The sequence below is a fragment of the Sabethes cyaneus genome, chromosome 2 (genome assembly GCF_943734655.1).
Source record: "Sabethes cyaneus chromosome 2, idSabCyanKW18_F2, whole genome shotgun sequence".
NCBI lineage: Eukaryota > Metazoa > Arthropoda > Insecta > Diptera > Culicidae > Sabethes > Sabethes cyaneus.
This window is the reverse complement of record NC_071354.1, coordinates 89,902,271-89,960,138: the sequence shown is the minus strand read 5'-3', so window position 1 is coordinate 89,960,138 and position 57,868 is coordinate 89,902,271. Positions and strand designations below refer to the sequence as shown.

General features: G+C 39.3%; 3 protein-coding genes across 4 annotated transcripts; 2 read left to right on the top strand and 1 right to left on the bottom strand.

The window, feature by feature from the left end:
* Positions 1-25,041: 25,041 nt before the first annotated feature.
* Positions 25,042-26,705, bottom strand: LOC128737768 (borealin-like). Of its 2 annotated transcripts, none has more exons than XM_053832474.1 (6): positions 26,492-26,705; positions 26,298-26,431; positions 26,126-26,237; positions 25,630-25,855; positions 25,399-25,569; positions 25,042-25,343 (listed from the first exon to the last, which is right to left on the bottom strand). In XM_053832474.1, the coding sequence occupies exons 1-6, from the start codon at positions 26,589-26,591 to the stop codon at positions 25,163-25,165; spliced, it is 924 nt and encodes a 307-aa protein (XP_053688449.1). In that variant the 5' UTR covers positions 26,592-26,705; the 3' UTR covers positions 25,042-25,162. The 2 variants fall into 2 exon arrangements, with proteins under 2 accessions (XP_053688449.1, XP_053688450.1); XM_053832475.1 differs by having other exon boundaries at positions 25,630-25,843.
* A 5,482-nt stretch (positions 26,706-32,187) lies between these two features.
* On the top strand, positions 32,188-41,941 carry LOC128734000 (zinc finger protein 271-like). The gene is made up of 4 exons (XM_053827950.1): positions 32,188-33,755; positions 39,121-40,511; positions 40,657-40,745; positions 40,802-41,941. Exons 1-4 carry the CDS (start codon positions 32,636-32,638, stop codon positions 41,211-41,213), a joined length of 3,012 nt encoding a protein of 1,003 aa, XP_053683925.1. The 5' UTR covers positions 32,188-32,635; the 3' UTR covers positions 41,214-41,941.
* Positions 41,942-54,622: 12,681 nt separating this feature from the next.
* LOC128737506 (borealin-like) lies at positions 54,623-56,016 on the top strand. Its single transcript, XM_053832159.1, has 4 exons — positions 54,623-54,766; positions 54,825-54,977; positions 55,040-55,315; positions 55,381-56,016. The coding sequence occupies exons 2-4, from the start codon at positions 54,875-54,877 to the stop codon at positions 55,980-55,982; spliced, it is 981 nt and encodes a 326-aa protein (XP_053688134.1). The 5' UTR covers positions 54,623-54,766; positions 54,825-54,874; the 3' UTR covers positions 55,983-56,016.
* The last annotated feature ends 1,852 nt before the right edge of the window (positions 56,017-57,868 follow it).

The window sequence follows — 57,868 nt, the reverse complement described above, 5'->3', positions numbered from 1 at the left end:
ACATTTGTGACAGCGGGGTGGGCAAATAATGTCGATTTCGTGCCGAAAGATTATAACCTCTCAAATACACCGGTGCTGCGGCCAATCGAGAAATACTAGGCTATTATGAAGCAGAATCTTCTAAAATATCCTAAAGTAGTCAAAACAGTAGAAAAAAAGAAGAAAATGTGGGTAAAAATGCAAACCATGTCGGTTTTGAGGTTGTCCAAGATTTCATGGATGGGGTTAAAGGCCAAAGTACGGGCATTCGGAAACGGAGGCGAAATTTGTAGAAAAAATATAGACGAGCTAACGGTGAGAAAAGGGCCCCGGATCTAGGATCTAGCAAGCGATTAGCCATGTTTAAAACCGGGTTAATCCGTGTCAGACCTTGTAAACAGTAACAGTTCGGGTTAAAAGCGCGGTACAAGCCGCGGAAGCATGAGAGCATTAATATTCAATGCTAGGGTAACCGTTTACAGGAACATTCCAAATTAAACCAGAGCAGCGCTAAGTCGTTCGACGCTTGATGAGAATACACGCGGAACGACAGTTCTCAGCACTTTAGGGGAGTTAGACTAATGCGAAGATGCCGCTGAAGGACAGAGCTGGTCAGTTACTGACCGATCGCACGGACAAGCTTAACCGTTGGACTGAACACTTTGAAGAACTCGTTCGAGTCTCGAAAAACTCCAGTATCTATTAGAGTGCCTGAAATAGACTGCAGTTCAGTCGAGTTGTCGAAAGCTGTCACCGACCGCGTTAATATACAAATTTTTTCTGTATAGATTGCGCACATATAGTTCCAGCTCTTCTGGAATATCCGGAAAACCGCAACATTTACGAAGGATTAAATGCGGGGCATCTGGGTAAAAATCCCCATGCTTCCCATACACTTCCCTTCTACAAATGTTTGAGCAGCATAGATTAGTTCATTGAAGCCCAGTATTGCACGACTTCGTCTTGTCGAACCCAAAAAGTTCCTGTCTCTCGTCGTTGGGAACGAATTGCAGTCATTGAAAATAAGCCGGAGGATTGCACCGGAATACATTGGCAATGGATTAACTAAATGAGCACGACCTAGTTGACGACTGTCTGCTAATAGCAGCGATCTGATATTCAAAGCAAGCTTGGTGACTTCTCCATAGCTTCAAGGCTGCAGATCTCATAGTAAACCAAGTCGATGGGAGTGAACACTGACAATCCGTTCTGTTTCACCGAAGTTGGACAAGAGCTGAGGAAGGGGAAGCTATCCAATATCGTGGCAGCTGGACAACGCCTGACCATAGTGCTAAGAGAAATATGGAGATGATTGATAATGAAATCGTACGTCTAGAAAATAAGCTGTGTATTGGCGGGGACAACGCGAAACCTGGATACGCGAAAACTGCGTCACCCGGAACACACTATAGTTGGATCTCCAAGATAAAACGAGAATCGGGATCGTAGGTGAAAGCGGTTTGGCCATGTCATGAGAAGAGGAGCAAACGAGGTACTGGAGGTTGATTAGTATCAGAAGAGACAGTGGAGAAAAGGCCGACCATGAGGCTTATGGCGGCGTTGTAAGGTTAGTTTTTGGACAGCTTTTCAGAATGCTTCGCCTTTCTCATTAGAAAAAAGAAATGAAGATCTAGGTTAAAGTATGCGAAATAGTAATCACTGATAAAATGTTGTTTCCAAATCTTGTTTTTGATGTATTGACATTCCTTATCGTTCCTCTATAAAAGGCAAATTACGTGAAGTGCATAAGCATACTCGATAAATTGTTTTTAAACAATATTTGTGTAAAATGCAAAATATTGTTTGCTTGGTTGCGTGAAATTATGTGACGTCACACAATAAATAATTGCTCCAACAATCTCCTACAAGCAGTAGAATAATTTATTTTTTATGATTTGACGTATATCTTTTGCAATTTATATCGCTTGATACGCTATCAATTTTTGTAGAGCTTTTACATCCTTATCTCTAAAGGTATCGGAAATGTGTTTAAATAGTTACATTTTCGAAATACTTGTTGTTCCACAAACTTTTTAATAAAATGACGATATAAATAATCGTTAGGTTATAAAAGTCAAACTTGCGTAACTCATTTACTTCAATTGCATATAATTTGTGGTCTCCAATAGACCATATCATGAATTATTTTGTCATCTTTTTGATCGCAACATTAATCATATCATCAAGGTTGCGAACATATAAATCAATAAAGGAACCTTTTTAGCACAATGCTGAGATGCGTAGGCGAACGAAGGCAAACATTAGACGCGGTCTGCATAGCATAACTTTATCTCACACCGCTCCTGAACTTGGTGCCCTTTCATAATCGGTATGATAACTGTGTGACGTCTTTTTTCTTCTTTTCATGTACTATATTGATGTTGGGCGATGCAATTCAATTGCTGCTCCAATCGATTTGATAGGAAGGCTTTTTTTCTTTCAACAATTTAGTCGCATATTCGTGTTATGAAAGTTTGTATAAACCCAATAAATCTATTTTAATACTGATAACTGATTATTAAAATTATAAACATTTTCCAACTTACCTTATGGTATCCTTGCGTTCGGTAAAATCCAATAGTATCCAAAAGCTATTGAAATAATGTTTACAATTGTTATTGGAATAAGTTTTTCATTAAAATACACGTTTCACAAAGATAAAAAGTTACAGAAAAATTATAGATAGTCTGAATTCTATCCTTTTGGCAGGTAATCCCGCTGGGAATATTTTATCATCCGCCCAAGTAATCCACTTTTTCACACTTTTCACATCACGTTTAGTATTCAGATTTTCACCAACTTTTCTGGCAGTCGATACGAGCTTTCAATCGATGTATTTTGGAGTTTTTCGTTCGTTTTCATACACGCGAGTATTGATTAATTTTTGCCTTCACCTTCTTCACTTTCGCATTCTTTCTTCGTAGTCACGTCACGACGAACCCGCAGCGATTGTAACAGCCTACATTAGTGCTGATATCAGTGTAATGATTCTATCGTCAGATTAGTATAGCACAACATATCGCAGCCCAGCTTTGACATTTGCGATAGAACATAAAATGCGCATGCTTCCTGGCTGTAGGTGCGGCGGGATGTTCAGAATATCCTCGGCTATCGAGCTATCGGATGGTGGTTAACAATTTACGTACTATATCCTCCTGGTTGACATCAGTCGATCCATTCAACCACGATGGAATTTAGCGAATTTATGAGCTTCGTGAGTGTGTAAAGCTAGAATTTAATCTACAATTACAATTACAATTATTACATCAGCACAGATTTTTCCACGACAAATAAACAGCTCCGAAGATATAGGGTATCGTATATGTTTTGGCCAGCGCGTTACCGATATATGTTATTGGCCACTTACGGCAAAATCATATTGAAGTGGCCAATAACATATACCGTAATGCTCTGGCCAAAACATATACGATACCCTGCAAACGCTTTTAGTATAAAGATTAAATTTCTAGAGCTCCAAGTTGTTAACCAGTTGCAGTTTTTTTTTTAAATTATGTGGCAAACAAAATATATATATAGGATGTACAAGCATAGAATTTTAGACATTTGGGTTGCAGATTTTCAGAATTTGAAGAGCTTTTTGTGTACAAGCATAGTTTATAGGCTTATGAATGAATACGATATTTAAAAAAGGCGAGGTGACCTATTTTCCCAGAATGCTCTAAACAAAATTTTTCGATTTTTTCAGGCAACGCTTGTTTTAAAAATTCATAGCTCTTTCACCGAAAGTCCTGACATCTATATGGACTTAAAACAATTACATTACTTTGGTCTTCCTGCTAGACATTGTAGTTGGTCACACCACGTATCAAGGTAACGAAACGAAGTAACGAACGACATAAGAAGTAATTCGGATCGGAACAATCAGCAAGATCTCAGATTTGGAGAGATTTCATTGTACACCCTGTGATAGGATGTCCGATGACTGTGATATTCAAGAACTCCACCGGCATCAGAAATAGAAGGATTCAGTGCTAGATAGCTCGAACTCGAAGCTCACTTGCGAGCATCAAGACCCTAAAGGAATTGGCGACGAGTAGCATATGACCAAGTATAATGGAGACAAACTCTTGAAACAGTACGAGCTACCTCGGTTTCAAACTGCTAGAGGAGAAGGGATTCGCAACGGTTTTGTGTCACGAGTCGTACTTTACAGAGATGAGCATGATAGTATTTTGGTAGACGACCCTGTGGTAATCGAAAGATGGAAGTAGTAGTAGTAGCTTGAATGGGGTGCAGGTTGGCAGCGCTGTAGCGTGCGGTTGGCTAGACTGGCCCCCGCCAGGGGCACTAGCACTTGAGGGCGTCGAAAAGGCCCTGAACTTCAGTAACGTATGCATTAAAAATGGATTAATTTCGGACGGTGATGAAAAAAAATTAAGAAAGATAATGCAATGGATCCATTTGTCTCCAAATCCTACGTTCATTAAGTCTTCTGCAATAATACTTTGCTGTTGGGCGGACTCTTAACGGCAACTTCTGGCAGGTTCAGCTGCCCGTTCACCACAAGCCCCGAAGGATAGAACAGCGGCTTGCGCATTTCATTCTTGCTGATCGTCAGCTACAGAAGGAAATTTGGTGTGCGAGATTTATTTGACGTCATTGTCTACATCGCCTCATCGTCGGAGATGTTTGACGCTTACACCGCTCCAACTGGGTGATTGCTTGCTGCTCAGAAACGTAAGACCTCGACTGACGCTTCACATAAGCATGCCCATTTTCGTCAGGCACTTCTTCATCATTTGGCGGGTTGCTCAGACTTCCCGGCCCAAAACGCGGAAAGATAAGGCCACTTTGCTCTCGATCTTTTTTTAGCATCGGCTGCACTTTACAATCGAACTTCGCTGTTGACCGACCGAAACCAGACTTCCGGTGAACGCTCTCGCCTTTCTCTAGAAAGGAGGAGATGTTGTAAATGACGGATTCGGCGGACACGAAGTGTCACACGATATCAAACTTCTTCGCTCCGGAGTAGAGCTGGCAGTACGAAGAAAGCATCGAGCGTAGCTGCTTGAAAATTTTTGCCATACCAGTTGCAAATCATCTGATAACGCTGTTTTTTCTGTACACAACAGGGTTGCTACGGTGGCAGAGTAACCACATGAAAAATTGCTAAAATCAGCTCATTTTTTAATACATACGTTAAGTATAGCGAAGTATACTGTATAACCCAGGTAACCAACAAGCATTAACATAAGCAGCAAATCAGCCGCTTATTGGCATACTTGGCCTTTTATACTGCACCTTGTTGTATATTAGCTTTTTGACTGCATAGATGTTGTAAATTGGCAAAATTCTATTCAAATTCTTCGTGTCAGTAATCAGCTGGAAATGACCATTGTCAGCACTATAAGAAGGTTAGCAGTAAAGTAGCCGTATATTTTGCCAAAATAGCATTTAAATAGCGTTTAAGGTGACTTAAATGCTTATTGGATTGCATTTGAATAGCATTGGAAATGCTTATTGGTTACCTAGGAAGCGTACACTCTACGAATTGTGCACGATTGTAACTCGAAAAACGATAAATTTGGAAGGAACACTTTTATCAAAATTGGCCCAGACAAGTTGGTCAGCTATTTGTATCATTTGATTGTCAATATTTGTGTTAGGAAAAGACAGAAGCAGTGAAAGAATGGAGTTTTCGGAGCATCCAAGCAAGGCAACAAATACCTACCAACCTTATGGAAGATCCTCCAGAAGTGCCGCGACTTCCCAGCCCCACGCATCATCTATTCAACGACTGCAAAGCAGGGCATGATAATGTAAGCCGGCATCGGGTGAACTTTAGAATCCATTCGAGTCTCGTAGGGGACTTTGACATGCCGATGGTCTTTCCTACCTGCTCTTCAACATTGCGCGAGTGTGTTAAATAGCGAGCGGTAATCGACATGCGGGGCAAAATTTTCTACAATTCCGGCCGATTCGTCAGCTTTGCCGATGATGATGTCTCCACTAAAGGAACCGCTTTTTCAAGCAATTGCTTGCTACGAGGCTACAATATTGGAACCATTTTCAACAAATGGGAAAATGTACATTGAATTGAATTGCTCCAATACATAAAACCCCTGAAACTTTTCCTAAAACAATTACCGAAAGATATTGCTCGGAAGTTTGAGATATATTCAAATAGCAATTAGTTATTTCGTTCGTAAACAAACTCAAAATAACGCATCCAAATTTGGCAGATATAATTTCAAACACAAAATAAAAATCTAGCATATATGTATTTGCAGAAGACCCAAAAATACCCTTTAAGCCCGGAAGAAAAACGACCTAACTTATCGATAAGAATAATCACGCGATAAGTGATCCGCCCAAATTTAGCGAATATGTGTGAATATGTGTTCGCCTGCGACAGAATTCCGACAGGGCAGCACACGAAAGTCGCAAATCTATAAAATCTGTTCAGTCGTGTGGTTACCACCAACCAGAGCTCTCCATCAATATTTCCTTACTCGGTAAACATTCCAAAAGTATGTGCATTTGTTAGTTGTTAGTTGTCACGCATTGCCTTGATACAGTGTACATTTTAGTCGCGTTTACAATCAATCGTCGATTAATAGAAAGAGACAGAGCCAAACATAATCAAGAAAATGCTTTCCGAAGTTGTGACCCGTCCGGCCAAGTCGCTGTTTGATCAATTGGCCATTCTTGTAAAACTACCGGCAGCGACGGTATATATTATTACCAAGGGCGTTTTTCTGATTGTAAATACCCTGACAAGTGAGAAGAAAGCCGATTCAATCGTGCGATGTGAAAGTCAAATCAATTGTACTTCTACCTTTTCAGAGTTCGGCCGAATGATGAATCAGTGATGTATAGAGTGGCATATTGCAGCATACAGCATAACGTTGTAATGATGCCAGTGGTGAAACATCATTCCATTGGATGAGTTCGAAATCAACTGGTGCACAAAAATCGTGCTGTTGTAGGATAGACCTGCATTTTTTGCCAGATCGTTGATTGTGATATGTGCTTACATGATGTAAAAAAACGCTTATCAGTGACAGCATTTGCAATGATTTATAGATATATAACAGTGCTTTTAATAATGTAAATACAGAATAATGTTATCGGTATAAAACTGCATGATAAAGTCTATTTATTCTGTAGGGTAAGTGGCCTTTTTAAGGTTCGCTCTAAAATAATCTCGAAAAGTGCATAACAGAAATATAACAATATAACATGGTACCTACACGCCGTACAAACCTGCAAACCAAACATATAGATATGGCTACAATCTATATCCATATCTGTGTCCATATGGTACCAGTGAATTGAGATGCTACAAAAATAATGTGCTGTTTCGATACTAATCTAGGACAATCGAAATTATATTTTGCCAAGCTCAATATTTTAGTCAGACTTAATTCACAGTTTACAAACTCCACATGTTTGCATCTATACTATACTATACTATACTATATCTATACTGAATAAATTATTCACTATTCAGAGTACAATTCCGTTGATCTACGAAGTATCTATTATGAAATACTATCAACAAAGAAATGTTGAAGTGATAGTTGAGGTAAAAATTTCAAACACTGATAATCACAGTTAGACTGGTCATATTCGGTCATATTTGGTCATTGTCGAAAAAACCTCAGCATTTTTTATATGTATTGATTCTAAAATAACTATCTTCAAAACTACAAACTAACAGGTGACAACTAAAATTTTGGTATTTTTTCGAGGCCCCTATACTTAACAACAAACGAGCTCAGGGAGAAATGAGAGTGTGCTGCTCTTTCTCTCCTCTTTCTGTCAGTATTTTTTGTTTTGTTTATGCTGGCCAAGTCTTGCTTAAAATGGAGTCAAAACAAGAAGCATTCCGCGAGCGCATTGTACACTTCTACGAACTTCCACCGAAATCTCGGGAAAAAGTTTACGGTACAACGTTTAAAAAGCGAATATGTTCCGGCTTCGACTGTTTATCATATCCTAAGATGCCCAACAACTATTCGCAAGCAAGGTAGTGGAAGACCGGCCAAAATTATAGACGCACAAGGACATCGTTCTCTTTCTCGTTTCTTTAACAACAAGCCCTCTGGTTTGGCTATCAATTAAGATGCACCAGACGAATGTTTGAAGAAAATTTATACAAAAGTATCATACAGATGAACAATACGTGTTTTGGCCGGATAGAGCATCATCGCATTACGCCAAAAAAACTCAATCGTTCATGAATACCCATTCAATCTCATTTTTACCAAAAACCACGACCCGAAAAATCTGTCTGAATAAAAATAACTGGAGAGCCACGAATTGCAAACAGTTGATTGGTAGAATCAAGAGATGCATTCGCAAAGTTGACATGACGGCCGTACAACGTTCTTGTTTCGACGTCAAACGAAAGTTTGCCGTACAGCCGATTACGGACCGTTTTCAAATGTACACTAATTTTTTTTCAATAATGGTTAATGTATCTTTAATTTCGGTAAATCAGATCTTCTTCATCTTTGTCTTTTTTTGACAGCTTGAGAAAAAAAAATCCAAAATTTTAGTTGTCACCCGTTACAAAGTAAAAAACCACAAATCAATTATGGTTTATAATGGATCTTAAGTTCAAAGGGTCGAGTCCAGCCTCAACAACTTTCTACATACTGGGTTCGCCGTAGAGCTACGCGAATTCATGGTTCAATCTTCGCCTCTGTACTCCGTTCTTCTATACGGCACCAGAGATAGTTCTTAGCAACCGGTCTAAAGAGCGTCTCGTACAGGGTAGACTTTGTACGGAGGGTTTAGGTTGCTCGACTGGTGCTGTTTGTGAAGCCCTTCAAATCTCACGGCCACTAGTCGACTGGTGTCATAGTTCGCTGTTACCGGTAAGCCAAGTTAGACAATTTCGTCAACTACTTCAAATTTATCGCCGTCGATCAGTACACTACTGACCAAGCGGCGTCGGTCGGCCTCGGTTGTGCTGGCAAGCATGTAGTTTGGTTTAGACTTATTTATTTATTTATTTATTTTTATGTATTTAATGTATTTTTTACCAGTTGGCCATTTACTTTATATTTACTGTTTACTTTATATGTACTTTAACCCAATTTGCTCTGTTTCTCTAGTTTACGTCTTCTTCTTCTAACAACATAGAGCACTAGTGCCTCTTGCCGTATCAAGAATTCTTCTCCGCTGTATTCGGTCCTGGGCTACTCGTCGCTAATTCGTTGAGTGGATCGATACACGCAAGTGTGCGACTTCAGCCTAGTACGTTAGGCCCCTCTATTCCTGGTGCAGGTGGGGTTCTTTAAGAGTACGGATATCACTGCACAGTCGCCGGCATCCCGGCGACATGACCGGTCCACCGTAGTCTCCCAACTGACGCCAGGTGTATAATAGGATTCTTTCTAAATAATGCCTACAGTTTGTGATTCATACGCGTGCGCCACTCTTTGCTTTCCATCTTTTTTACTCCGTCAAAAATAGTCCGCAACACCTTTCGTTCAAATATGGCAAGTGCACGTATGTCTTCCGTAAGCAAAGTACAGGTTCAAATCCATAGAGGACTCTCGGACTGATTTACATTGTGTACACCATCAGCTTTGTGTGGCGGCGTATGCTCCTTGGTCGAAGCATTTAGCAGAGGGAAAAGTAGGCTCTACTTCCAGCTTGAATGTGTCGTTGAATATCTTGATTCGTATTATTGTCGGTGGTGACCATTGATCCCAAATGTATGAACTTATCAGCCACATCCAGTTCATCGTTATCACAAGCCGCTGTCCGTAGGAGGCGGACATTATTTTCTTTGAAGCCTCTTCCTACCATATATTTGGTTTTCGACGCATTGATTCGTGACCTAAATCCTCGTACCCTCCGTTTTTTCTGACACAGATAGCTTCCCCCTTCCCAATGCTTTTAGTAATGAGGTCGTATGCATAATTTTCGAGATCGGTTCACCTTCTCTTAGAATTTGCGCCTCTCATTAGCCCGGAATAGTTGTTCACGATCTCTAACCTCCTTCTGGCATTTTTTCCTCCTCAGGATCGTGATCAACTCATTCCGCGCTTGGCGATACTTGACCAAATTCTCCCTCGTGGGAATGTCCTTTCTATCGCATGTTGGCATTCCCATTCGGCATTCGTTACATCAATCATTTCGTGCAATCGAGGCTTTTTAGTTAGCACCGTGCGGGTGCGGCCGCATTAATAGCCGAGCGTATCCTGCTGCATGCGTTTTCGAGGGAACCCAGGCACCTAGCTCCACAGAGGAAAGTAGAGCTTCATCTAGTAAATAATTTCCTTCGAAGCTCTCGACAATAATTACCGAATGTTTATCCGAGGAGGTCGACTCTATCGCGAGGAATATACCGTCGATAGTTTTGAGCGCTCATTTATTGCTACTAGGTCAGTGGTTCCTAATCTTTTTTGGTTTGCGATCCCCCTGACGGAACAGCAAAGCAAAGCAAAGCCTAGGTGCTACATTACGTTATCGAAGCTTGACTTTCTGTTTGCATACGTCAGACTTCGCAGCCAGCCGCTAGAGTGAAGGCAATTGCGGTACCTGTGCTATGATCCTATTCACTAGAACACTAACAGCCTCTCCCAGTCGAGATTCGAACATACGACGACTGGCTTATTAGGCCAGCATCGCACCTCGAAGTCAACTGGGCGGCGGAATACTGTTATACTATTTTGCTGCGAGCTAAATTTTCGGCGAATCCCCATTTGGGAAACGTTGTACTAGCTGTCGTATGTCCAGAAGCGCATAGAACGTTTCACGCTAAGTTCGAAGATACTTATTATTTAACTTTCATGTATCCCAGATTTCTCTTCACAGGATGTTAGTATTGAGCAAAACGATTAATTTAAAAAAGGTCTTAAAATATTCTATCTTGGGTTTTTTGAAAAATTCAATCTTCAAATTTACATAGGGGTTATTTCTTCACAAGTCATCTTACCCGTTGTAATCGACCACCTCTGATTTCAACTAAATTTGGTATAATTGCTCATTCCGACCCCACATTCAATTTCTTAAAGTTTTGTACGGATTGATCAATCCCCCTTGCAGTACCGTTTCTAAATTTTTCTCAGATTTTCGAAAAGTCACTGCAAGGGGGATTGATCAATCCTTACAAACTTCTGGGAAATTGAATGTGGAGTTAGTACCTTGAAGTGTTTCTTGACAGTAAACTTAATTGGAACACACATTTAGAGCAAGTAGTAAACAACGCTACAAATACCCTATGGATACATAAGTAAAAGAACTTTTGGTAAGCAATGGGGACTGAAACCGAAAATGATCTATAGGATCTACTCAGCTATTGTAAGACCCAGGATTACTTATGCTTCGTTTATCTGGTGGCCAAAAACGAAAGAGAAGACTTCCCAAAAAAGCTGAAAAGACTTCAAAGGCTAGCCGCTCTCTCAATAGCAGGTGCAATGAGAAGTACACCATCGAAGGCATTGGATGCTTTACTTTATATGCTTCCATTGCATCAGTTAGAAGCTGAAAAAAGTGCTTTGAGGATCAAGAGGTCTGTGGACCTCTTTGAAGGTGATCTAACAGGTATTCTGAAAACAATTAGTATTAATGCTCTGGTTATCAATAATGAGGACTGGATGGCAAAAAATACAATTTCTTGTAAAATTGTCTTGTCGTAACTAAGTCAACTTGTACTGGGTCCCATGTCACTGTAGAATCGATGGAAATGAAAGAGCAGATGCGCTCGCAAAACTCGGATCATCTCATCAATTCGTAGGACCTGAGCCCTTCTGTGGCTTATCTGGCTCTGCTTTAAAATTAGAGCTAATAAAGCATGAAAATGTATGAAAGTGGAATTAAATTGGAATAACACTTTCAATGCTAGGCAGTCAAAAAGATTTATCTCTCCAAACATTTCTATGGCTCGCAAAATCTTGGAGCTTTCGAAGAAAGATCTAAGAATTTATACTGATCTTATAACAGGACATTGTCCGAGCTGCTATCATCTGAAGCTTCAAGATGATATATGTCGCTTCTGTGGCATATAAAAAGAAGACTCGGAACACTTGTTATGCCAATGTCCGGCAATTCTTAATAAAAGATCAATGTTCTTCGACAAAGAACTGTTAGAACCCTCTGATATTTGGAGAACAACTCCCAGCGCAGTAGTGCACTTTATCCGAAGTGCATCACCGGCCTGGACAAATGCTATTAGTCAAACTATGATGATCGCTTCTGATAGTGGTGCGTCATCTTCACAATATAGCTACAATAATAAAACAGGGAGAGGGTACGGGAGGGTATTCCCAGCACGCTACTAAATTCGGCATACATTACCTTTTTTTGCTGCGCTTTCCCAAGCGCAAAAAAAAAAACTTTGCTGCTATATAACAATACTAAAACGAATGTAGCACTTATAAGCTTTAATGTGTTATAACTATTTTCATAAAAATGTAATTAATTTGCTAAATTTTGTTCAATAAACATCAAAACCACTGTTTTTCCACTGGCACGTAATTAGGCTGAGAAAACCAGCAGCAATCGCTTACGCGTATCTGCTCTTGATGATGGTTTGGGAAACACACAATTATGATCACGTTTACTTATTCTAGAAACTAAACAGCTGTGAATATGGTATCCGTATCACAGAACAATGTTACTTCTTTTTATCACGGAAGAACACAAAAATTCCCTTCTGATATGAAAATATAAATCAATTTTCATTCACTAGCACTTGCAGCATTTTGTTTTTAATTTCAGCATATGGTGCTCTATTTACACTACTACCAATGTGTGAGGCAGTTACTCCTGAAATTCTTCTATCGTGTTGACATAACTAGTATTTGAGTGACAACCTTTTGCTTCTGGTGCTAATGTATATATGCACGATTCAATGATACACTAGCGCCAGCAGCAAGTTGTTGTCACTGCAAAACTAGTTATCTTAAAAGAGCCTGCCTATAGGCTATACCGATACGTTATCCATCTGTCTCTCTTTTGATCTGTTTTTGAAAAGCATTTAATCCCTGTGCTGGCTATTTCGGCCGGTCGGATTTAAAAAACACAGACACCGCTATAGAAAATGGGCTCAATTTAGCCGCAGTGACTTCATCATTTCTCGCGACTATAATTCAAATTCTATAGCGTTTTATTAAGACCAAAATACACGCCGATATTCAGTAAATATTATTCTATCAACTGGTATAAAAATCTTGTCTCGAATAAATATAATTTCAACGTAATTCCTGAATATTGTTCAGTCTACCGCTTAATGTGCTGGAAATACCCTCCCGTACCCTATATCACAATAGATCAAACAAATGGTCGCAGTGATAAAAATACCTGTAGAGAATATGCCAGATGCCTAGAATAAAAATCAAAGTGATTTACTTCAGTGTAACTGTAAAGTATAAGGTAACGGCACTTCTGCTTTGAGCAGTATATACAGAGATGCCAGAAGTGAAGACATGTCTTCATTTTGAAGACATTTTTGTTACAAAAAAGTGAAATGTCTTCACTTGAAGACATGTGAAGACATGTCTTCACCATGCAGTTTAAATGGGCTGAAAGCCGAAGGAAGACAAATGAAGACATTTTTCCTTGATTCGTGAAGACTTTTCAAAAAATCACCTGGCATCCCTGAGTATATAACATGAGCAAGAGCCGCTTCGTGTTAGATCTGCAAGCATTATGCTCAATATGTATGCGTGTGTCTGCATTCATTCGGGATTTGTTGAATATCTGAGAACTAGCGAGAAAAAGAAAAAGTTGGATTGCGTTTGCGTTGCTTCGGAATCGGAACTGTTCGATAAGACGAAGTTGTACTGAATATGTGAGTGTGTGTGTGGGTTGTATTCTCGGTGCGAAGAGGAGCCACAAAACAAAGAAAGCTGAGTGAACTGAATTGCTCTGAAGGGTTAGAGATCAGTTTTTGAACGGATGTACAGACGATCGGTTGAGTTTTGGTCTTCAGCGCACGGCGTACGGAAGACGGTCACGACATGGCGCAAAACGCTCCCAGGAAAAGTGAGTATTCCTAACGAAAAAAAAGAAAAGCACCTGTTTTTTCTGTTTCATGCAGTATACGCGCTAAATAAAGCATGGATTGCTTGGATTGGACGAGTCGGTTCGAGAAGTGGTCGATCAGTGTTTCCGCCCGTACTACACCCGCAAACAGGTCAATAATTAGCTTTGCAAACATGGCGGCTTGAATAAAGGCTGGTGGCATAAGAACAGTTGAGAGTGTGCTGGCGGAATGTCCGAAAAAATTTGTTTTGCTCCTCTGCGAAGGACATTGGTAGAACGCCTGTGAGCGTCTTGTAATTGAGCCGCTTGTGTGCGTGCTTGTTCCTCTGGGAAGGACGCTAAAAGAACGCCTGTGAGCGTCACATAATTGAGCCGCTTGTGTGCGTACTTGTTCCTCTGGGAAGGATGCTAAAAGAACGCCTGTGAGCGTCACATAATTGAGCCGCTTGTGTGCGTGCTTGTTCCTCTAGGAAGGACACTGAAAGAACGCCTGTGAGCGTCAAAAGGATTGATTCGCTTGTATACGTGGCGTTTGACAACAGCCAAAAATGTGTTTTGTTTTGCCTCTCTGAGAAGGGCACCGAAAAACCGATTGTAAGCGTCAAATAACTTGATTCGCCTGTGTGCTTTGGTTCTCCTGAGAATTTCGAAAGAACGCTTGGGAGTGTCCAAATTGTCAATCCATTTGTATGCGGATTTGCGGGACGTTCGGAAACGAGAGAAAATGTATTTTTGTTATGTTCCTTTGGGAAGAACCCCGAAAGAACGCTTGTGAGCGTCAGAATAGTTTGTGTCCATGTTAGTCAAAACAGTTTGTATGCTTGTGCCTGTCTCTGGGGCTGTGGCAATGAGGTTTAAAAAGGTGTGGCAGACGAAGACATTTGATGGTATTAGTAGCGAAAAATCAGAAAACGACGTCAAACTACAAAAACAAACCGTGTCGGACATTGGGGTTTGTTTTTGGAGTTTGACGTCACGCTTCATCGTGATTGGTCGATTTACGGTTTCACCCACACCATGATGAAAATTCTTCATTGCACTAACACCACTTAACCAACTTTGCCACACCTGTATATATCACATTGGGGCTGTGGCACTTTGTTCCTTTTGGAAGGACACTGAAAGAAAGTGCAAATAGTTGGTCTGTGCTTGTCTGCGGATTTGTGATGAGAGATTTTGTTCATTTGTCATGGTGGTAATGATCATGATGAAGATAGCAATGAACGTGGTGAATTCGGTGATGATTATAATGATGGTTATGATCATGATAACGAAAATATTGATCGTGTTAATGACGGAAACGATCGTATTGTTGATGGCAATAATTACGATGATTGTAATGATGATCATGATGGTATTGATGATGATGTAAGCAATGATCATGTGGTGATGATCATGATGATAATGATAGTAATGATCATCATGTTAGTAATGATTATCATGTTAGTAATGATCATCATGATAGTAAGGATCATGAAAATTATGGTAACGTTCATGGTGACGATGAAAATAGTGATAGTAATGATCATGATAAAAATGGTAATGATCGTGATGACAATGATCATGCTGCTGATGGTAATGATTATGAATATCATGAACCATTATGATGCTGATGGTAAAGGTCATGGTGATTGTAATTGATAGTGGTAATAATCGTGATGATAATGATCATGATATAGATGGCAATGATCATGATGAAGTTGGTAAGGATTAAAATGATATTTATTTAGTTAAAATGAAGAGAACGGACGACTATGTTGTTGGTGATGATCACGATATTTGTAACAATGATCATCACGATGGTACTGATCATAGTGTTGGTAATGGTAGTAACGAACATGATGTGGGTGGTAATGACCATGATGATGGTAATGATCACGATGAAAATGGGAATGATCATGATAACGATAGTATTGATGGCAATGATCATGGTAATGACCATGATGGCAATAACGGTCATGATGTTGATGGTAGTGTTCATGATGATTGTAATTGATAGTGGTAATAACCGTGATGATGGTTTGTTTGTTCGATTATAGTCACTTTAACTACTTGGGTCATTTGTGACTTCTGCGGGGTGGGGATTTGAACCCAGGTCTTCGGCGTGAGAGGCGTGAATGGTAACTACTATAGCGGGATTTACCCCTTGTGATGATGGTAATGATCATGATGATGATGATGATGATGATGATGATGATGATGATGATGATGATGATGATGATGATGATGATGATGATGATGATGATGATGATGATGATGATGATGATGATGATGATGATGATGATGATGATGATGATGATGATGATGATGATGATGATGATGATGATGATGATGATGATGATGATGATGATGATGATGATGATGATGATGATGATGATGATGATGATGATGATGATGATGATGATGATGATGATGATGATGATGATGATGATGATGATGATGATGATGATGATGATGATGATGATGATGATGATGATGATGATGATGATGATGATGATGATGATGATGATGATGATGATGATGATGATGATGATGATGATGATGATGATGATGGTAGTAATAATAATTGGAAATTATGAATTATTGATATGGAGGGGGTTTTCGTGAAGTATTGAAATAAAAGTATGAAACGATTATTTATTTCGTTATAATGAAGTACAGGATTTGACTCTTCTATTTCAACGTGTCATCAAGGGTTAACGTATTGGAATCGGCTGATTTGCGAATTCTGCTATAATGCAATTAAAGTGGTTTATCCTAAAGGTACAAACTTAAAGCGAGATTTGAATTTATAACTTAGTGTTGCATCGTTGTAGGACTCTTCAAACTCCAGAAGGAATAGCAAATCAATAATACTACCAGAGTTTTTTCTTAAGAGAACACGCCAAATTGAGGCAAGACTGAGCAGTTCGTCAATTCTTTTCAATCAAATGAAACCATTCCAACGGGATTTCAGTTATGATTGTTCACGTTACCACATGATATGAATTATATCAATTTTTTTCTGAAAAAAAGGGAATGAAGCAAAGACAGAAGATAACGTTTAATAACATTTGCCAACATGTTTTGTACTACATATACCTATAGAGTAGAGGAGGGGGTGAATGTAGAGAATATGCCAGATGCCTAGAATAAAAATCAAAGTGATTTACTTCAGTGTAACTGTAAAGTATAAGGTAACGGCACTTCTGCTTTGAGCAGTATATAACATGAGCAAGAGCCGCTTCGTGTTAGATCTGCAAGCATTATGCTCAATATGTATGCGTGTGTCTGCATTCATTCGGGATTTGTTGAATATCTGAGAACTAGCGAGAAAAAGAAAAAGTTGGATTGCGTTTGCGTTGCTTCGGAATCGGAACTGTTCGATAAGACGAAGTTGTACTGAATATGTGAGTGTGTGTGTGGGTTGTATTCTCGGTGCGAAGAGGAGCCACAAAACAAAGAAAGCTGAGTGAACTGAATTGCTCTGAAGGGTTAGAGATCAGTTTTTGAACGGATGTACAGACGATCGGTTGAGTTTTGGTCTTCAGCGCACGGCGTACGGAAGACGGTCACGACAATACCCAACATGAAAAAAAAATGCATTCGGTAGTGCTCCGGCAGAAAAAGAAAGATGAAACCAAACTGATGCTCGATCACTTGCCGGCAGAGCATAGCACTTCAAAAAAGAGAAAATCTATTCGTCTTCTGTGCTTTGCCAGTAAAACGCCGAGAATAGAGATATTTTGCACAGCACGACAGAAACCTGCTCTCAGGTTACAAAACTACAGCACACGCTATGTCTGAAGGGTGCGATTATGCAACTTTGATGTACATAAAATTTTCTTTCACAACGTGTTAGTACAGGTCTTCACGATTCAGAATATGCTAATTTAAAAAAAATCCATCGGGAAAAAATTGAAAAAAGTCAATTTGAATGTTTTAGCTGCACCCGGTTGATACAGGTGTACGCACTGATCAACAGTGCTCCGATTTTGTTCAAACTTTGTAGATTTGTTCTTTTTATGAACATTTTAGACACGTATTTTTAATTTGGCGCTTAGAGTGCCCCGCTTGATTCGGGGTGGTCCCAAAAATCAGCATCATAGTCATGACACTTTCTTTTGAGTGGCCAAATAGTATTAAAAACAGTTGATTTTTGGCTAACTTCAACATTTTTATCGTGTGATATTCCCCAAATTTGCTACATAAACAAATAACAAACAACACGGTTTTGTAAAAAGAAAGGACGACGGACGAGGCCTTCAAATTAAGTGAAACATTTTTTGGAGAGACAAATCCAAGTGTCGCCATATTAGATTATACCAAGAAATCGACTTATTGCCACATTAATCGATTTCATCTAAGATCTATGATGGCCGCTAACATTATTTCCATTAAATTTGAAAGCACTATCTTTCTTCTTTACAAAACTATGCTGTTTATTACTTATTTCATAGCAAATTTAGGATATATTACATTACGAAGATATCAGGATTTGCTAAAAATCATCTTTTTTGAAAACTGGTGAGCGAGGGGTTCACTGTTTCAAGTTGTTAAAAGTGTAATTCTTAGTTTTTAGTCATTTTCAGTTAACCAAGCATAACTTCAATATTTAAAGACCCCTTGTCCGTAGTGGTCTCGTTTTAACCCCCAATTGATTCTCATTCTATATTTTATTGTCTGATTTCGGTATGTTTCTATTCGCTATGTGCGCGAAACGGTGCTGCCACCTTTCCAAGTGTGTTTTATTTGTGAAGTCTGTGCATAAGTTTGTTAAAGAGTGAAAAGGATAGACAAAACTTTGCACCAAATCTTCACAAACTTTCCATATGGCAGTTCCATGAGAGTACAAGAGATCGATTTGTGCTTACATAGCGAATTCAATCGTTTGAATAGAAACATAGCAGAAGAAATTTGAGTTTGGGACAGTCAAAGTCTGAAACCCCGATTTAGATCAATCGGGTATAGGCAAACCCACTTACTAAACTGTATCTCCAAAACAAACAAAAAATAAACGATTTTGTAGAAATTTTTTTTTTATATAAAAGCTGGGATCTTATTGTCGTCATTGCATGGAAAACATGTTCAAGGTTTTTGTAATTATGCCATGGTTTGGATGGTTTGGGTTTCAAAGCTAATATAGGTTATAATGCAACGTTTTTATTAGATACTCATTAATGTACCTCTCGATTCCTATCAAAATTGTTGTTTTCGGTTGAGCAATTCAAAAGTTAAGTATTTAAGAGAAAGTGTCATGACACAGATGATGATTTTAGCACCACCCTAAGTGGTCCACACACCGTATCCCAAGAGCATGTACCCTAAGCATCAAACTAAAACTACAAGTCTAAAATTTTCACAAAAAGAACAAATCCTCAAAGTTTGAACAAAATCGGAGCACTTTTGATCATGGAATTACTAAGTGCGTACACCTGTACCTGGTTGGTTATAGCTAAAATATTCAAATTGACTTTTTTAAATTTTTTCCCGATGATTTTATTAAAAATCAATAATACTACCAGAGTTTTTTCTTAAGAGAACACGCCAAATTGAGGCAAGACTGAGCAGTTCGTCAATTCTTTTCAATCAAATGAAACCATTCCAACGGGATTTCAGTTATGATTGTTCACGTTACCACATGATATGAATTATATCAATTTTTACCTTTGTTATACTATAACAAAGGTTTAAAAATTGGTCGAAAAACACGAAATTGATCCGAGGCCCGGAGGGACAAGTCACATATACCAATCGATAGGGTTCGACGATTTGAGCAATGTCTGTGTGTGTGTGTGTGTGTGTGTGTATGTATGTAATGATTTTTTCTATCGCCTGTTTCTCAGAGATGGCTGAACCGAATGGTTCGCTATTACTTTTGTTTGAAAGGTGTTATTGTCTAGTAGATCACTATTGAGTTGTTTCGTGATACGACGTTTCGTTTAAAAGTTATAAGCAAAAATGTGAAAAATACGTGACACGGGTTTCTTCGAAACTACATGACCGATTTTAACGATCTTAGTATCAAATGAAAGCCCTTATTAAAGCTAAATTGTTCAGGAATTTTTAATTGAAAACAAACAAGTAGTTTAAAAGTTATGCTTAAAAAACCTGTTTTGACAAGGTAATAATTATCGCCTGTTTCTTAGAGATGGCCAAACCGATTTATGCCCTATTATTCTCATTTGGAAGATAATATATCCTAATAGATCACTATTGAATGGTTTTTTGATTGGACGTTTAATTTGAAAGTTATGAGCAACCGTATACACCACACCAAAATTAACAATAATTTATAATGATTTTAACCAAGATAATTTACCTAATTTCAATTATTTTAATATCAAACGAGAGGTTTTGACACTAAGAATATATATGCAAAATTGCATAAGAATTGGTTTTACCGGTTAAAAGATATTAACCCTCGAACACTCGCGCCAACTTTTGCAACACAGTTACTCGCGCGCAAAATAGCACCAAACCATAGAGAACGTGTGCACTAGAGTTTTGACTGGGAAAACTTGGTTTTAGGTTTATCGAACCTTTGTAAGAGTTTCTTGAAATTGAAAGCTCTATCGTCTGGTGGAATTTAAATTTTGATTAATCCCCCTAAAAGTGAAATAAAAAAATTGTTTTTCTTCAGTGTCAATATAACACATTGATGTGTTCTACAAAGTTATAGAGCATATTATTACAAGAAATTTTGCTAAAGACAGTAACCTTCTATCTCTGCAGCGAAGATAGAAATATCTTATTTATTGTATATGAATTTGTAAAATCAGTTTTTCTATTTTTGCTCTTTTTGTAATTGTTGTATGACTTTTTCATGTACTACAAAATTGTACAAATATTAAAAATACACAACTTTGCTGGAAATAGTATACCTCTATGTTTGCTTGTTTAGGATCTGTAGAACTTTGATTCTAAAAAATACCCCAATTTTGACTCGACTCGACTACCAGCAGACGGATACATTTTAAACATTTTACATTTGCTGATAGTTTTGCTGCATAAATTTTCCCACCAATTTAAATTATTAATGCATTGAATAATTATGATATTTTGCTCATAATAAGTTTGTTGAAGAATATACATAAGTTAAACAACGGTAACTTTATAACAATATGGCGTTGAAAAACCTACACGTGTTGTATAAAACACTACAGCGTGAGTTAAAAAAATTGATGAAAATTATTCATGAAAACTCTATTGATGTGATTCAAATAGAATGGCATTACAGGAAACTATGCATAGTTCAAAAACCTATAAACTAGACCTTTACTAGACAATGTATATGCTAAAGGATAAGATTTCCACTCACAACTTACTTTTATTTGTACTTACTCAGATTAATAACATCTTACTTATCCTTACTCGGCAATTTCATGAAAAAAGGATCTATCAAAATTAAAAAGTGTTCCTATTTTGTTCAAATTTTGTAAACTTATTCAATTTTCGAAAATTTTATGTAAACCAACGCACTACGCAACGATAACCAATAGATGAATTATGTTTCGAAGACGTATCGATTTCTATCTCAAATAGCAAGTAAGATCGTATAACAAAGGTTCCTTTCACCACTAGGTGGATTAAATCGGGTTTTTTCTGAAAAAAAGGGAATGAAGCAAAGACAGAAGATAACGTTTAATAACATTTGCCAACATGTTTTGTACTACATATACCTATAGAGTAGAGGAGGGGGTGAATGTAGAGAATATGCCAGATGCCTAGAATAAAAATCAAAGTGATTTACTTCAGTGTAACTGTAAAGTATAAGGTAACGGCACTTCTGCTTTGAGCAGTATATAACATGAGCAAGAGCCGCTTCGTGTTAGATCTGCAAGCATTATGCTCAATATGTATGCGTGTGTCTGCATTCATTCGGGATTTGTTGAATATCTGAGAAAAGAACAAATCCTCAAAGTTTGAACAAAATCGGAGCACTTTTGATCATGGAATTACTAAGTGCGTACACCTGTACCTGGTTGGTTATAGCTAAAATATTCAAATTGACTTTTTTAAATTTTTTCCCGATGATTTTATTTAAAATCAGCTTATTATGAATCGTGAAGACCTGTACTAACACGTTGTGAAAGAAAATTTAATGTACATCATAGTTGCATAATCGCTCCCTTCAGACATAGCGTGCAGCATCATATCGTAACACTATTTCTAAACCGTCTGGTATTGTTGACCGGGGATGTATCCCACCATGTGGAGGGAGTATCCAGGTGAATCAGTTGACATCGGTTTTTGTAGCTCGGATGCCAACCAGAACAACTTTGGACGGATTCGATTCAATCAGCGCTGGTAAAGTAGTTCGGACTCCAGATCTTTGAACAGTACTCCAGAGTCGATTGGACCAGAGAGCAGTGTAACGCTTTTAAGCAGAAGACGTCCGTGAAAGTTTCGGCAGTCCTGGAGATGAATTCCAGGGTCCTAGAGTATTTGTCCGCGGTATAAGAGGAATAAGCCATGGCGGGTAACCGTTAGCAGTGGAAATCTCTGATTTCATCCCTTTGTTCTGCTGACCGGCGAACATGGACACATAAGTATAAGAGGAATGGGACATCGGACAAGCTAGTCCCTCATGCCAACAGCATTCGCACGAGTGTCCTGTCAGCACACGATCTTGGTTATCCGATCACCACTAATCTTGCTTATATTCCGATCGGTAAGACAAAGCTCTTGTTCTTGTTCGGCAGACTTTGCAACTAACTGCTCACGTGGACATTTGCGAAGCTAGTGCTACGATTCTATGACCTCTACCGGTCTTTCGCAATCGCGATCCGAATATGCGATGACTGGCTTGATAGCGCAGTGTCGTACCATGAGGCTAACTGGGAGGCGACTAAAACCATAAAGAGATAGAAATAGGAGTATCTTGAGTGGATCGATCATAGATTCAACGGGTTTACTACGGGCTGCACAGTCACAACTTTGCCAACGCTCACAGAGGCCATACGTGCTTTTGTCGTGGTCAAGCGGAAGGTACTGCTATAGAGATCTTGGGTGAAGTAAAAATTGAAAGCAGTGAGTCGCGGAGGTAGATGAATTACGAGCTATAGGTATTGCTTGGGAAGGATTCCATCGTTCATTAGGCGAAAGTCGGGAAGTTATGTTGGGCCATACACGATAATGCATTGATCTTCAACATTCCCACCGGCACCTGGAACAAAAGGGACGAGTGTGCGAGATAGCACAGCCATGTTGAAGACAACTTCTGAGACATCTGGGAAATTGGTGACGAGTAGGATATTGTCGTTATCGTCGGGCCATCACAATTATACAGTTTTAGTAACTCATGATATCTATGATACAACCATTGTAAAACTTCATACTATGATAGCTTACTTTTCACAATATTGTGAGTTTCAATCGTGTATTCAAAACACCCGTACTGAATTCAGTGACCAAATCTTACAAAAAAAGTTTTGCAGGGACAATGAACTTTTCTTCAAGAAATGATTCATGAAATGCAATTATCGAGATAAATTTTGAAAATGTATGAAGTGTGTTGTGCTGCACACGAAGACTATTGAATAATCCCCTCCAGTAAGGTGTTTGGGAAGGCTAAGGTGAAATACTAGAAAAACGCTATTTGTAAGGGTCGGGCCACTTGAGTAGTCATGGTTGGGCCACCATAATTTTAAGCGCAGAAGCGCAGTAATCGCTAGAGAATGTCAGTCACGTAAAATGTGATGAAATAAAGCAAAATTAATACGATAAAAACCTAGATTTTTGTTGTTTTTTTCATTGGAGTTGTACACTTCGAAAAAGGCCATTGTAGCAATATAGATTTTACAAGATCGTCAAAATTTTGCAAAAATGCAATTAAAAACAGCGTATTTTTACCTATATGAGTCGTTGTTTACGGAATTCATTCTTTTCATGTCTCTATTTAGAATTTCAATACGTATGTCTTAGATTTTCTGCGGTGGCCCAACCTGCACAACATGGCCCGACTATGACAACATTTTTTGTCTTCACGTAAATGCCAATAACTTTTTTATTTTTCAAGCAATCAGTTCGATACTTTCCGGAAATATACCTTATTCTTAGACCTTTGCAACGATGTATTTAGATTTCCAAAATTCCTCTTGAAACGAAAGTTATGGGCGAATTCCAAAACGTGGCCCAACCACGACGACACTCCCCTATCGTTAGACCGAGATGAAAGGAACTATAGTTTTAAAACAGCACGAACCATCCTGAACATCGACAACGACAATGACAACGTCCAGCAGAAGCTAGGACAAACAATAGAATTTAAAAGAGATGTTTTTGCATAACATCGTTACTGGGAATGGAAAGTGGACTTATATTGAGAATCATAAGAGCGAAAAACAGAAGCATTTAACTAAGAAGTTTGGTTCTAAGCAGGGATTGTTCGATCACTTTGTCTCAATTTTGATTCATTTGACAGTAGCGTCCTAACCGAGCAAAATTTGACAAATTGATGTACGGGACATTTGTAGATAATAACTAAATCTACAATTTTGTTCAGTAAAGTGTTGCTGTATCTTTTGTAGTAACGGTGCTACAATGCTAGTATCTCATTAGTAACTAAATGAACGTTCATTTAGTTACTAAAGAGGTACTAGCATTGTAGCGCCGTAACTACAAAAGGTACAGCAACACTTTATTCAGCAAAACTGTAAATAATAAGGAATTCTACAAATGTCTCATACATTACTTTGTCAAATTTAGCGCGGCTGAGACGATAGTATGAAATGAATCAAAATTGAGTCAAAGTGAACGAACCATCCCTGGTTCTAAGACATGAAAAAACGGTTTAAAGTAAAAGAGGATTTTGATTTTCATGCTTGTGGTTGGTCTATAATTGTTATCCGACACTAGTTCTTATAGGATCGACTGCTAACAATAGTGAATGTATGTATATTTACGACTAAGATCAAGCTCGCCGAGCATTTTAATTTTCAAGTGTTACGCTACGAATTCGTCTTATATATTCGTTGTATGAATCTTTTATTTGCAGCAGAACTAGCAGCAGAGATTTTTGACTACGTAGTTATTAGTCGTTTTAGCAGAAAGCATTTTTTTATTATTTAAAACGTGAGTGCTTTTATTTACCGGTTCTAAAAGAACATCCATATTTAAAATATACAACTAATACATAGGTTGAAAAAATAAGAAAGGAATACAAGTCAGAAATACGCAATTTTGCATTATAAAATATAACTCGGAATAAACGTAAATCGAAAACCGATTAGAATTACAGTCTGAGCGTGCGCATGATAACGTTTAGATTTTCCTGAAGTTGTTTTAGCTCACTCAATACATTGGGATCTATTCTGCTAACGATTTGTGGATCAACCGAATCCATCTCGGTTGGTCGAATGGCTAGCATTCCGTTTTGAACTGGAATATTCAGGTTTGCTGTTGCTTCAAGCATGCTGAAAGTGAAAATAGTTGAGTTGTTTTGCTATGTTCAAAGCCAATTAGTCTTACTTTGCAGTAATGACTGGACTTCCAGTAATCGAATATACAGGTTCTCCTAACCTAGCGTGACGTATGATGGCCATTGCGCTGTTGGGCTGTACTTTCGGGGTAATAGGCCCGCACACTCGGTCAGCACTTATCGCTTTAGAACGGTAAGGCATTGGTGTCTTTATTTTAGATCTAGGAACAATTTTTTTATGAAATCAGGATCAATACAGATTACCTACGAGACAAATCTACCTGGAGGCACGGTCCTTTGCTGTGGGATTAGCTGTAAGTGTCATTCCCAAAACCGATCTACTCGTGTTGGTGGATTGGAAAAGACTGTGGCTCGCGCTGCTGTTGCCCATAGCGCTTGTCGATTTACTGCGACGGCGATATTTAGCCGACATTAACGGTCCCATACGTTTGGACGTTGACAATGTGGAAAGACGCTCGTGGTTTTCACTCTCCTCTGTAAGGTAACCTTATGTTATGATTCCAGTCAAGTATGGACAGAACCAGTCACCATGATGTATTTTGGGAATATGAAAGAGATGAAAAGAATATGCAATCACCACACAAAAAGCATTCTAATGTACATTCGCATAGAGAAGTGCAAATATGTTAAGCCCCAAATTAGTTTAGTAAACCTTTGGCAGTGCATACAATTTGACACCGTTTAATTTACTCCATAATTTGAAAAATAAATGATGTCGAGGTAACTACGTGCAGCGTTAGTCATACATATACTTACCGTCATCTTTCGATTTTTTTCTAGCTGATTTTTCAAGCATCATGCTCAAATTCGCCAAGTGGGTTGTTTTATCTGCATAAAAGGATGATTCGATTTTTTCCGCTTCTTCATTCTGAAAGTAGTCAAATGATGCTCAATACAAACTACTTTAAAAAAAATGACAAAAAAATACATATTCTCTAATCTGATCAATGGTCATCGTTTGAAATTTCTTCGGAATTCTAGTTTTCAAAGCATCAATAAGACGTTGAATTTTATCCATTTCATCTCGGAAATTGAGCTCCAGATTTGCCATTTCGCTCTCCACTAGAATAAAAAAAAAACAGATTGGCAAACGAAAGAAGAATCGTATAAAATATTAAATACCATGCACTTCAAAGTCTCTCATCTTGTTTTCAATGCGAGTACGTTCATCAGCAGATGCTCGTTTTTTGCTCACCACTCGACGAATCTTATTTCGGGTCATTTTACTTTTAAAAAGTTACAATTGTATCTCACTCCACGATAGTAATCTGTATCAAAATCAGATACCTTGTTTTTACTTAAAAATACACGATTTTTCGCAACTAGATCTCTTCTTGCTGTACAGAAAATAAAAAGTCCGTTGAAAGCTGAAAGCAGAGCATCTACATGTAAACGCGGGGTTTCGTTAAATCTGATTTGACAGATGACACCATATTTGTACGTGTATGCGTGCGGTACTTTATTGTTTACCTTTAACGGTTACCAATTAATTAACATGCTAAATCAAGACTATCCAATTTCGCACCAAAATGGGCGTTTAAAATACTATTGTGCTTTGCAAGAAATCTTTTCATTCTCGGAAAGTTTACAGCAAGCTGTCAAAATAATTCTGTATTGAGCGAAGCTGACGAATTTTCGTTAATTGAATATCGATATTTTTCACATATCGATACGTATACTCAGTTGAAAGCATAATCAGCAAAATTGCTCGCATCACGTGACGATCTGCATTTTACATTTATTTTATAACACTCTGTATAACGTGTTAACATTTACAGAGCTGTTGTATTTATTTATATGCATGCCGAAATTAACTATATTTCGAAAAAATCTCTATCGAGATTTCGTCCACAAATGTCGATACCAGTGATATCGATACATTATCGCCCAATGCTGAGTTCGCCAAATATTGAAGGATGTGCTTTTGTTCAGAGCTGCCATACAAATAGATCAATTTCTATTGTTTAGATATTTGCATCATCATTCCGTACTTCTTAAATTTTTCTACTATTTACGCCAATTTTTATACTTATCATATTCAGTGAATTTATATAAAACAGATTCTTGAATGTAACAGGCTAAAAGAAGCTTTTTATGGTAGTTTTAGTTGCTAAAGCATCAGTAACATTTGCACATATAAACCAAAAAATATTTGGCCACCTTTTCTTGTTCTCGTTGCGGTGATTGACGATGCGGACTACCGCCGCAACAGGATGAAAATTTACGTAAATAACCGCAATACTGATTCTCGCTGATGATTGATGATATTGCGGTTATTTAACGGGAAATTAGCAGTCATCAACTTTTCGTCGGAAAGCCCAATTTTGGAAGCAGTTTTTGAGCCCAAAAGCGGAGTTTTGTTCGTAAAATTGTAAATACTGCATTCTTCTTGCGAATTTGAACACTTCAAATATATTTTCATGAACAGAATTTTTGTTTCAAACAAAAAAACTGCTTTTGAAATTGGCAGAATCGATGACGACTAATTTCACCTTAACGGGAAATTAGCAGTCATCAACTTTTCGTCGGAAAGCCCAATTTTGGAAGCAGTTTTTGAGCCCAAAAGCGGAGTTTTGTTCGTAAAATTGTAAATACTGCATTCTTCTTGCGAATTTGAACACTTCAAATATATTTTCATGAACAGAATTTTTGTTTCAAACAAAAAAACTGCTTTTGAAATTGGCAGAATCGATGACGACTAATTTCACCTTAATACATAAAATTTCATCCTGTTGGGGTGGTAGTCCGCATCGTCAATCACCGCAACGAGAACAAGGAAAGGTGGCCAAATATTTTTTGGTTTATATGTGCAACTGTTACTGATGCTTTAGCAACTAAAACTACCATAAAAAACTTCTTTTAGCCTCTTACATTCAAAAATCTGTTTTATATAAATTCATTGAATATCATAAGTAAAAAAATTGGTGTAAATAGTAACAAAATGTAAGAAGTAGGGTAACCAACCTAATTTGGACCCCATCAGCAGCTGTACATAATTTGGACACTTCCATTTGATTTTGCTGTAAGTGTCCAAATTATGAACAGCTGCTCATGGGGTCCAAAATACGTTGGTTACCCTACGGCATGGTGATTCAAATATCTAAACAATAGAAATTAATCTATTTGTATGGCAGCTCTGGATAAAAGAATATCCTTCAATATTTGGCGAGCTCAGCATTGGGCGATAATGTATCGATATAACTGGTATTGATATTCGTGGACGAAATCTCGATAGAGATTTTTTCGAAATAGTTAACCCTCTCTGTCCCATGGTAGCACAGGTGCTCCATGACTTCCGATACTAAAATCGACCGATAAAATTTTTGAGGCATTCAAATATGGAAATTTTGATTTTGTAACGTAGTAATAACATTGTTTTACAAGGTGTATAGTTGCGTTTGACGAATTGTTAATTAATAGCTTTTTTTACATGATCAAAAACTGTAAACCACCAAAACACCCCTGGGACAGAGAGGATTAATTTCGGCATGCATAAATAATTACAACAGCTCTGTAAATGTTAACACGTTATACGGAGTGTTATAAAATAATTGTAAAATGCAGATCGTCACGTGATGCGAGCAATTTAGCTGATTATGCTTTCAGCTGAGTATACGTATCGTAGAGTGACTATATACAGAGTGGCGACAATGTCAAAATTGGAATAATTATCTGTCAGTGTCATTCCAATCGAGCAGACGACCTATCCAATGCGTATGCAGGAAAGAGAAAGAAAAACCATGGAAAAACCGCATTGCATACATTTGGGATGACTTGTCGCTACTCTGTATATAGTCACTCTAACGTATCGATATGTGAAAAATATCGATATTCAATTAACGATAATTCGTCAGCTTCGCTCAATACAAAATTATTTTGACAGCTTGCTATGAACTTTCCGAGAATGAAAAGATTTCTTGCAAAGCACAATATTTCCTTGTGCACACATTGTCGCGCGATTTGTTGTTGCTCTTGACGGGTTTGCATATTCGTTACTGTTTCTCCACAGAACAGAAGTGGAAGTCCGAATGATTCGGCGATCAAAACTGGTAGCAGAGACTTTTTTGTTTTTCTTTTTCTTTGGGAAGGTTTTCGCATAGGAGCGAATAACAGCAATATAAGCAGAACGCTCGCTGCCAATCGCATAGCAGATTTCACATGCTTTCGTGTGCATTTGTATGCGTTCGTGTGTTTTCGTGGGAAAAAGTGACCCGCTACCGCCAGGTTCGCTAGTATCTGTAGAAAGTAGCATGTACGTGTTTGGATTTCTACTTCCACTTCTGTTCTGTGGTTTTTCGCCAGTTATTATACTCAATTACCAATCTCAATATTTACTGTCCTTAAATTCTTTATCCACTTCTTCCTATTCTTTCGCTGTTTTCCTTCTTGTCAGAATAGCAGAATAGCGATTTGTTAAAGAGTGCAAAAGACAGAATTATGTCGGGAATAATTTTCACGCATTCAGCTACGGGCAGTTCTGTAGGTGGAAAAGAAGTCGTGCGGTGCCGTCATAGCGAATTAAGTTTTTTTTTATTTTTCCCGATTTGCTCGGTCAAGTTAACCGTTAATTGCCGTCAACCGTCAAACGACGCTTGAGCATTTTGTAATGTGAACCATGTGAACGCATTCATCCCAAGGAACATTTTTGTTGTATGGCAGCTTATCAAGTGCTCGTTCCAATGGTTATAGTTATACAATAGTTGAGTAAGCTGCTCTTAAACAAAAATGTTTGTTGGGATGACCATGACAGATTTTGACAGTGTCGTCACTCTATCCAGTTTTTTACGAGCCATAATGGCGAACGTGTTCGTAATATTTGAACAGCATTTTTGACATTTCCCTAATAGAGCTTTCCAGTTACGTGCGTATTGGTGCTTGAAAATGAGGCAAACAACAACAGTACACAAAAGAGATGCATTCCTTTGTCACCAAGGTACAGAATGGATTTCGTCTTCCGCTGGCTTAAATACCAGCAAATTTTCAAAATATGTGCTTGAGTTTGGAACAGGATGGAAAATTTGACTGAAATATGTGCTCTGCAGTGTGGCAAACGGAGAAACACAACTAGTAATCGCTATTTATCGGTTTGTTCCTCCAGCATCAGCTGTTCCCCAAAATGAGGTTAACATCGTGGATGTTACACGCGTATTTCGTCTTCGCTAGTGTGGGTGCTTGAGCAGTAAACCAACAATACGCAATTTTACATAAAAATTTCTTCGCGACTGTTGATATTGGTGTTATTGATTCTATGCAATCAATTTACCGAATAGTGACTTTAACGCTGGTACTCAAAAGTAGGCAATTCGCTTTTACCTAAAATTGACTTCCCGCACGGAAGTCCGTTTTGAATCAAAGTAAGCATATTTGGGTTTAATTATTTTTCTGTGTAGATTCGCCCTAGTTCCAATCGAACGGCTGTCAAAATGTTTGTTTTTTCACTCAGGTTGGAGTTAGTTTCGCTCTAGGTTGAACTTTTTAGACGTCGGGTTCGCCCTGGGTCTTTCTACAGTTTCAACCCCGCTACTAGCAATAAACTGACAACCCGAAAACGTTTGTTTATTCTCCCGTAAATGTTTGTTTATTCAGTGGTCGGATTGGAACCACATCCCTGGCACGAACGTCATTCTCATACATTTTTTTTGAAGCGGTTTGAACCAGGCTTGCTGGCTCGATTTTGACAGCACCTGTAAGAATTACGCAATCATAGGGTTTTATGGTTCAGAAAATATGTTGCATGTAGGATGTAGATAATGAACGATGTTCGTTTTTTTGTGTTATTGGCAACATAAGATAGGAAAAATTCTGACTTTTGATAGTCTTATTTTTTACGATAAACAAAAAAAGGGAAACAACACGCTGCTTTCGTCATACTGCGCAGCATTAAATACATGCGTTGTCTCGTTTAAATTTTGTTTCAAAATTTGTTGTCTACCTCTATTACCACCACTATCGGAGGCGGCTTCAGCTGACAACTGTCGTGACAGGGATCTGATTGGAACTAACCCATCAGGTTAAAAAACAAAACCGATATCAGTCACAGAAAAATGGCGACGTGCCGGGGAGTCGGAGTTGTCGCGTCTTGATAGGTGGCTACCAAGGGGTTTCCAGTAAGGCGTAAAAATGCGTAGTAATCAGAGATTACTTTTGTAACCATTTACGGATAAATTAGGTAATCAATGGTTATCTGTAGAATAATCAATGATAATCTTAAGTCGCCCCATCGACATCTCTAGAACGAGCTGCAGTGAACGTCAGCGACAACATGTCCTGGGCTCAAAATTTGACAGCGGGCCCAAACAGACTGCTGGCAGCTGAGTGAAACGCAGTGCTGACATGCTATCTCATTTTCACACACACGAGATGTTGACAGCGAAAACATGGTTGCCTGCCGATGGAGTGTCTTAAGTAATCATTGGTAATCATTTTAATTTAGACATGAATACCACAACAGTGGTAAAGTTTCTTAAATAAAATATAATAATAATAATAATTGGTAATCATGATTAATTTATAGTAATCACAAGAGATTGATTACTGGTAATCAGAGGTAATCAGTAAAGTATTCAAAAGTAACTTTTTTCGAAGGTGCGTAGTAATCATTGCTGTTGGAAACCCCTTGGTGGCTACCATAATCGTCGTTACCAAATTAAAAATCGATTAACATTCAGCTGTTACGTAGTATTTGATAGCCGTTTTTAAGGTTTTTGATTTCCGTTTGACATTTGTGACGTTTGTTGTAAGAGTGGTCGTGTAATGTTTTCGTCCAAAATATTGCTCGTTTCATATGTATGCGAGAACTGCGTTTGACTGAGATGCTGACGAGATTACCACGACCGACGGGTTGCTGATGCTTACGGATGGACGGAACACACATCTCGGGACGGTAAAGGAGAATCGCAGTAACCTTGGTGTGTAACGGGCGTGCTCTAGATTCAGCATTTTCGGTCAATTTTCCGCGTGCTTCCGCAAACCGGAAGTGGAAGCTTTTGTGTGCAATCGAAGCAGGGAAAAGTGATTTTTTATTCGCAATTGTTGCTGTTTGAGAAGGTGTAATGTTTTGATTCTTCACGGAGTTACGGATTTTTTCTTCGATATCGCTGTCACACACGGTTAGGATACTGCACACCGATTAAGCAATTTTTTCACGGAGGAAATCATTGGAAGGCGATTGACGAAGACAAAGAAAAGTAAGAAGGTAATTTCGCACGGTGACGACGGATCTTTTTGCGTTGAATTTCGGTTCGCTTTGAGCGTAGTGACTACGTAATGAACGAGGTTGAGGTAAAACAGGAAAAAGATGTGGACGTGTACGAGTATAATCAGCAGCAACAAGGCGGAACGATGGCAAATGATGAAAATGGTGGATCTGACCAGGAAATCGTCGTCGGAATCGATGAGGACCACATTAATTTTCTCACAAGTATGGCGTCTGATGATGATTCACTGGATTGTCCACCGGAAATGGGTAACGATGGCAGAATGGGTTTTGCGGATACATGCGAAGACGAAGATGAAGATGTTATAGCTACAGCGGAATCAATTTTATCGAGAACGGCAGAACGGACAAACCAACAAGTGTACAATTGTGAGTACTGCAACAAGACCTTCACCTGGTTGAAATCCCTCACGGTGCATCTTCGCACTCACACCAACGTAAAGCCGTACAAATGCGAAATGTGCGATAGGTCTTTCGTACGATCCGATTATCTCAAATACCATATAATGAAGTCCCATGAAACGAATGAACAGGTTTTTACCTGTGTGGCATGTTCCGGTGTATTCGCTACTAATCGTGGCCTACTGAGGCATATTCGTACTGAACATGGCGGAAATGTCGGCCGTAGAGAAGCCTCCTCGGATAACGATTCTGTCGGGGAGGAGCATGAAAATGGAAAATTTGCCTGTACTTATTGCGATGATTCGTTCAATTCCCGTGATTTGCTAGTTGCTCACATGAAACGCCATTTAGGCGAAAAACCATTCCGATGCGATTTATGCCCAAAGTCTTTTATACGACAGGATTTTCTGCAGTGTCACCGATCCAACCATTTGAAAACTTTGGATTTCAGACAAAACGGCTTTCAATCGGAATCGTCGAAGCGGCCGCGTATCAGTCTAAAAAAACTGGAAGATTTGGTTCCGTCCAATTCGGTTTCTAGGGCAGAATCTAGCGAAGACGAAGAAGCGGATGATGGAGCTGCCAGCTCTTCCGACAGCGATAGCCAGAACAAGAACAGACGAGAGGAAAGCGCAGAGCAGAAAAGTCACTTGGCAGCGGTTATGGCTCAGGTTTCCAAAGCAGATAATGATCAGATGCAGTGTCCGCGGTGCGATAAGACTTTCTCAGAACAAACGACCTTGATGGAGCATTTGCGCACCCATACTGGTGAGTAGAACGTTGCATTATTCGATGCTTTTTATAAAACTACATGAATTTTGTAAAGAATAACGTCAAAAATGGAGTATTTTTTGTAAATATTCTCGCTTTATAAGTAATTTTAATTTCTTAGTTGAATTCAATTCAAACAAACACTGCAATTAGTTTTACAAAGTGGATTTTCAAATGCATTGGGAATGATTGGTACGATCTTCACGTAATAGAATGACGAATGTGTATAATGTTTTGAACTTGTTTCCTAAAAAGCAGCAGATTTTTTTTCAATAAATGTTACTGTACAGTTACAGAACATTGTTATTACAATTTGAACGTAGTACTACGTTTTTGTTTTCTGTACTGGGGTGCACTTTAGATGTACGAGAAATGCACCAGTAAAGAAAAAAGGTTACGTTTTGCACGTTTATAATGCAACCAACTTTAATGGATTTTAGAGGTATTTGCATCTGTCGATCAGAAATCTTTCTATACATTGATTGATGAAGATAATTTAAGAGGAATTTGTCAAATCTCAATAAGCGCACTGTCAATAATTAGCGAATCAACCAATCACATGTAAGCATGCTTTTGCTTTGCTTTTGCTCGTGTTTAGAAAAAAGTGACTAAGTTTCCCCATCCAACACATCAGAAATTATTTGTTTCGATTAAGTCTAGACCAAGTTGATAAAAAAGCAAAGCCTGGGTGCTAATTCCGTTATCGAAATTTGACCTGTTTTTTATACGACAGACTTCGCAACCAGCTGTTAGAATACAGGAGAGTGCGGGGTCAGTGCTACGATCCTATTGACTGTAACAGCCTCTCCCAGCCGAGATTCGAACATACGACGACTGGTTTATTAGACCAGCGTCTTACTTCGAGGCCAACTGGGAGGCTGCCATGACCAAGTTGATATCCTGTGCGTAAATAATTTTGTAAAAGTGTTACAAGTACCCCTCTTCGATTGTTTATATTCGATTGGATCGTTTGCCCATTGAACCAAGACGAACTTGATGTCCTGAACGTAAAATGTGTTCGTAATATAGAACAACCATCCCTTCCTTGTAACCAATCATTTCGATATGTTGAAATAATTAAACTATTATTTATTAATTTATTATTATGTCAATTTTATTCGAAGCTGTTGTATGAAAACAAGGTAGACAGAATCTTTTTGCATATGACATGACACAGCAATTGTCAGAGTGAAGAATCAATCGCACTCAAAGAATAGTGACGGTTTAATCCAAACCGGTTGGGTTGGTAAACGGTCCGAAATTTTCAATAATTATTTGATTTTCGATTAATCGGCGAGCGTTGTCTGTACTAATCGAATACAATTATTCGTGGTAGTAGTATTCGATTAAAAACCATTCGATTATTTTTTGTTATTCGATTAGTTGAATTAATCGAACGCTTAAATTTTCAACTAAACCTGAAGATAGTGATTTTGCGGTGACTTAAAATCAAAGAATTAAGCAGTTGATCAAGTTGAGGGTAAAATGTTAATTACCAAATATTTACAGGCGTCAGACGATAGCTGAAGAGTAGTAAGCTGAAACGTTACGCGATATATTCATCAGTTTCATTATTTCACCGAAAATTTTCAACTAACCCTGAAGATAATGACTTTTGTTTGAGTCTGGGCTTAAGAGAAAATTTGAAATGAGTGTTTTTATGGACGATGAAGTGAGACTTCAGTGTTACGTCTGTTAGTCTGTGATGGAACTGTCGGTCCCCAAATTTCCTCGGAAGTTCCCACGAGCTTTCTAAAAGAAGTGAAGAGCCGCCAGTTCGGCATCGTAGCGCTGCAGGAGATATGTTTGAAAGGAACGATGGTGCGTACGTACAGGGATGGTCATACCATCTGCCAGAGCTGCGGCAATACATACGAGCTGGGCCCAGATGCAGAAGCAGATGATCGGGTGGTGGCCGATTAACTCCAGAGTGTGCCATTTATGAATCAAGGGACGATTCTTTAATATCAGCATAATTACCGTGCACCGCTCTTACGACCGCTACTCAAGACATAATGTCAAAATCATCATCGGGGACTGTAATGTTCAGGTTGGTCAGGAGGAGGAACTTAATCCGGTAATTGGACAGTTCAGCACTTACCCGCAAACGAACGAAAACGTTCTAAGACTTGTTGACTTCACAGCCTCCAAGAACATAACCATACGTAGTATCTTCTTCCAGTATAACCTCTACCATCGGCACATCTGGAGATCCTCCAACCAGACGGAATCACATATCGACCACGTTCTGATAGATGGTCTGCACTTTTCAAACATTATCGACGTCAGAACCTATCCAGGCGCTAACATTGATTTGGATCACTACCTAGTTATAGTAAGGATACATCAAAAATTATCTGTTGTACAACATCGGTGCCCGCCACGTTATAATCTAGCGCGACTGTAACAACTGGATGTAACCGAAAACTACGCGACAAGTTGGCCGGCTGTCTGCATCAACTGATTATCAAGATTTGGGATACGGAACGATCACCGGAGGAGTGAAAAGACGGGGTTATTTGTCCTATCCACAAGAAAGGGGATAAGCTGCATTGAGAGAACTACCGAGCGATCACTATCCTGAATGCCGTCGACAACGTGCTGTGCTGTCCCAAGTCATCTTCCATCGACTATTGCCAATAACCAATAGATTTGTGGGAAGTTATCAGGGGCTGGCTTCATGGAGGGTCGGTCTATAACGGACCAAATATTCACCCTACGGCAGATCCTCCAGAAGTGTCGCGAATCCCGAGTCTCCACGCATCACCTGTTCATCGATTTCAAAGCCGCATATGACAGTACTTATAAACCGACAAGAGCTATGAAAAATTTTGGACTAAAACGGCTTTCCGGGTAAGCTTACTAAACGTATCATGGCTACAATGGATGGGTACCTACCAATGTTGTGTGAGAATCTCGGATGGATGCGACATTCATTCGAATTTTTGGAATTCGGGACTTCGACAAGAAGATGGTCTTTCCTACATGCTATTCAATATTGCACAAGAGGGGCACAGCGAGCGAGGTGGCAAGGTGGTAACAAGGTGAAGTGAGATCTGGCGAGCACTGGGTGCCCACGGAACTGGAGATTAGCTGCCATGCAGAGCCGTAGCGTGACATTGTGGCGCCCTTGGCACAAGTCCAATTTGGCGCCTCTCGTTGCCTAAATCAGTGTTTTCTCATTCTTTTGTATTCGCTTCTCATCCAATACTTAACTGCACTTAACGTAGGTATATATTGGAAAAATGGACTCATTTCGAATGACGAAAAAAAAAAAATACAAAAGTTAATTCAATGAAACAGATTTTCCTGAAATCCTATGGTGCGGAACGATGAGACCATCTTGCTCTAAGATTTTATTTTCAGCTTCTGCTGCACGTTACGGTCGCGCAGTACTGCCGGGCGTCCGGAACCAGGCTTTTGTTCAAGCAAACAGATTCTGTTCAGCGGGTAGGAAGTCAAGTACTTCACCATGTCCAACTTCTTCGTTGCGGGATGGAGCTGGCAGTACGAACAAAGCATCAAGTGCAGTTTTTTTATTGTTTCAGCCATGGCTGTTACATGCAAAACATCTGATAACGTGGCATGAAAAATGGCTAAAATCAGTCCAGTTTTTTATGGCATATGTTATTGCTGATGCATTACTGAATATAAGCCCTTTTTAGCGCCCGCAAGAGCTAGCGCCGTTGGCGGGGGCCAGTCTAGCCAACTATAGGCTACGGCGCTGCCATGCAACGTAAGCCTTGTCACAAGACGTTAGAGCAATTAACCCTCTCTGTCCCATGGTAGCACAGGTGCTCCATGACTTCCGATACTAAAATTGGCCGGGAAAATTTTTGAGGCATTCAAATATGGATATTTTGGTTTTATAACGTAGTAAAAACATTGTTTAACAAGCTGTATAGTTGCGTTTGACCAATTGCTAATTTAAAGCTTTTTTACATGATCAAAAACTGTAATCCAACAAAACACCCCTGGGACAGAGAAGGTTAAATAATAATAATAATAGCCCAAAAAATAGGTTACGGACGTTTGATTTGCTGTTTTATACTAGTTAATGAAAAGCGGAGTGCTATGAAAACTTGCAAGGTACAGAAAACGTTAACTAATTAATGAACTATTACCTGACAGTAATATTTAACTGGATAGTCGGGATAGTCACATGGTATTTAAAAGATGAATATCATTTCAAATCAAACTGTCACAATGAATGGTCTTTTCGACTATTTTCGTGCGTCCAATGACAAATTTTTTTAAGTTTTGATCAAGTCCTTAAGTAAATTAATGTGTGTCGTTTATTAACTGGTCAGCAGTTTTCTGTAAATTATCTAAAGGTGCTACAAATCACGCAAAAATCTTCGAAATGCGATACCACCGAGGATGTGCAACTGTGGTCTGATGATTTAACTCTTAGATGAACTACGAACTCTAAGAAACTGATAAATATGATACGCAAACGCAAATTGATAAAAATGATATTTTAAGGCATTCTTTAGTATTTACGGCGCAGTTACAGTTCACACTGAATGGTGCGTCAAGAGCGCTCTCCCGGTGAGAACTGAGGCTGAGGCTGTTATAGTTAAATAAGCAATATCGGTGCACTGAGTGCAGTAATTAAAGTTTTGAAATTTATTCCCCATAAAAGGCCTTGTAATTTATCCGCAAATTTCGCCCATGTTTTACTAGATGGTAGTAAATGTAAAACGCGCTGGTGGTTACACAACTTCTATGACGGGCTTACGGGGATCGAATAAATGGGGGTATTAAATTTAGCGATAGTTAAGCGTTTCGGAAAAATTTCCATCTCCCGCTAAAGAGGTAAAGAATCACTGGCAAGAGCCCGACTGCAACACTAACATTAGGAATTATTATTATGCAGGGGGCAATGCGTCCAGGTTTCTTGCCTAGTGACGTATATTCTATTCTATTTAATATTCGTATAACACTTCGTAGGATTGAATCGTGAACAACGTCTTTAGTTTCTTGTAAGCAAATAAATTACACTAAAGAGGTGTACTGAATGATCATCCTAAAAGGGCAGGTAGATTGAAGAAAGGCTAAAAGTGTAGGAAAGCGCATCATTCACAGTAAGGATTTTTTCGATGCAAATCCGTTTGTAGCCAAGTGAGGATCATTCTGCAAGTAGAAGGATTTCATAGCCCCGCACATACAGGAGATATAGCAATGTTTGGCTCAGCAATGTTGTAGATAATAACTAGCTCTAGAAGTGCTCCATACATAACATTTTCTAATTTCTCTTGACTGAGACAGGTGCTATTCAGACAGCTTCAATTGGTATTTTTATTCCCATTATAGAAGTTGAGCTACCTTTACTGATATCTTGACTTTTCTTCCGTTTCAGCTATCACCCCGTTCCAATGTCCGTTGTGTAGTTTAGCTTTCATAAGATCAGACTACTTGAAAAATCACCTGAAAAAACACATCGAGGACAACGGTGAAGATCCTGGCGCACCGGGAGCGATCGACACTTCAACGTTAGCCTTTGGTGCGGCCAGCTTTATAAGCACCTCAACTGCCCAAAGTTCATCGTCATCAGTATCGTTACTGAAGCCTATTTGTGCTAGGCCGCAGTCGACCGGAATCTCTCTGCTGAAACCACCGGAGGAAAGAAAACCACCGGATCAGCAGGAGTATTGCATTCGAACAGATGACGGAAAATTTATGTGTACCGTGTGCGAGCGCGTGTTCTCGCATCAGCAGACCGTTCGTATTCACTTCCGAATTCATACCAACGAAAAACCTTACAAATGCAACCACTGCCCGGAATCGTTTATCCGGTCGGATTATCTTGAACGACACATGAAAGTGCACTGGAAGGACGGTCCGGGAGTGATGCCACCGTTGACGATGATGGGCAAAAATTCGGTGATTCCAGTCGGTGCTTCGGATAGCAGCGATTCAACAAGCCCTCAAAAGATGACAATCGGTCGCGCAGGATTGCTGCCGGAAAATTATCACTTTGTCGAAGCTGGTGACGGACAGTATGCGTGTAAGATTTGCGACCAGGTGTTCACCCATTGTGATTCATTACGGAAACATGCGCTTACCCATACGGAGGAGAAACCATTTTTCTGCGATATCTGCGACCGATCGTTCAATCGTGTCGACTATCTGAAGGAGCATTTCAAATCCAAGCGCCATCGACAAGCATTGGCCGAAACGAATGGTGATGTGATCGAAGACGACGACGATTCAACTACAGATACCAGCATTGCTGGACGGATCGCAAAGACCAAGTCCCCGATCAGCCCAATGACGAATGCTCTCGCTGAAAGGATAGAATTTCAGCGAACTGACGATGGACGGTACAAATGTTCCGAATGTGACAAAACTTTTGTTACGGCGGTTACACTCAAAATGCATCTTCGATTACACACGGGAGAAAAGCCTTACAAATGCAGCATGTGCAGTATGGCGTTTATCCGGTCTGACTATTTAAAAACACATGAGAAGATTCATAGGCAGGAAGCTTTCATGCTGGGACATGGATTGATGACAACGAGGTCGAACGAAGATATCGATGGTCGGAGTTCTGCAGAGGAATCGGACGATGATGCCAGGACACAGCCGGTATATTCTAATGCAAACTATAATGGAGTACTTCCGGAGAAGCAAGATGCACACCTGCAGATGAATAACCATTTGGCCGGTAGAGCTGTGGAAATTGTTGAAGAGGTCGACGATGACGACGAGGAAGAGGAAGAAGAGGACGACGAGAGTGAAGACGAACAGGTGAGCGGTAGTGGTAATGTAACGCTCCAACATTTACGTTGGAATTGCGTTTCCAATCATTATATGCGTAAAAATAGAAATTGCATGTACTGGCCGCTTTGTTGGTTCAGAAAATAAACAACCATCTCATATACTATTCTTTCAGGTCATTGAAGTGATGGTGAAGGAAGAAGATTCTGATGACGACGATGACGAGGAGGAGGAGGAAGAGGAGGAAGAAGATGAGCAGGAAGGGTAGTTTGGTTGCTCTGCTGTACCTTTCACATTTTAGAACCACCTTCTATTTGTAGGGAGGATGGTCAGAATGGTCAAAACGAGGAACCAGGGGAAGAGCAGGAAGAGAACGATAACAACAATAGCTATGAGAACGAGGACAGTGCATCACGGACGAGTGGCGGTGGGGGCGTGGGCTCAGAACCAGTTGAACACAAATCGAAACATAGGTGTCACGTGTGCCGGAAGGAGTTTGCGTGGCCCAAGTCACTGAAAATTCACCTTCGAACGCATACCGGAGAACGGCCATATGAATGCGAAGTCTGTGGAAAAAGTTTTACCCGGTCTGATAGTTTGAAAGCACATCGAAATACACACGGAGAAGTAAGAGTGCTGCAGTGCCATTTATGCGATGCCAGCTTTTTGGATGAAAGTGGTCTGATACGGCATCAAAAGCTGGAGCATGGCATAGAACCGCTGGATGTTTAGATAGAAACAAATTTTGTGCACGTGGTACCTCAGTGAGTAACGCATTGTCCTCACGCCCTGTTCATGTGATTAGTTGGTAATGCCAGGTGTATATTTATCATATTGAACCGACAATACCGGACAAGATGCACACCATACGGAGCTTGATGTACGAGGGTTGGAACATACCACCTGGTAGGAATAATTCAGTTCAATGATGATTTTAGTCATAGACTCCCACGACCATCCATCTAAGCAGATTACAAAAATTGCGGATCACCTAACCGCATCTTATGTAGTAGCTATATGATAAGTACGTGATGGAATAAATTTCCATATTTCACATGGTTTTACAAATATAAATGGTTAAACTAGATAATTAGGAACGCAAAGCGCTAAGCAAAATCATTTTATGTTATTGGTGTTCGCCTTTCGCTCAGTGAGCCATTTGTGTGCTGGTTACTATTCGAAGGGCTTACCCTGTAACTGTAACGAATCGTGTACACATTATTTTTTGTTATTTGGATGAATGCGAAAAGTGAAAAATTTGATTGCGGAACGATTGTGTGTATGTTGAGTGAGTATCATCAGCATTTTTCCTTTCCCCCCCATTTTTCCAGTGTATGATAGAGCGTTTCCAGCGAAGAAAAAAGCTGAATGCATAGTTTTTTTTATATTTAGACACGGAAGATGTTAGATTTTTCACAAAGTATGTATATTTGTATTATTTGAAAATTAAATTCCACACTACTGAAAAATGAATCACCAAAATTGGAGGTTTCATAAATTGGAGTCCGAAATAAAATTAAATCTCCTGAAATAAAGTGTAATAATATCTAGTTATCCTCAGAGTGTATAGATAAGCGGAAGCCGTCAGCTTGGGAGCAGCAAGAATAATCAAAATCTGAACACAATTACGGTTTGTCAAAATAAATTGATTGTGAACTATTGAAATATATTCTACCTCAGACGGTGCTACATACAGACGCATAGAGAATGCGGCTAGAAGCACCAGTATAATCAGGTTGCAAACAAACAAAGTAAGCCTCCATTCATTATCATCAAGGCCATTCCGTGTCGCGTAACTTAAGGCCGGATTCTCAGGCCCCTCCTTACCTCCTTGAAAGTCATGCTTCAAAGGAAACACACAAGCACGCATAAAAAACACAAGTTTATCGCTTACTCAATAACGATAAAGCACAGAAATATAGTGTAAAATAGAGCATAAATCCGGGCAGTATCCCAATAGAGCAAAGTATACTCGTTGCGGCGATAAGCCCACAAAAAGGACTCCACTCCTCGGTCCTGGGTTACTAATCGCCAATTCATTGAGCATCTTAATACTCGCAAGTCAGCTTCGATCAGGATGAGCACATTGGGAACGGTGAGGTCCTTGAAGAGGACAACCCTCTCCGGCAACCCTGCGACATGGCCGGCCTACCGTAGCTTCTCAACTTTTGCCAGGTGTGCACTAGGAATTCCCGAGGTGTATGATTAGAATTCCGAAAGCAATTGGCCAAGTTGTGAAGCCACCAACAGAGGAGGAGGGTAAGGAGGCAATCAGAGAGCTGGAAAACGCTAAGGCTGCTGGGAAGGAAGGTATTCCGACTGAACTTTGAAAAGCGGGCAGCGAACTACTGTACGAAGGAATCTACCGGATCATTGTCAGGATCTTATAGAGACCTCGTTTGCTCTATTTTAAAGGCGACTTGAGTTTTTATAAAAAGAATCGAGGCATTACATTGTTCAATTCTGCATATAAGATGCTATGCCGTATTCTGTTCTGTAACATGAAACATGGACGCCTAAGGAAGCCGGTCGATGAGTACTTGGGGTTTTTAAGCGTAATATTTTACGATCTATTATACTTGGTGGCAAAATGGAAAATGGAGTGTGACGCACCAGGAAGAAGTTGTGCACTTCGGGGCAGATCCCGCACCCGATGGATGTACGTTGTCGAGAAAGATGCACGCTCAGTTGGTGTTAGAGGAAATTGGAGAACGGCAACCCAGAACCGATAGTACTGGAAGACAATAATTTGTTGGGCGGGATCGATAACGGGCTATCGCCACTTCCTGCGGGGAGTAAAGGAGGTCTGATTTCCAGCTTCAACGCGTCGTTTAATCTTCTTACCCGTTTTGGCGGGTTAAGCTGATGGGTTTCTACTTCGTATATATGTATTTGACTTTTGGATAAAAATCAACCCAACCCTCCTTGCCTATGCTGTCATTCTGGCGTACATTCGCCTTCGCCGTCGTAAAGTTTGTTGTGACAGTGTACATCTCGAGAGTGTCCCCGAAACGCGCATGTAGCACGTCAGTCATTTTAGTGATAGCTTTGATCAGCATCGTCAGCTTATCTGGATATCTATTCTCATATATTTTCCATAGCTATTCGCGCTCGAATGCTACGTACAGTAATGCAGATTTAACCTTTGAGTTGAAAATTCGGATTTTGGTATGTAGAGTCACACATATAATTCCTTCCCACAAAAACATCGTCACGCACATGTTACTTGAATACTATCCAGCTTTCCACGAGCGATAATGGCGGCTATTGGTCACGAATGGGCACAATTTTTTGACATTCATTACAGGTACGTTAGGTTCGCCCTGAAGGAGTTATTATGGGACAAAATGACGGTAACAGCATGGTGGAAGTGTATTTCCAGATGCTGTTGAATAGAGAAGTAAACACGAACATCAGCAGGTACAGGATACGAATTGTGAGCGACGGCCAAGCTGTGGAGCCACCAAGACAGGAGGAGGTTATTGTAGTGTCCGTCTTGGTTGCCTCCGCCCGAACCAACCACGTCCGCTAACGTCTACGTTCGTCCAAAAACTGACGCGCTCGTTTCGGGTACGATATTAATACTCTCATATCCGTGCGTCTCTTTTCGGGCGATCTTAGATCTCCCTCTTTGTCGTACTATTTCATTTCACGAAGTCTGTGAGAGTCTCGAGTCACACAATGTATGTTCGTTCTCTCGTTCTTTCGAACTTTCGGTATGCCGTATGTATGTATGAATTTTAGTTGCACTGAAACAAATGATTCAATCGATCTAGACTCATTAACTCGTTAATTTATTTAGCCGGGCATGTTCCCTACATTCACCCCTTCCCCTACTCTATTGATAAATATGACACAAAACCACTTTCCTAAGTCTTTCCGGTTTTGTACATCCTTTTTGATCGTTCGTTACCGATATCTGTTGGTTTATCGTCTGGGTGACAGATATAGAATCAGCCAAATTAGACTCTGGGCTCTAAAACCCGTTTGAGGTCACTGACATTTTTCATTATCTGCATGCAAATTTTCAATGCTACGGCAAAGATTTCATAAGGAGTTCCACTAAAGAAATTGCCGTAAGTTATCAAATTTCGAACGAACACGGTGAGCCCAACATCTGACTCACTGTAAGAAGCCCAGTGTCCTTAATGAGCATCGATCTAGAATTGTTAACATCACCATAAATATCAACGCCATCGAAATCCTCAACTCAATCGAAATCATCAATATCATGCAGGTCAACAGTTTCAAAATCATCGATATCAACATCATCCTTATCGTCAAAGTCGTCGAAGTCATCAACATCATCGGTAACAAAATCAACTCGTCAAAATTCTCAACACCATCAACATCATCAAAATCATCAACGTATCTAAGATTTTGAAAACCACTGAAAATCATCATATCCAAATTATTGTCATCAAGATCTTTAACACCATCAAAATCATCAGAATGATCCAAATTATCAAATAATCGATATCATCAACACCACCCACATCATTAAATTCCTCAACACCCGCAATGTCATAAATATCGCTAACATTATCCAAGTCAATAACATCATCGATATCATGTATGTATGTATGTATGTATGGGGGTAGCCACCATCACCTCAAGGGTAGTCATTAACATCATCGATATCATCAACATAAACAAAATGATCACATCAAGATGATCAACACCATCAAAATTCTTAAAATCGTCAACATTATCAAAATCATTATCATGATCAAACATCATCAATAGGATCGAATACCATCAAAACAATCAGAATAATCAAAATCATCATCAGTTTTGTTATTATGCTCATCAGTTTCGCGATTACCATAATCAGTTTCATCATTATAGTCATCATTTCTACCATTACTATCATTTTCGTCACTACCATCATCAGTTTGGTGGATCAGCATTTCCGTGATTATCATAATCATTTTCGTAATCTTTTTATCATCTTCGTCATTCCCATAATCAGTTTCGTTATTTCCATCATTTTTCTCATCATTATCGTCACCATTTTCCTGCTTCATCATTTCATTTCCGTCATTACCATAATCATTTTCGTCATCATCCTCATACCAAAATGTGAGAAAATCGTGCTTCGGTTATTAAAATGTTATTAAACTGTATTCCGTCCTTTTCATAGGAACTCAATACTTATAGAGAAATATGAGGTCGGGTAAAAGTTGGCAAAATAACGCGCACAACTTACTAGATAATTCTTCTCAGGGGAACTATCGCAAACAAGCGATCTTCCACAGCCTTCCCAGAAGCGATCAAACTACCACACCAGCGTATTTTAATAACGTAAGACGCGCACAAGCGAATTACTAGACGATTCCTCTCAGGGGATCTATTGCACACAAGCAATTTTTCCACAACAGTGCCAGAGGCGCTCAAGTTACACATACCAGAGTAGTTCAATGTATTCCGCCTTGCCAAAGGTCATCAAACTACGCGTAGCGGCGTGTTTCAATAAAGTAAAATGAGAACAAGCAAATTACTAGATCCCCCTCAGGGGAATTATCGCACACAAGCGATTTCTCATAGCATTCCCAGAGGCGCACAAGCTACGCATATCAGCGTATTAAATAAAGTAAAACGCGCACAAGCGAATTACTAGAACATCCCTCTCAGGGGAATTATCGCACACAAGCGAATTTTTCAGCCTTCTCAAAAGCACACAAGCTAGGCATATCAGCATATTTAAATAACGTATTCTGCCTTCCCAGAGGCAGAACAAACAGACGCGCACAAACGTCTTTTAATTTTTTTCTCAAATAGGCGTTTGCCAGACGCCACTATATAGTACACTATACTCACGCACTTTGGGAGCGTTTTCCTTTTTGTTCTGCGCCATTGTAGTGTCCGTCTTGGTTGCCTCCGCCCGAGCCAACCACGTCCGCTAACGTCTACGTTCGTCCAAAAACTGACGCGCTCGTTTCGGGTACGATATTAATACTCTCATATCCGTGCGTCTCTTTTCGGGCGATCTTAGATCTCCCTCTTTGTCGTACTATTTCATTTCACGAAGTCTGTGAGAGTCTCGAGTCACACAATGTATGTTCGTTCTCTCGTTCTTTCGAACTTTCGGTATGCCGTATGTATGTATGAATTTTAGTTGCACTGAAACAAATGATTCAATCGATCTAGACTCATTAACTCGTTAATTTATTTAGCCGGGCATGTTCCCTACATTCACCCCTTCCCCTACTCTATTGATAAATATGACACAAAACCACTTTCCTAAGTCTTTCCGGTTTTGTACATCCTTTTTGATCGTTCGTTACCGATATCTGTTGGTTTATCGTCTAGGTGACAGATATAGAATCAGCCAAATTAGACTCTGGGCTCTAAAACCCGTTTGAGGTCACTGACATTTTTCATTATCTGCATGCAAATTTTCAATGCTACGGCAAAGATTTCATAAGGAGTTCCACTAAAGAAATTGCCGTAAGTTATCAAATTTCGAACGAACACGGTGAGCCCAACATCTGACTCACTGTAAGAAGCCCAGTGTCCTTAATGAGCATCGATCTAGAATTGTTAACATCACCATAAATATCAACGCCATCGAAATCCTCAACTCAATCGAAATCATCAATATCATGCAGGTCAACAGTTTCAAAATCATCGATATCAACATCATCCTTATCGTCAAAGTCGTCGAAGTCATCAACATCATCGGTAACAAAATCAACTCGTCAAAATTCTCAACACCATCAACATCATCAAAATCATCAACGTATCTAAGGTTTTGAAAACCACTGAAAATCATCATATCCAAATTATTGTCATCAAGATCTTTAACACCATCAAAATCATCAGAATGATCCAAATTATCAAATAATCGATATCATCAACACCACCCACATCATTAAATTCCTCAACACCCGCAATGTCATAAATATCGCTAACATTATCCAAGTCAATAACATCATCGATATCATGTATGTATGTATGTATGTATGGGGGTAGCCACCATCACCTCAAGGGTAGTCATTAACATCATCGATATCATCAACATAAACAAAATGATCACATCAAGATGATCAACACCATCAAAATTCTTAAAATCGTCAACATTATCAAAATCATTATCATGATCAAACATCATCAATAGGATCGAATACCATCAAAACAATCAGAATAATCAAAATCATCATCAGTTTTGTTATGCTCATCAGTTTCGCGATTACCATAATCAGTTTCATCATTATAGTCATCATTTCTACCATTACTATCATTTTCGTCATTACCATCATCAGTTTGGTGGATCAGCATTTCCGTGATTATCATAATCATTTTCGTAATCTTTTTATCATCTTCGTCATTCCCATAATCAGTTTCGTTATTTCCATCATTTTTCTCATCATTATCGTCACCATTTTCCTGCTTCATCATTTCATTTCCGTCATTACCATAATCATTTTCGTCATCATCCTCATACCAAAATGTGAGAAAATCGTGCTTCGGTTATTAAAATGTTATTAAACTGTATTCCGTCCTTTTCATAGGAACTCAATACTTATAGAGAAATATGAGGTCGGGTAAAAGTTGGCAAAATAACGCGCACAACTTACTAGATAATTCTTCTCAGGGGAACTATCGCAAACAAGCGATCTTCCACAGCCTTCCCAGAAGCGATCAAACTACCACACCAGCGTATTTTAATAACGTAAGACGCGCACAAGCGAATTACTAGACGATTCCTCTCAGGGGATCTATTGCACACAAGCAATTTTTCCACAACAGTGCCAGAGGCGCTCAAGTTACACATACCAGAGTAGTTCAATGTATTCCGCCTTGCCAAAGGTCATCAAACTACGCGTAGCAGCGTGTTTCAATAAAGTAAAATGAGAACAAGCAAATTACTAGATCCCCCTCAGGGGAATTATCGCACACAAGCGATTTCTCATAGCCTTCCCAGAGGCGCACAAGCTACGCATATCAGCGTATTAAATAAAGTAAAACGCGCACAAGCGAATTACTAGAACATCCCTCTCAGGGGAATTATCGCACACAAGCGAATTTTTCAGCCTTCTCAAAAGCACACAAGCTAGGCATATCAGCATATTTAAATAACGTATTCTGCCTTCCCAGAGGCAGAACAAACAGACGCGCACAAACGTCTTTTAATTTTTTTCTCAAATAGGCGTTTGCCAGACGCCACTATATAGTACACTATACTCACGCACTTTGGGAGCGTTTTCCTTTTTGTTCTGCGCCATTGTAGTGTCCGTCTTGGTTGCCTCCGCCCGAGCCAACCACGTCCGCTAACGTCTACGTTCGTCCAAAAACTGACGCGCTCGTTTCGGGTACGATATTAATACTCTCATATCCGTGCGTCTCTTTTCGGGCGATCTTAGATCTCCCTCTTTGTCGTACTATTTCATTTCACGAAGTCTGTGAGAGTCTCGAGTCACACAATGTATGTTCGTTCTCTCGTTCTTTCGAACTTTCGGTATGCCGTATGTATGTATGAATTTTAGTTGCACTGAAACAAATGATTCAATCGATCTAGACTCATTAACTCGTTAATTTATTTAGCCGGGCATGTTCCCTACATTCACCCCTTCCCCTACTCTATTGATAAATATGACACAAAACCACTTTCCTAAGTCTTTCCGGTTTTGTACATCCTTTTTGATCGTTCGTTACCGATATCTGTTGGTTTATCGTCTGGGTGACAGATATAGAATCAGCCAAATTAGACTCTGGGCTCTAAAACCCGTTTGAGGTCACTGACATTTTTCATTATCTGCATGCAAATTTTCAATGCTACGGCAAAGATTTCATAAGGAGTTCCACTAAAGAAATTGCCGTAAGTTATCAAATTTCGAACGAACACGGTGAGCCCAACATCTGACTCACTGTAAGAAGCCCAGTGTCCTTAATGAGCATCGATCTAGAATTGTTAACATCACCATAAATATCAACGCCATCGAAATCCTCAACTCAATCGAAATCATCAATATCATGCAGGTCAACAGTTTCAAAATCATCGATATCAACATCATCCTTATCGTCAAAGTCGTCGAAGTCATCAACATCATCGGTAACAAAATCAACTCGTCAAAATTCTCAACACCATCAACATCATCAAAATCATCAACGTATCTAAGATTTTGAAAACCACTGAAAATCATCATATCCAAATTATTGTCATCAAGATCTTTAACACCATCAAAATCATCAGAATGATCCAAATTATCAAATAATCGATATCATCAACACCACCCACATCATTAAATTCCTCAACACCCGCAATGTCATAAATATCGCTAACATTATCCAAGTCAATAACATCATCGATATCATGTATGTATGTATGTATGTATGGGGGTAGCCACCATCACCTCAAGGGTAGTCATTAACATCATCGATATCATCAACATAAACAAAATGATCACATCAAGATGATCAACACCATCAAAATTCTTAAAATCGTCAACATTATCAAAATCATTATCATGATCAAACATCATCAATAGGATCGAATACCATCAAAACAATCAGAATAATCAAAATCATCATCAGTTTTGTTATTATGCTCATCAGTTTCGCGATTACCATAATCAGTTTCATCATTATAGTCATCATTTCTACCATTACTATCATTTTCGTCATTACCATCATCAGTTTGGTGGATCAGCATTTCCGTGATTATCATAATCATTTTCGTAATCTTTTTATCATCTTCGTCATTCCCATAATCAGTTTCGTTATTTCCATCATTTTTCTCATCATTATCGTCACCATTTTCCTGCTTCATCATTTCATTTCCGTCATTACCATAATCATTTTCGTCATCATCCTCATACCAAAATGTGAGAAAATCGTGCTTCGGTTATTAAAATGTTATTAAACTGTATTCCGTCCTTTTCATAGGAACTCAATACTTATAGAGAAATATGAGGTCGGGTAAAAGTTGGCAAAATAACGCGCACAACTTACTAGATAATTCTTCTCAGGGGAACTATCGCAAACAAGCGATCTTCCACAGCCTTCCCAGAAGCGATCAAACTACCACACCAGCGTATTTTAATAACGTAAGACGCGCACAAGCGAATTACTAGACGATTCCTCTCAGGGGATCTATTGCACACAAGCAATTTTTCCACAACAGTGCCAGAGGCGCTCAAGTTACACATACCAGAGTAGTTCAATGTATTCCGCCTTGCCAAAGGTCATCAAACTACGCGTAGCAGCGTGTTTCAATAAAGTAAAATGAGAACAAGCAAATTACTAGATCCCCCTCAGGGGAATTATCGCACACAAGCGATTTCTCATAGCCTTCCCAGAGGCGCACAAGCTACGCATATCAGCGTATTAAATAAAGTAAAACGCGCACAAGCGAATTACTAGAACATCCCTCTCAGGGGAATTATCGCACACAAGCGAATTTTTCAGCCTTCTCAAAAGCACACAAGCTAGGCATATCAGCATATTTAAATAACGTATTCTGCCTTCCCAGAGGCAGAACAAACAGACGCGCACAAACGTCTTTTAATTTTTTTCTCAAATAGGCGTTTGCCAGACGCCACTATATAGTACACTATACTCACGCACTTTGGGAGCGTTTTCCTTTTTGTTCTGCGCCATTGTAGTGTCCGTCTTGGTTGCCTCCGCCCGAGCCAACCACGTCCGCTAACGTCTACGTTCGTCCAAAAACTGACGCGCTCGTTTCGGGTACGATATTAATACTCTCATATCCGTGCGTCTCTTTTCGGGCGATCTTAGATCTCCCTCTTTGTCGTACTATTTCATTTCACGAAGTCTGTGAGAGTCTCGAGTCACACAATGTATGTTCGTTCTCTCGTTCTTTTGAACTTTCGGTATGCCGTATGTATGTATGAATTTTAGTTGCACTGAAACAAATGATTCAATCGATCTAGACTCATTAACTCGTTAATTTATTTAGCCGGGCATGTTCCCTACAGTTATGAAGGCAATCAGTGAGCTGAAAAACGGCAAGGTTACTGGAAAGGATAATATTCTGGCTGAACTTCTAAAAGCGGGGAGCGAGCAGCTGTACGAAACAGTTCGCAGCATCATTGTCAGGATATGGGGTTGTGCCTTTTCCTACGTCTATTGTAGATAACCATCGACCGAGATGTTTAAATCTAACTGGTTTTTACTGGCAGGTAAAGGCCAGTAAAACCAGTTAGATTTAAACTTCTCGGTCGATGGTTATCTACAATAGACGTAGGAAGAGGCACAATTTGTGTCTATAACCCAACTAGACACGTCGCTTATAATCTCAGATTATAGCTTGGTTCGACTCATGCACCTTCCAGCATTGGACAAAAGGTAGGAGTCAAAACGACTACCGTCGATTCGGGCGAAATTGATCAGTCGGGTGAAATTGATCACCTTGGACAAACGAGTAAAAAACTCTTTATTCTACGTTTATACTGATTCATAAAGCTGAATATGCACCCATCCATATAAAGATTGAGTTACAGGTCAAAGTCACTTGGCTTTCAGCAAGATTGATCTTGGAAATGGCTTTATTTTTTAAAATTTACTATTTTGATCGAATCGCAATTTTCAACATGCCCGATAAAACTCCTTGCTGTTAACACAAATTTCGTTGCAGAAGGAAATTTTAATAGAACTAATTCGATTCTCTAATTATCTGGCTGTGCTTTGATAATTTCCATGAATAAAATAATGCGACAGAAATTGTTTAATTTGACCTTTTACGAAATAAAACGATTGATAACATCATGAACTGAGGCAACATAGATTTCTAGATCACTATGGGTGCGAAATGGAGCTGCCACCTGCGAAAGTTTATTCTTTCTGTGAAGCAGAATGGAGATTTATAAAAGGGTGCAAAAGACAGACAATACTTCGCACAAATTTTACAAACGCTCCATATGGCAGTTGCATGAGAGTGCAAGAGATCGGTTTGTGCTTACATAGCGAAATGCAACTACACATTCAAAGAGACAGTCAAGCTCCCGTATATGAGGAAAAATAAATTATTTGTTTCACTAGATTGGTGAAGATTGTATAGGAAAATCGAACTTTTACACATATATACAGTAATGTTTAAACAAAAACAAACGATTACGATGCTAAAATTGGCTTAATATCTTTTCTATCGTTCTTATTTATTTAGCAGATGCATCAACCATGCTAATGTAGAGCTGACTGTTTGGTTTTTGTGCTAGTTGCTGTACGCGACATTGTTGCCTACATGCAGGCAATATCTCGATTGCGCCAGATTTTATACTGCACGTTATCTTATTGCTGTCAGAGCGTATGGTTTAATAGCAATATCGTCTTGATTTCTACGTGATCAATTTCACCCGTTGTTTGTAAATTTTCAATTTCACGATTACATTAAGTTTTATCTAAAATAAAATTATTTATATAAGATATAGATGATACTGTCGTGTAGCCAGCACTACAGTACTTATTTTAAAATTGAATCATCTTCCTTAATTGTTTCTATTCAAAGATATTTGAAAAATACTCGAAAAAGTGATCAATTTCACCCGAATTCACGGTACTTGTTAAGCGTAGCTACCAATATCCTCCCCTCCTCCTCACCTTTTGGCTCTTCCCCCTCCTTCACAAAAAAATTTCATTTCTTTCCCCTACCGTCCCTTCATCAATTGTATAACCATCGTTTCAAAAAATATCATTACCCTGAAGTCGCTTTTTACGCGTTTTTTTACGCAAATTTCGGAATTTACGAGGTTTTTTACGCGAATTTCGGAATTTACGTGGTTTTCTTATGCGAATTTCGGAATTTACGCGGGTTTTTTTACGCGGTTTTCGGAATTTACGCGGTTTTTTTACGCGAACTTCGGAATTTACGCGGTTTGTTTTACGCGAATTTCGGAGTTTACGCGGTTTTTTTTACGCGAATTTCGAAATTTACGCGGTTTTTTACGCGAATTTCGGAATTTACGCGGTTTTGATTTACGCGGCACGTATCCTTCACGTAAAAAGCGACTTGAGTGTATATATGTATGACCGCATTTCAAGGTTAAGACTAAAAGCATGAGATTAGTCTAGAAATTTTGTTCTAAAATTGAAGCCCCAACAGAGCTAAATTTTCAATGATCAAATCGGATGATTTAATAAATCTTGGCTCCCAGCAATTCAACATTCGTGAGTCGTAGAATAAGTTTGATTTAAAGAGAAATTTTGGCTTAAAATTGGAGCCCCAACAGTCCCATTTGAAGTTTAGTTTTCAATCATCAAATCAGATGATTTCATAAATCATGGACCCCAGCAATTGAACATTCGTGAGCCGTAGAATGACAGCTCTGTATGAGTTTAACAGAAATAAAAATTATGGAAAATCTTATTTTGTGTAACGACGAAATTTTTACTGGGGGCCCACCGGGCATATGCATGTCTTTTTCCGGGAATTGAACCCGCCATATTTTCCATAAGCACTCACCGTATGATCCGCCCCATTTGCATCTGCAGAACAGACAGTGAGAATATCTTTACACCTGAAACATAGCACGCCTAGCGTGAAGCAGTCGATAATGTCGATAATTGGCAAACTTTTGCTGTCACCAGAGTTGCGAAACTCAGAACTGAAACTGAAAGAAAACTTGGTAGAAGTTTGTAAAGCCACTCTAACACCCTTAAGCAGCCTTAAAGTAGTTTGAAAGCTGTGAGTCAATGAAAGTCTCGACTCTACATTTTAACACCTTTAGGCAGCCGTAAAACGGTTTGATGTTTATGGCTGTTTAGAAGCAGATTGTTTAGCAGAAAAATTTGCTATTAAGCTTGTTTATCAGCTTTTGGGAGAGAACTGGTTTGAAAAACTTGAAGTAGCTTAAACATCGCTTATTTAAACACCATTTGAGTGCTTACTTTATGCAGCTTTTATCACCTTAAACCAACCCGTAAACAGCCATTGCTCTTGAAATTCAGCTACCGTTGTTAATTGGGGAGTCAAATAAAAAATATCGCTAAACGGGTCACAGCCCTAGCGATATTTTTTACTGATAACTGTGAGGTATAACTAATGGAAGTTTTCCCATCGCTCACTAAAATGGCCATACTGACTATACTGACAACACTGTAAAAGAACAGAGCAATCGAGCAACATTTTTAGAAAGAGAACTTTAAATCCAGAAACAGCTGGTGCTGGTGGAAATTGTAATTTTTCTGGTTGTGTTTGAAGGTTTGTTTGGTTTAAGTGGTTTATTTAAATGCAGTGTCTGCTACCTAATGTGCTTGGATAATAGTTTTTTTTGTGTATAACGATTTCGTGAAATCTAAGACTGATTTTTGAGAAGACTGACTCGGTAAGTTATAGTATTTATTGGCGGTTTACCTCTTATAATAACGATATCCATTGTATAGAAAGCGCTTTTGTGATTATCTCGCTTGCCTTATTGTATAAGTACACAAAAATGGTTCGTACAAAGCCGTCCCGTAATGGAAATACCAAGCGCAACCGAACTAGCTTCCAGGAAGAAAAAATAAACGCCAAACTAAGGGAATTCGATATTCTTGGTAGTGTCAACCAATTTGATAAAATATTGTAAAACTTACTCTATAAAATTTACACTTTGCAGCTGATTGTGAACTAGCTTCACTGGAATCCAAGTATACCGACGAGAAAGAAGAGCTAATCAGGATGATTAAAGCGATCAAAAATCGAATGCCCAAGCATGTCTTGCAGATGCGAATGGGTGATCTAAGATTAATGGGAGTTAATACTTTAGCCGATTTAGAAAAGCTGGCGATGGAACCAGGCGATTCGATGAGTGTGTTGGATTCCAATGATTTTTCACAAAGCTCAGATAAAACAACACAAGATAAAACCACAAAACATTCGAAGTCCGATGATGGTAAGCATTTAATTTTATGCTTCAAATTACCTGCACAGACATTTTCTTACTTACTCAACACATAGGCTACCAGACAGAGGATAGTGCTATAAACAGCATTCCTTCAGATACGCTTTCCTCCACCAAAAGTCGCCAGTGTGGTCCATTGGCGTCGGCCGTAATAAACCGTCGTCGTAGCAAATCCTTTTCAAGCCATGCAACACCATCTACGGGACACTCTTCTCTTTTGCTTGGATTAAAACCGAAGAAAACCTTCGGTGGAAGTAACACTTTATTCGCCAATGATTCGCGACACTCGCGTCCGAAATTTCGTACTCCCGTGGCCAATAATCGGCTTCAAACCGTCAGTGCTGATCGCGCAATGAGTTTGATTGCGCCAAAAGTTCAACCGAATACACCGTTGGCGATTATGCGACACGCTCGCATTGGAGAAAGCATCTACTCGGTTACCGGCAGTCCGGTCATTACAACCGCAACGATGGAGAGCATGGCCAACGTTAACATACCGGTTGCCAATGGCATCCTGTCCATTCGGCCGACCGAAATGGATACCTTTGATCCGGGACTGGTGCAAAAGATCGACTCGGACACGTTAGAACACCTTAAAACGTTGCAGATGAACTTGAACAAAATAATGCAAATAGCAGAGGAACACAATTTTCAATGATCGTGAAGTGATTTGATTTTTTTTTGTGTTTTGTATGATCAACTATCAATTTTTAAAATAATTTTTTAATAGTAATAAAATGTTCATTGATTTTAGATAAAGATTTTTTCTTCTGCTCCTGCTCCTAACTTCAGCTACTGATCTGGTTGTCCGACTTTCTCTAGAAAACTAAACACTAGAAAATAAAATACCGAAGGATTTTCCCCAGAAAGAATCATTCTCCAGAAAACCAATGCCCAGAAAGTACTAAATTCCAGAAAACCAATTCCCAGAAAGTATTGAATTCCAGAAAACCCATTTTCAGAAAGTACTATTTGCCAGAAAACTATTGACAAGAAAGAACCAATATCCAGAAAAATATTTTGCGAGTAACCCGTATAACGAGTCAGTAAATTACACTTCTTTTTTCGCAAATGAGTTACGCTTATTACAAAATGTGGCACCCATTTTATCGTGTTAGTAGCAAACGTTTCCTAGATGATCCAGGGCGACCCGCATCGGAAGCGCCGGCGGGCTGCCCCCCCCCCCACAGAAATCACCTCTATTTAGGTGCATGCGTTTTTCTAGGTTTACTGACTAGTAGGAGTCATCCCTTAGCTGAGTCCGAACGAGCGGTAGCGAGTAAGGACAGCATATAAATACCCAACAATTGAGTAGGCCGAAAGTTGTGAATGGGTTCTATGACAAAGCAAAGCCAAAAGCCTAGGTGCTACATTCCGTTATCGAAACTCAGTAGTCGAGATTCGAAGATACGATGACTGGCTTATTAGGCCAGCGTCATACCTCGAAACAAACTGGGAGGTTTCTATGACATAGATAAATTTTCCAACTGTAATAGTTAAATTCAATAACCCGTATTACTCTACAGTATGCCTCTAATCTGACACCCAATAATTCGACGATTCGCTAATCCGGATGACGAATTGAAAAGCATTATACTTAGCTTCATTCAATCGAACACTGCCTTCATTGGGGATTTTCATTTGAATCAAGATGTTACTCATTCCAACTAAAAATGGAAAGGGTAAATGATGCTCCTTATAACTGCGTTCAATTTTGCCAGGAGTTCCATTTATATCACTCTTCTCAAAAGATTAATGTTCTTGCGCAATTCTAAGCTAAACAAGAAATTAAAACCTAAAATTAAAAAGAAGAAAACTTATCTAATTTAATTCTACTATGTCTATTTTATTTACGACAGATACGTATTTCGCCTGGCTGGTAAACGGCTGAATAATCCGTACCGTCGGTGCCTTGTGCACGTGTAGCCATAAAATAGACCCTACAGTGGTTCATAGCCTCTTATTCAGCAACTCCTATTGCTACCTCCTCGTGGTATCAGCCGGGATACGAGCAATTTTGGTGGAGATCGGGTAACCAACCCCGGTGGAAGCCAAGGTCGTATGCTGACAGGAAAGGAGGGCTCATTCGAGCTTCGTTGGCCCTCCGGCGAAACAGGGGGTTGGTGTAGCAGGCTTTGCAAGCCATCACCACGAAAAATACTAAGGCACGGAACGAAGAACAAATAAATTCTTACTGGAACAATCGGAATAGACCCACGCGACGAAAAAGGACTATGGATTGGAAACTTGGGACAAGGAACTGCCGTTCTCTCAACTTCCAAGCGAGCACTCGAGTGCTCTCCAACGTATTGAAGAGCCGCAAGTTCGACGTCGTAGTGCTGCAGGAAGTGTGCTGGAAGAGCTCAACGGTACGTACGTTCAGAGATGGACATACCATCTACCAGAGCTGCGGTAACACACATGAGCTGGGTACTTCTCTCATAGTGATGGGCGAGATGCGCAAACGGGTGATTGGGTGGTGGCCAATCAATCCTCGAATGTGCAGGTTGAGAATCAAGGGGCGATTCTTCAATATAAGCATCA

What these genes read in the sequence shown, in the direction of transcription:
- LOC128737768 (XM_053832474.1), bottom strand. Translation starts at nt 26,591, where the DNA reads ATGACCCGAAATAAGATTCGTCGAGTGGTGAGCAAAAAACGAGCATCT. An exon ending in GCAAAGGACCGTGCCTCCAG is followed by an intron (nt 25,570 to 25,629) that starts GTAGATTTGTCT and finishes AATTGTTCCTAG; the next exon opens with ATCTAAAATAAAGACACCAA. An exon ending in AGTCCAGTCATTACTGCAAA is followed by an intron (nt 25,344 to 25,398) that starts GTAAGACTAATT and finishes TTTCACTTTCAG; the next exon opens with CATGCTTGAAGCAACAGCAA.
- LOC128734000 (XM_053827950.1), top strand. Translation starts at nt 32,636, where the DNA reads ATGAACGAGGTTGAGGTAAAACAGGAAAAAGATGTGGACGTGTACGAG. An exon ending in ACGAGAGTGAAGACGAACAG is followed by an intron (nt 40,512 to 40,656) that starts GTGAGCGGTAGT and finishes CTATTCTTTCAG; the next exon opens with GTCATTGAAGTGATGGTGAA. An exon ending in GAAGAAGATGAGCAGGAAGG is followed by an intron (nt 40,746 to 40,801) that starts GTAGTTTGGTTG and finishes TTCTATTTGTAG; the next exon opens with GGAGGATGGTCAGAATGGTC.
- LOC128737506 (XM_053832159.1), top strand. Translation starts at nt 54,875, where the DNA reads ATGGTTCGTACAAAGCCGTCCCGTAATGGAAATACCAAGCGCAACCGA. An exon ending in AAGGGAATTCGATATTCTTG is followed by an intron (nt 54,978 to 55,039) that starts GTAGTGTCAACC and finishes TACACTTTGCAG; the next exon opens with CTGATTGTGAACTAGCTTCA. An exon ending in ACATTCGAAGTCCGATGATG is followed by an intron (nt 55,316 to 55,380) that starts GTAAGCATTTAA and finishes CTCAACACATAG; the next exon opens with GCTACCAGACAGAGGATAGT.